At 53.3% G+C, this 65,831-nt stretch overlaps 1 long non-coding RNA gene across 3 annotated transcripts; it reads left to right on the top strand.

The window, feature by feature from the left end:
• Window positions 1-57,099: 57,099 nt before the first annotated feature.
• Window positions 57,100-63,980, top strand: LOC122899419. Of its 3 annotated transcripts, XR_006383111.1 has the most exons (4): window positions 57,100-59,179; window positions 62,082-62,165; window positions 63,026-63,222; window positions 63,579-63,980. It is a non-coding gene; the product is annotated as an uncharacterized LOC122899419 (long non-coding RNA). The 3 variants fall into 3 exon arrangements; XR_006383110.1 differs by lacking the exon at window positions 62,082-62,165; XR_006383109.1 differs by lacking the exon at window positions 57,100-59,179 and having other exon boundaries at window positions 62,033-62,165.
• The last annotated feature ends 1,851 nt before the right edge of the window (window positions 63,981-65,831 follow it).

Here is a 65,831-nt window from a genome sequence, read left to right as displayed (position 1 = left end):
GACCCAGAAAGATGAATGACTCACAAGAGATGTCTGTGGAGTTAGAAATAAAATCACGTTGCAGTTTCTATTTTCAGAACCACTCACTAAGTCAGCTCTGCCCGTTCACTCGACGTTTTGCACCGGGTGGGGAGGGGGAGAACAGGTGTTGTGGATCTTCAGCCACAAGTAGATCTTTTCATCCCCAGGCAGGAGGAAGGAGAAAGCTCAGCACTTTTCTCCCCCTGAAGATGTGCTTCGTCAAGTCCACATGAAGTAGCTTCACACGGTTTTTCTGCTGCTGCCATGACAATGTACCCCCATCTAGTGACTTAACACAAATGTGTTATCTCACAGCCCTATAGATCAGAAGTCTGGCAAGGGCGTCAGGGGGCTAACACCCCGGGGCTCCAGGGCTGTGTTCCTTTCTAAGGCAGCACTTTCCCTGCTTATGTGGATGCTATCAGAAGTCAGCTCCTTGAGGCTTACAACTGAGATCCCTGTTCCCTGGCTGGTTGTCAGCTGAAGCTACTCCCAGCTTCTAGAAGCTACCACATTCCCTGACGTATGGTCCCATTCTTCTGTCTTCAAAGCCAGCCGCAGAAGGTTGAATGCTTTGATTTCTCCTTTTTTGGGTTCATCTCTCTGACCTTTCTGAGAAAGGATCTCTGCCTTTTTTTTTTTTTAAGATTTATTTATTTATTTTGGGGAGAGAGAGAGAGAGAGCAGAGGAAGGGGGACAGGGGGAGAGACAGAGAGGCAGACTGCCTGCTGAGCACGGAGGTCAACATGGGGCTTGAACCCATGACCCTGAGATCATGATCCAAGTTGAAATTAAGAGTCAGACACTTAACCAACTGCATCATCCAGGTGCCCATTTTTTAAAGGCCTCTGCCTTTAAGAACTCACATGATTAGACTGGGCACACTCGAATAATCCAGGACAATATCCCATTTTCAGAGTCCATATCCTTAGTCACATCTGCAAAGTCCCTATTGCCGTGGAAGGTGACATTCTCCCAGGGTCCAGGCATTAGGGCCTGGAGATCCTCAGGGAGTCATTATTCTGCCTACCACAAATGATCACTTTCCAGACTCTCAAATCCTCCTGACTGTCCAGGATCTTGAGAACCTTTTACTAATAGCTTTACTAAGATATAATTCACCAACTATCTAATTCACCCATTCACAGAGCAAAATTCACTGGCTTTTAGTGTGTTCACTGGGTGATGGGACCATCTCCAATACCAATTTAGAACATTTTTATCACCCCGACAAGAAACCATATATCTCCTGGCACTCATTCCCCGTTTCTGCCCAACTGTCTCTTAGGCAGCCTCTAATCTACTCTCTATCTCTGTGACTTGCCAATTCTGGACATTTCATATACACGGAATCATGTAACATGTGACATTTGCATATACATGTGTTAGATACACACGCGCGTTTAATGTGTGCCTAGACGATGTTTTCCAGGTTCCTCCATGTTGCGATGTGTATCAGGGCCTCATCCCTTTAATTGCTGAGTAATAGTTGATTGGATGGAGAGGCAACATTTTGTTTATCCATTCATCAGTTCGTGGACATCTGTGTTACGGGCTGTGAATGCGCGCATACACGTTTTTCTATGGACACGTTCTTATTTCTTTGGGACGTACACCCAGGAGTGGAATCGGCCCGCCTAATGGTAACTCGACAATTAACTTTTGGAGGAACGGCCCGAAAATTTGGCAGAGTGGCTCGCCAGTCGACGTTCCCACTGACCGCGTCCGAGTGTTCCTATTTCTCCACCTTCTGGCCAACACCACTTGCTATTAACTGACTTCTCAATCACAGCCATCCTCGTGGGTGTGAGTCGGGATCTAATCGTGGTGGTTTTGATTTATGTCTTCTTGATGGCTTTTCACATTGAGCACCTTTTCATGTTCTCCCATTCTGTGGGCTGTCTTTTCACTGGCTTGATGGTGTCCTTTGAAGCCTAAGAGTAATTCCGTAACGATGTCCCGCTGATCTGTTTTTCTCTTTTGCCGCTTGTGCTTTTGGTGTCATAGTCTAAGGAGCCTTTGCCTATCCAACCTCATGGACATTGACGCTTGCAACTTCTTCTATGAGTTCAACAGTTTTAGCTCTGATATTTAGGCTTTGGGTCCATGTCGAGTTGATTTTTGTGTACGACGGGAAAGGAAGCAGATCTAACTTCATTCGTTTGCACGTGGCTATCCGGTCATCCCGGGCCGCTTTGTTCGACTGTCTACATGATACAGTCTGAAAACATCTGTTTGGATAGCTTGTGCAACACTGATGTGACCAAAGTCCCTGCCCAGTCCAGTGAGACAGACCCTAGCAGACCAATACCCGGCAAATAATGGATCCTTAAAAAATGCTGACAAATGTTGGGAGAAGGGGGGTGGGGTTATGGACATTGGGGAGGGTATGTGCTTTGGTGAGTGCTGTGAAGTGTGTAAACCTGGCGATTCACGATTCACAGACCTGTACCCCTGGGGATAAAAATATATGTTTATAAAAAATAAAAAAAATTAAAAATTAAAAAAAAAATGCTGACAAATAAATGTCATGGAAGGTGGGGGACCAGTGTCACCAGGCTCGGGTGTCAAAGTCCCCTTCGCTTTGCACACAGCTATGAGTCACGCTGGGAGCGTTTCCTCTAAGCTGCCCCTTGGCAGCAGTCTGGGGAGGCGCGGTGGAGCCCTTGGGTAGGAGAGGTAAACCCGTAATGCTGCAACAGTCCGAGCCAGATCTTTATGGGGGTGGGTCTCGCGGGGGGGGGGGATCCCAAATTTTGTTCCGAGGCTGCCCAGGAGGTCAGGAGTCAAGGGAAAAGCAGAGAGAAGATTGGGGAGCAGCTGGCCTGGAATGTGCAGCTGGACAGGGGACCTTGAATAACAAAGCAAGAGGCTCCCTGTAGTCAAGGTCAATGTTTCTTACCTTAAGCTTCAAGAGTCAAAAGCAGGGAAAAGCTCTGGGCTGGCAGATGAAATGAAAAGATAAAAGCGCTGGCAGCCTCCCCAGACAACTCTGCACCAGCAAAAGCTGCATTGCATCCTTCGGGCCAAGTGGAGACGCAGCCTGGGGACAGCCAAGCTTCTGGAGCAGACGACGGATGAGCCTGGGGTCTGGGGAAGGACAGGGCACCCTTGCCGGGAAATGGGATGGTCAGCAGGGCCTCATGAGACAGAGGCTGGCTTTCCATTGGCTTCTCCAGGAAGCAGGCACAGTCTGCCTCTCCCAGCCTTGACCCTGCAGTAGTCTGGCGGGGGATCCAGAAGTTGGGGGCCTCTTGGAGCCAGCAGCTCCCAGGTGGCTGTGGGGTCACCAGCCCCCTTCCCTTCTCCCCTCTTCAGACGTGGAAATACAGCTCAGGTACCCCTCATACATGACTCCAGTGCTCCATGCCAGAAACGTTGGCTCAGGGAACACAACCGTGGACAAGGCCCAGGCTCGCAAGGAGCTTTCACTGGAGTCCAAGTGGGGGGGTGCCGTGGGGAGAGGTGACAGTGACAAGCGCAATGACCACAGAGAAACAGAATGAGGGGGTGGAATGTCCCGGAGGCAGGGAAGCACATAGCCTCTTTGAGGGACTGGGAGGAGGCCCGTGTGGCTTGCGGAGCCAGAAGTGGCCCAAGATGGCTTGTAAGGCCCAGGTGAGGAGTGTGGCTTTTATGCTAACTACAGGGGAAGGCTCTGGGGGATTATAAGTAAGAGAGCAACACAACCACTTTTCATTTTAGGAGAGTCCCCGGGGTCCTGGGCCACGGGTTTAGAGGAGAAGCACATGGAGAGTGTGGGGGTGGGGCGGTTATCAAAGGGTCTGGGGTGGGGGGTGGGAAGCGGGACCCACAGCTCCAGGGTGTTTTGAAATGTGTTATTATTACTCAAGTAGGTATGGCAAGGCCTACAGATTAATAGACCCTGTCATTGGAAAGGTAGTTTGTGACCGTCCCCAGGAGGGAGGACATGCTAGGCCACCTACACCCGGCCACGTGGGGAAGCCCCAGGGTCAGCCAGACGTAGAGGGAGCCAGGGAAAATGTGCACAAGGGTCTTTATTGTGGTTTCCATGGGAAAGCACGGGCAAGGCCAGGGAAGAAGGCTTAGGTAAGTTTGGATAGTTCCGGCAGGCTCTGGGCACGGGGGCTGCCCTCTGGTTGTCTGTCCCTGGTTCTGGGTGATTCCGGCAGGGGGCCCCGAGTGGGACAGCCTCCTAGAGTCGGTGGTGGGGAGTGTGGACTCTGGATTGGTTGGTTTGTGTATGAAATGCACAGTGCAGGGTAAATTATTTATAATCTCTAGGAACTGGAGGAGAGTCCCTCCGGCATCAGGTGGCACACGTCAGAGCATCGGGGACTCCCGTATTTCGTGAAGAGAAACTTGAGGGAGGACATCGACAGGACTAGCTGATGGGTTAGACACAGGGACCAGGGCGGAGGAATCACCAAGGAGGCCACCTGGGCTTTGTTAACGCAGCTGCGTCCCTCCACTCTCGAAGTCCGTCTTTGGGGGTTCCGAAACATAGCTCCCCCCAGGGAGCTTCAACTCTTCTAGGGCAGACCAGCTTCAAGGAGGGAGGGTCAGCAAGTCAAATCAGTGGCATTAGGCTCCCTGAAGCGTGAGCCGACCTGGCCTGAAATCACAAAAATATTGCGAAAAAGCATTGCATCATACATTCCTAGGAACCCTTTAGAAGTGCTATTTCTGGTGGACTTACATTCATTTCAGAAACCATGACCTCCATGGAGAGGGGCTCTGGTGCCATAGTCCGGGTATGTAATGCTTCCCCTAAACCCACCTTATCAATCTTAGAAAATCTCTTCATAGGAGTTTAAGATGAAGCCTTTCAAAGATACACTCTTTTAGGGGCGCCTGGGTGGCTTAGTCGGGTAAGCATCTGCCTTCGGCTCAGGTCATGATCCCAGGACTTGGGATCGAGCCCCACACTGAGGTCCCTGCTCAGCGGGGAAGCTGCTTCTCCCTCTGTACCTCACCCCGCTAGTGCTCTCTCTCTCTCTCTCTCTAATAAATAAACAAAATCCTTAAAAAAATAATAAAAATATAAAGATATATGTATATTTTTACTCCATGTAAACAATTGCTTTTTAACTTTCTTGTTTTGTAAGATCATATTTCATTAAATCCGATTACATGTAACAGTAAATAACTTCTCTTATTACTTTGATTCAAGTAATTGAATTGTTGATTTCAGCAACAGCACACACGACATAAACTAGTATCTGTGTGCTTCGATTCGCTGGCATAGGGCTCCACAAGCGGGGGGACGGCTGAGAGACTGATGTCCGTCCCAAAGCTATAAAGAAGTCTCTCCTTGGAATAGAACCGGACTGGTGAGGGACCAGAGGAGCAGGGGATGGTGTAATACCCAAGGGAACATTCTCGAGTCTTGCTAATTTAGATGTCACAGAGCATCTGCTGTGAGGGTGGGAATATTGATCACTGATGTGAAATTTGATTGTGTGGTTTGGGGCAGGTGACGAAGGGCTCGAGGGCTTTCCCTGACCAGCACCCCCTTGAGACTGGAACCCTCCCATCACATCAGCTGGAATTCACACATTTGAAAGGATCATCCAGCACCTGCGAATATCTATTTTTATTGTTCTCTGGCCTCTGTTTCGTGGGCAAGGTCTCGTCAACTATCCTGTACGCACTTGGAGAGCAAACTGTCTGGTGGCGACTCTATCTTATGAACATAGATCTCTGCAACACCCAGGACCAGACTCTCCTTAGTACACACTTAGGGTTTTTTAGATTTAATTTATTTATTTGTGTGTGAGAGAGAGAATGGGCAGGAGTGCAGGGAGAGGGAGAGGGAGAGGGAGAAGCAGGCTCCCTGCCGAGCAGGCATCCGAATGCAAGTCCTGATCCCAGGACTCCAGGATCATGACCTGAGACGAAGGCAGACACTTAACCGACTGAGCCACCCCGGCATACCCCTCTTTAGCACGTACTTGTGTTAAATACTCACTATAATACACATATAAATGGCTGAATTCATCAATATAACAAAACATCAATATAACAAAACTGACCTCTGGCAGATCTTCGTCAGGTCAACTTTTTTTTTTTTCCCATATGCCCAAAGTCAATTTGGTTGTGTATTAAAGGACACTGTCGAGAGAGGGGAAAGACAACCTGCAGAATGGGACAAGATTCTGCAAATCGTATGTCTGATATGGGATCAATATTCAGAAGATAGAAAGAGTTCTTACAACTCAGCAACAACAGCAACAACAACAACAAAAACAACCCAATTAAAAAATGAGCAAAGGACTATGAACAGGCATTTCAAAAGAAGACAGACAATAAGGTATACGGTGACCAATAAGCACATGAAAAGATGCTTGACATCATTAGTCTTTAGGGAAATGCAAATCAAAACCACAGTGGGAGCCCACTCACAGGCACTAGGAAGGCTATCATTGAACAAACCAACCAAAAATAGGGAAAGCAAGTTTTGGTGTGGATGTAGAGAAAACAAAACTCTCATGCACCGCTCGAACAGATATAAAATGGAGCAGCTGCTACAGAAAACAGTTCAGAGTTTCCTCAGAAAGTTCCGCATAGAATTGCCATATGATGGGACACCTGGGTGCCTTGGTGGGTTAAGCATGTGCCTCCAGTTCAGATCATGATCCCAGGGTTCTGGGATTGAGCCCTGCATCGGGCTCCTTGCTTAGCGGGGAGCCTGCTTCTCCCTATCCCCCTGCTTGTGCTCTCTCCCTCTCTCTGTCTCTGACAAATAAAGACATAAAATCTTAAAAAAAAAAAAAAAAGGAATCACCATATGGTCCAGCAATTCCATTTCTAGGAACGTACCCCGAAGGACTGAAAGCATGGACGCAGAGACTTGTACACCAATGTTCACGGCGGTGTTATTCACAACAGTCAAAAGGTAGAAACAACCCACGTGTCAGTCGACAGATGAACAGACAAATGGACGGTGCTCTGTCCACACAATGAAATGGTATTCGGACACGAGAAGGAAGGACATTCTGACACCTGCTACAAGGTGGATGAATGCTGGAGACATTTATGTTTAGTGAAAGGAACCAGACACGGAAGGACAAATGTCGTATGATTCCACTTACACGTGATACGTACAACAGGCACCTTCAAGGGGACAGAAAGCAGAATGATGGTTGCCAGGACCAGGAGGGGGGAGATGGGGAAGTAGCATTTAATCAGGACAGAGTTTCTGTTTGGGGAACATGAAAAAAATTGGGGGGATGGACGGTGATGATGGGTCCTCAACATTGTGAATGTTTAATTCCACGGAACTGTATGCTCGACGATGATTAAAATGGCAGATGTCATGTATACTTTGTCACAACTTTAAAAATCGCCCAAAAGAAACGTGAAGACACATCAGGGCAGCATCCCATGGACAAGGAGCTGAGAGGCATGTGGCTTGGGTGGCATCACTTGACCAGTGGCCCCGGGTCTCTGCGGCACCCCAGGATTAAGACAACCCAGTCATCCTTTTACTCTCGTCTGGGAGGGTTGGACACAGGGAGGTTTATCCCAGAGGCTGACATCCACCAGAGCTAGGACAGCAGCCAATGTTCGTGCAGCGGAAATGGAAACTTCTTCAAGGGACCAGACCCTGGCCCACTGCTCCCTGTTCTTCTCAATGCCCCAACAACAGCCTGTCTGGCTGCGGTTTTATTGTAAAAGGTACATATTAGCTTAAGTCAGACACTTTGCCTCAATGACCAGTCCAGTAAGGGAAAGTGTTGAGTATGTGTAAGTCCCCGTTACTAAATCAAAAGGCTCATGAAATTCCAACACGTGCCAGGGGCTCTGAAACACGACATTCCCAGAACCCATGCAGTTGGGTAAGATGACAGCGATGCTCTCCTAATGTCCCTGGAATTAAGCACCACGTGGAGGAGGCCCCCAAATGAGTTTATTAAGCTCCAGGATGCTGGGTAATGTTAGAACGAGGCTCTCAGGTATTTGAAGAAACCCAAATTGCAAATAGAGCCCTAATGAGTGCAGCTCCCCGTAAACAGGTATCTGGAGGGGAGGCGGGAAGCAAATGGAGCCCTACTTAATGCACGTGCTAATTGTGTTTCCCTGCAATTGGGACATCAACCCCGACATTTTAAAGCTTTTATGTGTAGCTGGTGAACAGTGGGGCTTACTGGGTGCCAAAGGAAACAACTTCCCGTCGTGGACCCGCAAGGGTGTTCTAACTCCACCCGGGGATGGAGTTGGAGGATGAAATCTGAGTTTTCTGGCCTCTCTCTCCAGCCAGGATTTTAAATGTCCAGTCCCATATATTAGTCAAAACCCCAAAGTTACAGCTTCTCCACACACCCCCAGCTCCTGGGGGTGGGGGGCAGTGCCCGTGCATGCCTTCACCTGCTAGCTGTAGTCCCTACCTCTTCTAGAATCCCGGCTGGGGCAGGAGGAGGACACAGAAGGGGGCAGGTGAGGTTTACCTGTGCTGGGAGGTCATGGATCCGCATGACTGCGCTCCGGGTTCCCACAGGCATCTACAACCTGCCACACTGGGCTCTTTGGAGGGTGTTTGGAGACTCTAGCAAGGAAGAGCTCACACCTGCTGTTCTTTTGTTTCCTGTGAAAACACCTCCTCTGGCTCATCCTTTATTATTTGTAATTCCAGCCCCAGCCCCTGGAGATTTGAACTCATCCTGGGACATCTCATCTGGCTGGGAGAACCCAAGGACCCTCCCAGACCCACAGCGGGTCTGCGGTAGCTCCCTCCTCAGACCGGAGGTCAGGCAAAGAATGTCACTGCCAGGGGCTGCTTTAGGCAGGCGCCCCCTCCCCGCCTTTGGATTGCTCAGGCGAGGGTTGCATCCGGGCATCGGGGACCTGTGCCTGTCGTCTGAGCTCTCTTTCCAGAAAGATCCCTCCGATCCGCCGGAGTGAAGGAGAAGACAAGTCCCTACTCCTCCACCAGGGGGCGATACTCACAAGACGCTGACCCATGAAAACATTCTTTCCCTGACCTCAAATGGGCGGCCTGCTTTTTCTTCCTCAAAGTAGCGGGTGCAAAGTGGTCCAGCTGCCCACACCTCACTCTGGAAGGGAGAATCGTGGCTTCTAAAGAACGAGGGTAGCCAGGGTCCCATTTACTGCCCTGCTACACACGCTTTTCATGACCAAAGATGGCAGGCAAAGCAAGGATTTCTTCCTCTCACCTTTTGAGAGTTTTGCTTGATACTAAATCTAAAAGGTGAAAAATTCTCAGCAGAACTTCAGGGACCCGTGTGAATCACTGACTGACTTCAGGGGGCCCAGAAAATTGCTCCAAAACACCAGTCAGGGGTAAGAGCTCCAACAGCTGGTGAAGGTCTAAGGACGGGAAGCGCGGAGAGCCACAGAAAACCAGGTATGTATTCTTCAAGGAGTTTATTCTTTGCCTTAAAAAGATTCTTTTAAAATTAGATTTTAGACGTAAAAAGTCAATCTGCTGCTTTATCTTATTACTCTTCTGATATATTAAATTGTGCCCTTGGTGGCTTAGAACTGTAAACAGAAAAGTCTATAAAACGAAATAGTAGCCATGTTAAAATTGCCCATATTTTTTTTTTAAAGATTTTATTTATTTATTTGAGAGAGAGAGACAGTGAGAGAGAGCATGAGCAAGGAGAAGGTCAGAGAGCGAAGCAGACTCCCCATGGAGCTGGGAGCCTGATGTGGGACTCGATCCCGGGACTCTAGGATCACGCCCTGAGCCGAAGGCAGTCGTCCAACCAACTGAGCCACCCAGGCGTCCCAAAATTGCCCATATTTTTAAAAAGTGAGCCCCTCCCACCCTTCTGCAGAAAAGGCCAGGTGCCCTAATGAATGAGGAAAGAGGATGCAGTGTTCTACTGAGCCTGTTTGCCTACCCAGTGTCCATTCCCTCTTTCTTCTGGTAACAGACCCTTGATTTTATTCAGGGTGGCAACAGACACAGTTACAACACTGCATTTAAAGTTTCTCTTGCAGCTAATATGGCCACATGTCCACATTCTAGCCTATGCAATGTAAGCAGAAGTTGTCAGAACTGATGAAAAGGGGGACAGACTGCTGGTATGTGCTTTTTTTCATATTCTTCCTCCACCAGCTCCCTGCTTCTTGCCTGGAATGTTGATGTGACCATCGGGGTTTCAGCAACTCTTTTGGCTCACGAGGTAACTGTGAGACTGGAAGACAAGAGTGGAAGAACAGAAAGGTAGGAGCAACTCAGGTCCCTGTTCACCAAGTGGAGTGAAGATATCCCAAGACATTCGACCTCTGCAATATTGTGTGTGTGCGCACGCATGTGCGCGCATTTGTGTGTATGTGTGTGTGTGTGAAAAGGACACGTCCATTTTATTAGTCTCTTTATTTACAGCTTCTGTCATTTACACAGTTCTTATCTGTCACATCTGTCATAAAGGGCCACTTAAGCACCAGTCATTTTCTCTTGCCTATTTATTTATTTATTTATTTAAAAGATCGTATTTACTTATTTGACAGACAGAGAGCACAAGTAGGCACAGCAGCAGGCAGAGGGAGAGGGAGAAGCAGGCTCTCCACTCAGCAAGGAGCCTGATGTGGGGCTTAATCCCAGGACCCTGGGATCATGACCTGAGCCAAAGGCAGCTGCTTAACCAGCGGAGCCACCCAGGCGCCCCCTCTTGCCTTTCTAAACCAAGCAGGTAGTGAACATAGAGCGTTCCTAGATAAAATACAGGACACCCAGGAAATCTGAATTTCAGATAAGCAACAAACAACTCTTTGGTATAAGCATGTCCCAACTATTACATAGAACCCAACTCATACTAAAAAAATAATTCGTTGTTTATCTGAAATTCAGATTTAACTGGGAGTGCTGCATTTTTATTTGTAACTCTGCCAGCGCTAACGGAACAGACATTTTTCCTGCTGTTACTCATGATGATGTGTACGGTGGTGCTTCAGGGGCCTACTGAGGCGTGTAGGGCTATTAGCCCTTCTGTGAAATGGACCCAGAGGGCTGTGCGTTTCATTGTTATTCCAGCCTTCATAACTTTCCTTATCTTTTTTGGCTGTCAGTCTACTAGGAGCCCTGCCCGTTGCTCTGCGCAGGCCTGTCTGCCCTGCTCCTCTCCCCCCTTGATGGCGAGCCCTGGTGACCTGTGGGCAAACAATGTTCAGAGCGTGTGCCCTGCAGCTGGAAGTCTGGGTTCTACCTCATGCCCCCCCTCCCCGCCCACTTTCAGCCCTGTGACCTTGGGCGACTCATCGGGCCTGTGTGGGCTCGGATGCCTGCCCACATGTTAGAGCTGCCTCGTGGGTTACGTGAGGCTTAAATGGGGGAAGTGAGGGGGCAGCGCCTGGCCCGTAGTCCGCCCTCAGCAGACGCAGGAATTGCCGTGCGGTGGGCTGAGCAACCGGGGGATGAAACGGGAGAAACAAAGATCTGAGGAGAAAGCTTCTGTGAGCAACGTATGAGCAACAGGGATGCGGAGGGGGGCGGCTGGGGGCTGAGCGCTGAGGTCACGGGAAAGCACGAAGACAAACACCCGGCCAGGGTGGGTGATGCCAACGGGGCGTGTGGGTGTCGTTATGTCTCCCCAAATTTACGCGCTGAGGCCCTGACCTCCAGCACCTTCGCATGTGGCTAAATGGGGGATGGGCGCTTTCAAGAGGCGACCGGGAGGTCCTTAGGGTGGAGCCTGGTCCAGTCTGGCTGGTGGCCTTAGCGGACGAGAGGTTGGGACAGAGAGGGACACCACGAGAGAACCCAGAGAGAGGACGGCCCTCTGTGCACCAGGGAGAGGCCTCCGGAGAGACCAGCCTTGCCGACACCTTGATCTCGGACTTCCAGCTTCCAGAACTGAGAAGATAAATTCCTGCTGTCCAGGCTGCGCTCTGCTAACAGCCGCCCCAGGAAACTGGTAGAGGTGACCAAGCAGAGGGCCCTGGAAAGACCGCTGCAGGCCGGGTGACGACGCAGCAGCTGGTCCCTTTCTCCAGCAGATACTATCCCTGCTACTGCTGTCCTTCCTGGTGTCGGGGAGCTCAGCCCTGAACACCGTCCTCCCCCTGAGGGGGGCAGAAGCCTAAGTGAAGGGCAGACCAGAGTGGCTGGTGCCAGGCTAGGGGACGGTCTGGGAGGGGGTGAGGAGCAGGGACACAGGCACCGGTCGGAAGAGGCTCCAAGGGTGAGGGGGGCAGGTGAGAAGGGGCCGGCTGGGGAAAGTTCCAGTGAGGAAACTGCAAGGGGCATTTAATTTATTTTTGTTAAAAATGTTATTTATTAGTTTGTCTGAGAGATAGAAAGAGCACAAGCAGAAGGAGAAGCAGGGTCACTGCTGAGCAGGGAGCCTGATGTGGAACTCGATCCCAGGACCCCAGGACCATGACCTGAGCTGAAAGCTGACGCTTCACCGAATGAGCCACCCAGGCGCCCCTGCAAGGGGCATTAAAACAGCAACAACACGGGACGCCTGGGTGGCTCAGTTGGTTGGACGACTGCCTTCGGCTCAGGGCGTGATCCTGGAGTCCCGGGATCGAGTCCCACATCGGGCTCCCAGCTCCATGGGGAGTCTGCTTCGCTCTCTGACCTTCTCCTCGCTCATGCTCTCTCTCACTGTCTCTCTCTCAAATAAATAAATAAAATCTTAAAAAAAAAAAAAAAAAACAGCAACAACAACAACACAAAAAGCCCAAAGGAGGCTGTGCTGCTAGAGCCCAGCATGAAGGAGAACAGCCAAGAAGAGGTGGGGGTAGGGGAGGTGGGCCTGGGCCCCAGGGAGGCGTTCGCATGTACCCTAAGATGAGGGGCGCTCAGAACGGCTGTGCCCAGAGAGAAGGAGAGCTCCTTCCGCATTGGGAATGGCAGGGGTGACTCCCAAGGGCATGATCTGAGCAGCCAGAATTTGGGCTTCGGGGGAGCTGACGTCCACTTAACGCAGGGACGCCGGAAGTCCCCAAGTGATGGAGGACACAGGTTTGCCTGGAATTGATGAAGAATTCCACCGGGCACGGATGGAGAAAGAGATGTCTGAGGCTTCTGCTGCACGCAGGGCACTGCTGTGGTGCTGGGGACATGGCAGCAAGGGGACAGCCTGCTTCTCTGCTCTCGTGGAGGTAAAGCGGGGAAGTAAAGAGAAGTAAAGCGGGGCAAGGAAAGGGTGAGTGGGTGCTGCTCGTGTGCTGTTTGGAAGAAAGGAAGGACTCTCGGAGAGGGGACACTTGGGCACAGACCAAAACATATGGGTTCCATAACCAGGGTGGTCACCCCAGGAATGCTTCCTTGCACCGGAAATATTTTTTATCTGCCTTCCGGGGCCTGGAAATACCCCTATCAGACCTCTGCAGCGCCGGTCTTCTCTCTCCTGTCCGACACAGACACCCTGTGTCAGCCCCGGGGCCGGTGAACCTCCAGCAGACGGGCTGACCATCTGTGCCGCGCAAGCTCACTTTCAGCCCAGGGTGGACAGAAGTTCCGTCTCTCCACTGCTCTGCACACAGTAGGTGTTCAGCAAACACTTTTTAAAACGAACACGTGCGAATCCCCACAGAGTCCCTCTGGGAGCTGGCAGAGCTGATAATTGCGCGTTTATGATTCTGTTCAAACATACCCAGAGGCGGGTGAGGAGGGTAGGAGGCTGCGGTAGGATCGCTGACAACGAAGAAGCAGGAGACAGAGGCAATGTCACTATTTGAGGCGCAAGGGTCGGTGTTAATCAGAAGAAGATGACATCTCCCTTTGTCATCCCTCAAGCAGCATTGCTCAGGGCAGAACAAACAGCTGGGGGGGGGCGGTTATCAGCATACCCGGGGTAAAAGGGTAGGAGAGTCGAGGCGGAAAAGCCTTTATCTCCTGCGGAAAACAGAAGCGCCCTCTCGTTACCCCCTCTCTGGCGATGGTGGTTTTGTGTTGGGAAGGAAAGCGCCCAAGCACATGGAAGTCATCACAGAAGGCTTTACTCATCCGGAAAGGAAAACCACAGTGGCACGTTGACGTCCCTGGTCCCAACCCAGATGTTTGGCTATCGGAAGGTCGAGGGACTTTTTATGAGTTAAGATGTAGGGAATCTCCTGAGTCAGATAGCGATCTGCAGCTTATCTCCGGCCAGCACCCACCCCGCCCTTCAAGCTGTACCTCCTCCCAGAAAGGGAAAGACCCTGAAATCAACTCTCGAGTAATTTTTTTAGAACGTCGGCCGGTTAGAACCCTTTCCCTAGGTGTCACCCAGTTTTCTCCTGTTGTCACAGGACATAAAAGAGAGCTGTTGCGTATTAACTTCACAGGAGGCTGCCAGGGAAGAAAACGGGCAGCATCAGCCTTCAGCATCAGCCTTCTGCCCCCCCGTGCATGCACAAGGCTCCAGGCCAGCGCAGGAGACTCAACAAGGAACAGGAACCCTGCGTATTTTTTTCCAAGGTCTCAGTCAGCAGGGTCATTTGTATGCCAAAGATACAAGCACCTAGGGCGAAGGAGAAATCTATTATATATTAAAGCTTGTTCTTGAAAAAAGAAAAAGAATCAACAGATTTGTTAAGATAGCAGGACCCATAATGTTGTCAGTTCCAAAAAACAACCATGGTTCCTAAGTTTCTTCGTTCCTATTGATTTTTTTAAAGATTATTTATTTATTTATTTGAGAGGACAAGTGGGGGGTTGGGGGGGGTTTACAGAGGAGAGGGAAAAGCAGGCTCCCTGCTGAGCAGAGAGCCCTATGCAGACTCCATCTGGGACTCCAGGATCATGATGTCAGCCAAAGACGGATGCTTAACCGACTGAGCCACCCAGGTGCTCCTTTCCTATTGATTTAAAAACGAATGCATGGGGACACCTGGGTGGCTCAGTGGGTGAAGCTTCAGCCTTCCACTCAGGTCTTGATCTCTGGGTCCTGGGATTGAGCCCTTCTGCTCAGCAGGGAGCCTGCTTCCCCCTCTCTCTCTGCCTGCCTTTCTCTGCCTATTTGTGATCTCTCTCTATCAAATAAATAAATAAAATCTTAAAAAAATAAAATAAAAACGAATGCATGTTTCATGTTAGTTACGGACCTGGGAGTATTTTCCCAACCACTAGTGACAAAGTGAGATGTGCAGAGACAACACCCCTCCATTCCTAGGATGACCCCACACACTCCCCTGCACAGTCCTATGTGTCAGAAGGCTCCAGAGGCCACCCTAGGTAGGGACAGCAAAGAGTGGCATCCGAAGGTAGATCAGCACAGAGCTCACATCCAGAAATGCCCAATAAGTAAGAATTTGCAAAAGACACAAACGTGAGATGTGGTTTGGATAGAAAATCAGTCGTGCCAGGTTGAGAGAGCAGGGTCCACGGCCCCCGCACAAGTAAGCAGGAGTGTGGCTCTGCATACACATCCCGAAGCCGGCCAGCCTACCTCCTGCCACTGCCCCAGAGCTGCATGACCCAGACCTCTTTGTGCCTTGTTTCCTGGACTGTGAAATGGGGAATGATAACGGTACCTGCCTCAGAGGGCTGGTGTAAGAATTAAGTAAGTCAACGCAACCAGAGAACATTCCACAGATGTAGCTACTCACTTCTAACCAGAAGGACCCACGTTATGACATCTTTTAAAGACTGAGATGGGATGGGCAGGCATCGCATCTCATCACGACTGGTTCTCATCGGGAAGCCTTCTACGGACAAGGTAGTGGGTTGTATGATGCCCCCCCACCCACCCAAAGACTTGTCCTGCTGGAATCTGTGAAGATGACCTTCTTTGGAGAAAGGGGTTTTGTAGGTATAATTTGGGATCTCAGGATGAGGCCATGCAGGGTTAGGGTGGGCCCCACAGCCAATGACAAGTGTCCTTATTACAGAGAGGACAAAAAGAAGAGGAAGGCGCCCAGGAAGGAGGCCGCGTGAAGACGAAGACAGAGACGGGTCGGGTGCGCCTACAAGCTGAGGAAGGCCCAGAACTGGGGGGCCACCACCAAACCCAGCAGAGAGAGGCATACAGTAGATGATCTCCCAGAGCCTCCAGAAGGAACCAACCCTGCCAACATCTTGATCTCGGGCCTCTGGAGCTGTGAGACAATACATTTCTACGGCTTTAAGCCTCCAGTTTGTGGCCATTTGTGACCGCAGTCCCAAGCAGACTAATACAAATGATCTTCTGGTCTCAAAACTGGAGAAAGCTTGCCTTCCTTCCTAAGCGGTATGCAGGGCCTTGCCTCTGGCAAGAAAGTGACAGTGCTCCCCCCACCACCACTGCCACCCCCGCCTAGAAGACTTAAAATCCCTTGGCCTATCAAGGGAGTGGAAATTGGAGGGCAGAGCAGAGAGTAACCCTCAGGTCATGTGAGGAAGTGACAGATGCAGGTGGCTTCCCTAAGAGAAGGGTGATGACTGGAGCCGGGGGAGGGTCCCAGGACAAAGACTCTGAACACCCAAATCCTAATCCAGGTTCTGTACTCTACCAGCCAGGTGGTGACTGGGGGTGGGGCCCCACCATTACTTGGGTCTTGGCTTTCCTGTCTGTGACATGGAAGGACTGGGGTCCCTTCCGCTGGGAAACTCTGCGGACACGACTCTGCGGCCATCCCCCATGGCCACCTGGGGTGCAGTTTGGAGGACGGTGCCAATAGACCGACTGCAGCAGGTCCTTGGCTCTGTCCCCCAGCACAGCCTTACCTGTCTGCCAAGGCCCCAGTGCAGGGCAGGTGGGTGAGGGCAGCGGGCGGGGGATGCAGCGTCCACTGTGGCCGTGGCGCACTGCAGCAGCGTGGCCGAGGGTGTCCCAGGCAGGACGCAGGCCCCAGAGCCTTCTCTCCTAGTCTGCTTAGACACAAGCCACACACACCTTGTCGTCCTTCAGTGATGAAATGGACATGGAATGGATGCACTTGGTTCCTCTGAACTGAGTGGCCCTCCCCCACTTTCTCCTCTATTGTCCTTTCTCAGACTCTGACTTGGCATTAAATCCAAAATCGGGGAGTACTTACTTCTCCCTGCACCCTCTCCAACTTCTGGGTTCATCTATCCTGCATTATCTCTTGTGGATTAGACTAGGATGCGCTATTTTAACCAGATCCGCATTTAAAGTGCTTCACTCTCCTGGAATGTTCCCAATTAAGTCCCTGTGTCAGTCGCCAGTGATACTAACTTGCAGAGAGGCAGGGGCAGAAACTTTCAGAATCACAGACACGTCAGGACAAAATTTACACTCTGTGGCCCGTCTCATACATTTCACGTGCACACAAAATTTCTTAAACGGGATTTTCTTGAAGGAAAGCAAAAAAGAGACATTTCCAACCCATTGAAAATTTGCCAATGGACAGAGAGGAATTTTCCTATTCTTTTTACCCTGGGTCTTCCTCTGTCCTTTTTTAGTAAAGTGATGGTGTGGACAGTCCCTCTGCTCCCTCCGGGGCATCAGCCTCCAATTCCCAAACTTCAGAGCAAGTCCCACCTTTTCCAAAATGTGGTCCCAGAGAGGAAGCAATTAAGGGATTCTGCAGTCCCCGTCTTTTCCTTCTTCTTGTTCTTTTTTTTTTTTTTTTTTTTTTTTTTGCAAGAAAAGCATCTTCAGGTGAGCAAATGCGGGAGGTGGAGCAAAGCCTTGGACCTGGTTGTGAGGAAGTGTGGGGAGGGAGGAGGTCCTTTGGAGATGTAGGAGCGGGCATCTTGCAGTGTCAGGGGTTTAAATTAAACGGAGGGGAGGAGGAGAGACCATCCCCGCCGCCTGCAGCGTTGAGTCCGGGCATCATTTCGGTGCGGGGACCCAGCTGACAGCTCTTATTTTGGGTCCTGCCTCCCCAACAGCAGTCTGCAACTTGCCGGCATCCGGGCAGCACAGCAAAGCTGATGAGCAGAGGAAAGAGGTAACTTTCAGGGAGGGGTGTGTTGCTTTCTTGACGCTACATCAGCTCATTTCACAGGCTCCTTAGGCAGCCGGCAGGGAGATCCCCTTTCCTTTGGGTTTTAGAAAGCTTTCTCCTCTGAGGAGCTTCAGCCGTCTCCCTGCACTTTGCGGAAACTCTGGCCTCAATGAAGTTCTTCCAGGTCCTTCCCCGCATGGCTTTCCAACGGAGCAGTGCAGGGAAAGCTGAGTCAGTCGCCCACAGGGGTACATTTTGCAAAAGAATTTTAAAATGCTGTTTGAATTATTATTTTTCCACGGCTTTCCTTCTCGTGTTGGGGTCATGCGTGCACCTTGTGTGTTCATTCCGCTGCAAACAATGTTAAGTTTGCGGAGGAAAATTTTGGTTAGGGGTTTTACGGCTTAAAAAAAAAAAAATTCTATTCCATTGCAGTCCTGCTGCAGTCCCAGCAACCTGGTTTAGCTGCAGAGGCTCTCACGGTGCGGTCTGCCTCTCCTCTTTACCCTTGCTAGAGGCTGAGTCTCTGATTCCCACCTGCCCGGCTTCTCTAAGCCCCCCGTCCCCCATCTCCTTGCCCACCTGCCATCTGCAAAGGACCCCGTAAGTGAGCTGATGTCCGTGACACTTGGGGTTTGAAGGAGAATTTGGGCACTGCAGCTTTAAGAATGCCGTACTGCGAAATCTTTCTCCTTCAAGTGACTGCAGAAGCTCAGCAGCATTGGGAGGAGGCAGCTGGGGGTGGGGGTGGGGGTGGGGGAGGGGGAGGGGGAGGAGAGGAAGGAAGAGGGGGCGAGGGAGGGGAGGGGGGATAGAGAAAAGGAAAAGGATACTCACTCTCTGGTCAGCTCATGGGTACTTCATCCTGGGGAGCGCTCAGCCCCAGGCAAAATCCAATCCGAAAGCCCAGTCGGGACCTTACCTTGGGTTGGTTTTCCTCTCCCACTTGCTTGGGGCAGGGGACCCCCACAGACTTACTGATGAGTTTAAGCTCAGTCCTCCCCTTGGTGCGCGCGCGCGTTTGTGTCTGGTTAGCTGGCTCTTTAAGTTACGGGGGGATCGGTCCATCTCTGTTGTGATGTTTCCCAGGCTGGTTGGAACCCTAGAGCTAGAGCAGAGGTGCAGCCTTACTCATTGGGGCTGGAGGTTTTCTTCTTTGGGGTAAACTGAGGCGAGCTCTGGAGGGAAACTCAAAATGCAAATCACTATTTGCCATCATGGGAGCAGCAGCTGCTGCATTTCAGCAGGGATGGATTCCCCCCTCATTAGTAGTCGGTACTGAATGATGCTGCATGGGGTGCCAGGCAGCTGGGGTGGGGGTGCGGGGTCCACGAGGGGCCCGTGGTGGCAGGAGGGCACAGCAGCCAAAGGCACACTTTCGGAAGTGGTGTTTTCGGGGGGTGGGGTGGGGGTAGGAATGAACAAGCAGCCTAAGGCCCCTGAGCTCTGGTCTCTGGGACCAGACTCCTCCCCGCCGGGCCCAAGGGCCGCCCCAAAGCCAGCTGCTGCCTCAGTAGGTTCTGGCTGGAGGAGCTCGGAGGCTGGCTTGCCGGCATTCCGGGACATGCAGTGCTGGGCTCGGGGTCTGCACTGAGAGTGATGTCACTCAGGGCCAGCACCCGCATCTGTCCAGGTCATCCTGGGCGCCGGAAGGGCTGAGCTCCTCCCAATTCTCCCCAAGCAAAGGGTGTCCTTTTACCAAAAAAAGAGAGCAAAAAAAGCCAAAAGACCCATGTCCCGTCGCACAATAAATCGGCATAGAGGAGGCGCAGCTAACGTCTCAGATATAAATTATCCAGGCAAGTCCCTGCAACAACGACGGGGCCAGGCCTGGCACTGTGCCATGACCTCCGCGGGTTCCTGCGTCGTGTTCTGGTCCTTGCTGTCCACAGAGCCAGACTGGAAGGCTCGTCCCCAGAAAGCCTGCCTATGCTCCCGCAGTCGCAGAGCTGGGGCTAAAGCACCTTGGGCCACGACAGGCTCATATGGTACCTTCTGGAGGCCCCTGGGGAACTGCGAGCTCATAGACACATACTTTATAGGGTCTTAGATGGCATAAGCACTGGACTGGAAAGCACCCCACCCCCAAATTCAGAGTGTCTCTCTACTCTTCTACTTTGGCCGTCCCAATTCTGTCCCTAAGAGCCCTCTCTCGTGCTACAGCCGTATTTACACATTCCCTGTAGATTTAAAACCCTCTCCAACTGCCCCCCACTTACAAATCTGGGGTGACTATGGGGAGGACCCCCTGGTGATACGCGGCCACTTCATCTTTCCAGACAGCCATCCTTGGCCGCGCCAGGTTTCAAGACTGGTACATAGAGATCAGTCACTGGGGTCTCACATTCTAGGGGGTTCTGAGGTCAGCTTGTGTGGAACCAAAGTGCAACCTCATTGGGACGGCACCCAGAACTATCCCCTGCCCCGCCCTGGAAGCTGCTAGAACATGCCCTTTGGACAAACCTTGATGAGTTTTCCCTCAACGAAGGGACAGAGGTGTTGGGGGCCTGGCCACCCTGGGGAGCAGAAGGACAGAGCTGGCCGGCCCCAGCCAACCTCTCTCCCACCCGGGGCCTCCCCATCCAGCCCTGACGACCACCGAGCCTCTTCCATAGCTGCAATCAGTTCCTTTCCATCTGGAATGAGCCAAGAGAAGAGTCTCTAGTCAGTGCAAAGCCAGTGCCATTGTGTCCCCCCCACTGCCTGCCATTCAAGTGTCCTCATCTCTGGTCCTCCTGGGGAGGTCTGGGGGGACTAAACCTTCACCCCTGCCCTCTGAGGGGGAGCAGGGAACCCTGAGCCCAGACCCTCTGCCCCCGGTGGGTGGCGTGAATGCATCGTGAGATGAGTGGAGGGCTTCCTCTTGCAAGGGACCCTTCCCCGCAGACAGGTGCCACCTGGGCTGGGGGTGACACAGAAGGCAGCCGGGGAAGAAGCAGTCAAGGGGACAGGGGGAGACCCTCAGGGTTAGATAGGTGGGGGTCAGGGCCTTAGCCCCCACAGGCCCCTGGATGCTCTAGTGTCTGGTCTCAGACAGGGAGGCCAGCTGCCCAGGAGCTGGGGAGGCAAGAGAAAAGCCAAGGATTGTGATGGGTGATGGCCGCTGCATACCCGCATAACCCCCAAGACCGACCCCCTAGCCACAGGCTGTATGATGGTGGGAGTGAGGAAAAGAATCCTCCCCCCACTCTTCTGTGGGTCAGATCCCCACCGCCTTGTGCTTGACCCCCCCAGTGACGTCTCGGTGGGAGACATGGGCCTGGACTGCTCTGTAAGGAGAATTCTCTCTTTCCACCCCCCCCCCCCCCAGTCCTGCAGTCTTGCCATTGTCGAGAGGGAAATGAGGCTAGAGCTGGTTCCTAGTTGGGTGGCAGCTGTGCCCCTGGATTCGGGGTGGGGGGGGCGGGGGTGGTACATCTCGGTGGGAGGCCTCGGGGCACCTCGCAATGCACCAGTGCTGACTCAGTGCTTCTCCAGCTCTCTCTCCTCCCGCACCCCACCCGCTGCCCCAGCCTTGGCCAGCCCGGCCCTGGCTGCTGCTTCTCCAGGCCGCCTTCCGCAGGGGCCCTTGGAACCCCGAGCTGCTGCAGGCCCTCCCCCGCCCTCCCCGCCGCCGGGGCCAAGTCAGCAGTGCGGGCTGCAGCGGCGGGGCGGTGCAGAGGCCCTGCACCACTGCTCCCGCGGGCTGGCGGCTGGCGGGCGGCCGGCGGCGCTCCCGGGGCCTCGCTCGCGTCCCGACGGCCACCTCCCGGCGGCGGCGGCGGCGGCTGCGCGCAGCCAGCGCCCAGACAGGACCCGGTCCTGATTGGTGCGCTGAGTGAGTCTCCGGCTTTATTTATACCACCTTTTCTTCGCGACTCGACTTCATCAGAGTTGACGGCTGGGTAGGAGGCAGCGTCCTGCCTGGTGGGGAGGAGGATGACAGCCAGGGCTCCTGCCCTGATGGGTTCCTCGCATCCTCGAACCAGCCATCTCCACAGGAGCTTGGATCCTGAGCACCCACCCAGTGGGGGGCATGATTTGGAAACCTCCACGGAACGGCGAGATGTGCCATGCCTCCGAAGGATTAGGAGGGAGAAGGCTTTGAGAGGAGACAGGGGGAGCTGTGAACCAGACCCTGGCTTTGGACCTCCTGCTCCGAATCGCGGACGCTGGTCTGGAAAGCAAGGCTGCCTTTCCAGTTGGGGGGTAAGAAAAGGATTCCGAACTCAGGCATCTTCTTGGGTGTGAGCAGAGGGACTTTCTCGGACCACATTCTCAAATGCTCCCACTCAGGATTTCTGGAAAAGCTTGTGGAGACAGACTGAGGCATGGAGAAGGGCTTTCTCCCCGGTGTCATGGAGTTAGGAGCCGAAGGTTAAAGTTGGACATGGAGGAAGTCCAGCTTCCCCTGCAGAGGGAAGCCAAGCCAGCCAGTGTGGGTGGGGCCCCAGAGCTGCTGACCCTCCCAGGTGATGGAGGGCCGTAGGTGGCAGGAGCCAGGGGTCTGGGGCTCAAAGAGGGCAGTCCCAGGGGGTTTAGACAGCACTTTCTGCCCGAAATAGCAACCTCTGGGGCAGGTCGTCCTTTACGCCAGCAGCATCAAAGTGCTGCTCTCCTCGTCCCCAGGGGCCTGTTCCTGGCAGACGCCCCATTGCTTGGCAAGATGGGAAGTGATGTCACGCTGCGTACGGGAGCCTGTTCTTCGGGGGCTGCTCGTGGTTCTGAGACAGTTCAGAGACCGGTGTCTCTCATGGTCCCGGACCCTGGGACTTCCACAAGAAGAGCCCCAGGGCTGGTGGACACCACTCTTCAGTGCCACCGCCCCCCCTCCGGAGGCTGCCCCAGAAGCCTGCCTTGCACTGGGAGGAGGAGGCAGATGGGAGAAGGAGAGGAGAGGATGGCAGGGGTCCGGGGCTCCAGAGCCGGCTCTGTGCTGAAGTCATCAGTTTGGGGGGCCTGTCCAGACCCATGGCTGTCCCAGAACTGACACCAGGAGCCCAGCTAAGCCTGGGGCACTGCGGCTGCCAGTCTTCCTGCCAAGGACACGGGGACAGGCGGTTCTCCAGGGGACTGCCTGCACCTTCCAGTCGGAGCCAACTGGCCCGGTGAGTCCCTGCGGCTCCTCCAGGGTCTAGGTCTGAGGAAAAGGTCATGAAAGTGAAGGGAGGGCCTGGGTTTCCACGGGAAACGGGATGCTGCTGGTGTCCACCTGGCAAGGCAGCAACCCCAGAATCCTGAAGGCAGAGAGTGCCAGGGAGGCAGGAAAAGGCTCCACGGTGCTGCTGGGCTCCTGGGGCTAACGGCCCAGACCCCAACCCCATGGCTGTCCCACTGACCATCCTGGGCTTTCCACCCAGTGTGGAGTCAGCAATTTCTCTGACATTCTCACTCACTGCAAATCTGATTAAGGATCAGAATCTATGTTTCCTTTTGTGCACATTAACTTGAACCTCACATGTGGGAGATACGTAGAAATCATCTGGTCCGGGCTGCAGACTCCCAGTTGAGGACAGGGAGCCCCAGAGATCACTCGACTTGCCCAAGGACACCGGAGGCTCTGGGCAGACCTGGGAGTCCCTGGGACATGCCTGGACCTGGCATGTGGGAAGAGGATGAAATCATCAGCCCTGGACTCACCCCAAGTCTGGGGAAATAGGACAAGGTAAGGAAAGTGGGGACCGGGAGGTAGCACAGATCTGAGCTCCTGAGGACCATGGGCAGAACTTACTGGCCATCGGCAGTTCTACCCTGGGACCTGGATGCTGCCTTTGAGCAGATTTACAGCCCGTCCGGTTTACAGTTCTCATGGGGTGAAGAGCTGCTGCATCTCTTTCTCAATTCCGGCAAAGTCCGGGGGCTGTTCTCGGAGCTGTAACTCGGGCTTCCTCCAGCAGAGGGCGCCCGAGGACGCGGGAAGGGAGCGCGGCGGCTCGCGGCTCACTGCGGGGCTGGCGGGTTGCGGAATGGGGTTTTCGGTTTAATTTCATTCCACGCCGTCAAGCAACAGAATGGTTCAGGATTCTGTTTCAAATCCTCGAATTTCGGTGGCAGAGGACAGATGGGACTGCCCAGCAGCAATGCTAAACTGCAGGATTTTCAGGCCCCCCCTTGGGCCTCCGGGCAGGACTTGTGCCCACCCCTGCTTGGGGAAGCTACAGACTGGCCGCAGCAAGCCCAGACGGGGGTCCACATGGATCAGCCACTGGGTTTCCTCGCTCTCATCCCAGCAGCCCTTCCCCATGACCCGCCTTCCTGTCACTTGTCTGGGGTCTTCTCCTCCGAGTCTCAGCTCACTCTTGTGTCCTCCCTGGGGTTCCCCTTGTTCGGTGCGGATATGTGTCGCGAGTCGGCCCAATCTGAAAACCCTTGAAACTAAAACGCTGTGTCCTGATGACCTTCAGCGGCTCGGAGGTGAATTAGCAAAGTTACACAGAAGACGGTTTGTTTTCCGACGCCATGAGATTACCTCTCTTCTCTGGGACACAGCGGGTTGTGTAGATGACACGTTTCCTTTCACATTTAATGTGGCAGCTTCTTTGTTCTCCAGCTGAGGGCAAGCCAGAGACTGTCCTAAGTGCTTACGTGGGCAGCGCACATGCTCTCGGATAGAAGGGCCGCAGAGCGGGGGAGCTGCCCGGCCCCTCATTAGGATGTCGGTGGTGTTTGTGCCAATAGGACCGAGATGGGCACTGTTGACCAAGCAATTTGACGAGGGCGGTCTCAAACGGCCAAGAGGCCATGCTAGCTTTGTGACTCTCTGACAATGTGCAGTTATTACTGTGTTTCCCCTTATCCATGATTTTGCCCTCCGTGGCTTCCCACCGTCAGTCGCGGTCCCCAAGCAAAAGATTCTCCTCCCAAGGTACTGTCAGAGCGTCAATAGTAGCCCGAGGCTGCGCCCCACGCCTCATCATGCCCCTACCTTCATCTCGTCACGTAGGCATTTTATCGTCTCACGGTCACAAGGAGAATGACTACAGTGCCCTTAGAGACAGAGACCACATTCACGTAACTTTCATTCCATTTTCATTCTCAACTGTTCTTCTTTATTCTTAGTTGTGACTGTGCCTAATTTATAAATTAAACATTAACTCAGGTGCACACACCCAGGAAAAAACCTTGGGCTTACCCAAGGTTTCGTGCACCCTACTGGGGGTCTTGCAACGCAACACCTGCAGATAACGGAGGAGTGCTGCGTATCTTGAATCCAAGGGATTCTGGATCAGACTTTCTCGATAATATGACTCAACCCAACAAGAATTTATCAGGCATCCACTGACGTAAGAACTGGGGCTATGAATAGGTCCAAACAGAATAAGGTATAGTCCCTGCCTTTAAAAATCAATAGCAATTTCACTGTAGGACAATATGGTGGCAAAGGCCCAAGGGATGGAGGTGCTTCTTAGTGATGGAGTTGACAGTTCTGTGTCTACCTTCTCCTCCTGGAACCAAGTCCTGGTCAGGAGGGGACACTCGGACATTGCGCAGGTGTGATAGACCATTTCAGTTCAGAAGCACGGCTAGTGGACCCGTCCAGTCCTGGGGCTCGGATTCCAGCGCGTGGGTTAATGCCTGTGGCTTGCTTTCTCGGGGGATCTTGCTCTGGGGTCTGTCTGCTCAGGGTGGGGCATTTGGCCTGGGCTCCACGTTCAAAAGAAACTTCAGACTTCTTTTTAAAATTTTATTTAGTTATTTGAGAGAGAGAGAGAGAGAGACAGAACAAGCAGGGGAGAGGCAGAGGCAGACAGAGAAACAGGTTTCCTGCTGAGCAGGGAGCCCAATGAAGGACTCGATCCCAGGACCCTAGGATCATGACCTGAGCTGAAGGCAGACGCTTAACAACTGAGCCACCCGGGTGCCCCCTTCAGAGTTTTTCTATCAGTCTTAGTAAATAGCACAGTTTTCTTGTATTGGGGGCAGGGAGGGGATGTTAAAACCATTCTGTTTTAAACTATTAAATGTTTCGGGGCTCCTGGGTGGCTCAGTCATTGGGCAACTGACTTCAGTTCAGGTCATGATCCCGGGGTCATGGGATCGAGTCCCGCATGAGGTTCCCTGCCCAGCTGGAGGTCTGCTTCTCCCTCCCCCATTCCTCTCCCTTGTGTCCCCTCTCTCTCTCACTGTCTCTCTCTCTCTCTCTCTCTCTGTGTGTCAAAGAAATAAATAAAATCTTTTTTAAAAAATCAAAATGAAAAATAAAATAAAACATTAAATGTTCGACAGATCCATTTTTTTAACCCTATTTTGACATTTCTTCCTTTGGCAACCTCCTAGGTCCCCTACAGCATGGAAGTGTTGGGTGTCTCATGTCCTCTGAAAGGCCAGGCCACACGCAACGCATTGCCACTCTGTGGTCTAAAGGTCACCTTGCCCTGCAGCCCACGTACTGCAAATAGTCCACTCAAGGTCTCGGAGCAATCAGGCTTCCTTCCGTGTCATAAATGTGCTTATTTCACAATAGGAATAGACAAGGCTCCAGTGTTTTTTTTGTTTTAAGGACTAATTTGGTTTTTCTTCTAAACAGGGAGAGTCAGATAGGGCTGCCTCATGATAAAATTGTGAAATTGTGAAATGGGCCAAACTTGCCTTTGATGCCCCCCTTCACTGCCTTTATCCCACTAGCCTACTGCAAAGGGACCCAGGTCACCATGGAGCTTCAGTCTGGTGCCTTTGTTCAGCCTGGTGGCCTGAGGTCCATGCTTATGTTAGGTCTGACACATCTCTGCTTCTCTCTCTCTCCAACTTTAAAAAAGTCTGCAAATTCTGTTGGGAGCACCAGTGCACACAGGTCTCTGGAAGGCACACGCCCTCTCAGACATTTCCTGGGGACTGCAGTGCCTTAGCTCAAGGGAGAAGTTCCTCCTGGCAAAACCACCCTTGGGAGACAAGGCTGGCGAGGCGCACTTGGGCAGGCCTGCCTGGTACGCACAGGCCACCGTTGGTTTGGTCTTCATAACTTCTTTGCTTCTCTAGGTTCCTGAAGGCCAACTGCTCTCCCAGGGCGTTCCTTCCGGGCAAGTGGAGAGACACAGCTCTCAAAGAAGTCCGGTGAGTGCCTTTATCTCTTTCCCTCAGGAGTCCAAATGTTTGCCGCACACAAGTCTTCGGGGGGCTGTGCTAAGCCTTCTGCCTATTTATAGAAAGCCCGGGGTGAGTCTAATCCACAGCTCACTGTGACGGCGGCGGCCGTGACCACAAACACGTGAACTTGGCAGGATCTGCCGAAGGACTGAGGATGGGTATTGGGGCGGCTGAGTCCAGAAAAGGGGGTTCTGTTAAGGACAATGACCGGTGTCATCCGTGGGAGTCACCCCACGGTCCTCAGGTGGGAGAAACTTCTATGTCCTGAGACGTGGGTGACTTTCCTTCGGGCTTTCTGTTGAGCTGTCATTCGTCAGAGTAGACTTACCTTCGCTGGGCCGCCCATTCCATCAACGCCCGTGTCTTTTCACCAGCTGCCTTGTCTCACGAGGCCCCCGCCTATGCTCGGGCCTTGTCAAGGCCCAGGTGTGGGATTCTCTCCCCAACCCTTGAACAGGTTCGGATGACCCTTTCTCCTATAGAACAATCTGCATTTCCTACCGACATGCGGTCCGTCCTCCTCCTCCTCCTCTTCCTCTTCTTCTCCTTTCTGATTAATCAGTAGAATAATGTAGTTATCTACATCAGAAATAGAGGGTTCCTGTTACTATTTTCTGAATGAGAAGAGAATTGCCGCTTTGTCCCTCCACTGCCCTCTGGCCATAAGAGAGGAGGCCATGGCGTAACCACGGCCCGGGGTTCTCCTTAGAACTGTCACTTCTAAGGTCTCATTGGGGAACCAGGACTGACACGGGCTCACGGGCTACAGCCTCTGGTTCTCATTCGTGATGACGAAGGTGGTGACAAGGTTGGCCGAGGGCCCTCGTCTGGTTCCTCCGGCCTCCTGGGCAGGGGAGAGGACTTCTCGGCGTGTTCCAAGACCAGCGAGGAGGCAGGTGTGGCTGGAACAGAGTAAGTGAGAGGGGGAGCAGGAAGCCGTGCGGTCAGAAGTCAGTTGGGGCCAAGTTCATTGAATTTCTTCGGCCACAGAAGGGACTTTGGCTTTGACTCTGAGCAGAGGTGAGGCGCCACTTTGGAGCTGAGGAGAGAAGTGACTAGATTTCATTCAAAATAGGTCACTCCTGGACGCGGTGCCGAGGACGAGCTTTAGGGAGCGAGGGCCCAGTAAAACCAGGCAGGAGGCTGTGACCGACACTTTCTCACGACGGTGGCTTGGACAGAGTGGGAGCGACGACCGTGGTGAGAAAAACAGAGAAGGATCTGGATTCTGGCTGTAGTCTGAACGTGGAACCAGCAGGCTTTGCTGACGGACTGGATGCTGGGGGGAGAGAGACAGGAGTCAAGGATGGACTACAAAGGTTTTTGCAAGAGCGCTGGAAACAGGGGGTTCCCTGCTGGAAACATGGGGTTCCCGTGCATGGAGAAGAGGGGGAGACTTAGGAGAAGTAGCCTAGGGAGGTGTCAGTTGTGATTAGGACTTTGGTTTGGGATGTGTCCTGTTTTCAGATTCCTATTGCGCATCTATGAGACTTTGAATTGGCTGTTGGCTCTCAGAGCCTGGAGGTCAGCAGAGAGGGCAGGGCTGCAGATAATGGTTGGCGAGTTTGCGAGCAGTGTACAGATATGAGGTCACTCAGGGAAGGTGTGTAGGTGCACTGAGTCCTGGGGTCTCCCGAAAGAAAGAGGGTGCGGTTCAGGCGGGACCAGCCGAAGAAACCAAAGAGCGGTCAGCGAAGTAGGTGAGAACCAAGAGAGTGGCACCCAAAAATCCAAACAGAGAGAGAAAGCATTTCCAGGATCAGGGAGGGATGAGCTCTGTCCGGTGATGCCGATCGGTCAAATAATATGGGGACTTGGAGGGGCCACCATGGGGTTTAGCAGCCCAAGGGTCATCTGTGACCTCGATGAGGGATGAGTGGAAAGAAGCAAGCTTCAGAGTTGCCTCCCTAGACCCAGTTGGCAAGAAAGAGGCTCTGTTGGACACAGGCTCATGGAGTGAGGACACCACAAGCTCAAGGGAAGACAGTCCCTTCTGCCCTCGGTCTCAGTAGGGACAGTCGCAGCTGCAGAGCCCGAGACCTTGTACGCGTGTCTCCAGGGACTGCAGAGAGACAGGTTTCAGCCCGTTAGTCTGTGGGGCCAACCACCTCTATTTCTGATCCTAGTGGGAGCTGCCAGGCACGCAGACCCTGACGCCCAGCACCAGGGACCCATCAGACCTTACCAAATATTCTGCAAACTCAGTCACCCTGCTACCTTTGAAACACCGTCCCTGTCCCCGTATTTGGACAGCTGCCTTACAATCAGAATGCACTGTCTGCCTTGATACAGAAAGGCCGTCCGCCTTCAGCTAATTCAAAGAACTGAAATTTAGTGACCAAGGAAAAGTCGCCTCACCGTGTCACGTCTGGGGATCCCAGACCCCAAAAGTGGATTGTCATGGACACTCCTTCTGATACCTATTACACTCCATGTAATCAACAGTGTCTTAGAGGAAGCGTAGGGAGCCGGGCCCCACGTGCTTGGGCTCTTTCACCCAAGGCCCCAACATAGCCCAGTGACAGCAAGCCAACCCATGATGCGGCCCCGTTGGGCCATTTCCTGATGCTCCAGCTTTCCTCAGGATGGGCTTGAGAACAACGCTGTCCAAGATGGCGGCCACTGGCCACGTGCTTCTGCTCGGAGGGACTGAGTGTTGCCTTTGGCTTGATTAATTCCGGTGGTCACGTGAGGCTGGTGCTGCTGCAGTGGACGGCAGAGACGTGGGACTTTCCCACGATCACAGACAGTTCTACTGGACAGCACCAAAATACTTTCAGCTTTTTAAATCTGAGGGAAGGAAGCGGTAGAGAGGAAGCAGCCGAGGGCTTCTGAAATTGTAGGTAAAATTTTGTGTGAGGCGACTCCTTGGTTTTTTTCCTTGGAAGGGATTCGTAGCTTTCATCAGATTCTCAAAGGATTAGGTAGCCCCCAAGGGGCGAAGAACCATCAATCTGAAGCAACAGATAGTTCTACGTAACGATAATAATACATATATTATCTTTATTTTAAGATTTTTAAAAAAGATTTTATTTATTTGACACAGAGAGAGAGACACACAGCGAGAGAGGGAACACAAGCAGGGGGAGTGGGAGAGGGAGAAGTAGGCTTCCTGCTGAGCCCCAATGCGGGGCTCGATCCCAGGACCCTGAGATCATGACGTGAGCAGAAGGCAGATGTTCAACAACTGAGCCACCCAGGTGCCCCTTATTTAAAGATTCTATTTATCTATTTGGGAGAAAGAGCATGAGCAAGGGGAGGGGCAGAGGGAGAAGCAGACACCCCAGTGACCAGAGAGCCCAACACAGGGCTCCATCCCAGGACCTCAAGGTCATGACCTGAGCTGAAGGCAGATGCTTAACCAACTGAGTAGGCTCCACACCCAGTGTGGGGCTTGAACGCATGACCCCGAGATCAAGAGTCACCTGCTCTACTGACTGAGCCAGCCAGGTGTCCCTATGTATATTATATAATAAGATACGTACGTATACCTTATGTCATATATGTTATCGTTATCGTAGATGCTATGGGGTGGCAGCCGGTTTGTTTAACCAGAGAAATGGGCCTTTCAAGGTTGAGTGCTATTCATATTTCTGACAGTGGAGTCATGAAGCCGTCTCGGAGAGGTCTTGAATTGGGAGGAGGCACCCAAGGGTCCCTTTGACACTCATTGGCTTCTGGGGACAGGCTAAGACTCAGTCCGGCTGAGGAAAGGCTGTAGCCACGGAGAGCTGGGAGGCCCCCGCAGTGGAGGTTGGAAAGGAGCCTGGAAGCTTGTGGTGGGCCAGGAAACCTTGGGGAAGGAAAGGGTAGAGTCTGAGATGGACCAGGATGGCCCTGATGAGGTCAGCCAACAGGGAGGAACACACCTCAAAAGCATGTGGGGAATGAGTCACCTGAAGCCCACCTCGGCAGCTGGAAGTCCTAGAGAAGCGGGGAGACTGCACCCCGATACACAGGAGGCTATGGCAGCACTAGCAGGGAGTTGCGGCTGATTCTGGAGCCAGACCACCTGGGCTCATGTCCCAAACTAGCAGCATGACCTTGGGGAGCTCTCTAACCCCTCCGTACCTCAGTTTCTTCGTCTGTAAGATGGGAATAATTCAAGTCTAGTGTTTTTATGAGTTTTAAACAAGGTCATTTCTGTAAAGCACTTGAGCCTGAGCTCGGCCAAGGGAGACCTCCCAGTGCAAGTCTTTGTTAAATAATCCAGTGTGGATTGGCCAGACTTCGTGTCTCAGAAGAGCCTGACATTGAGGGTGGTGGGCCAGCCCTGTTTAGGACATGGGTCTTTCTCCCCCATCACCTGCCCAACGGTGTCTGGGAAAACCAGCAGCCCTCAGGCTGGTCATCCTGGGTCTGTTCCGGAGGGATGATGGGGGCAGCAAGCAGCACTGGCAGTCTTGGGTGAGCAGCTGCTCCCAGGGTTCCTTGGGGAGGGGAAAATTGGGGGGGATCCTTAGGACAGAAACTGGCCCTATTTTCCTCTTGGAGTTGGAGCAATGGGAGGTACCAGTTCTGCACATTTATGAGAGCTGTGGGTGAGTGGGCAAGTCTCACTTCTCTGCACTCAGCGCTGGGGAGTTTTCACTCCAGTAAAAATGGAGGGGACCCCCCATTCCTACAGCCTTTGTTAAACGGTGCCCCTGTGTTCTGAGGCTTACTCTGCCTTTGGAGATCAGCAAAGGTCCGAATCCCAGGTCTGTTAATTTTTTTTTTTTTAAGACTTTATTTATTTATTTAGAGCTCGGTGAAGAGCAGAGGGAGAGGGAGAGAGAGAATCTCAAGCAGTCTCTTCACTGAGCACAAGAGCCCGACATGGGGCTTGATCTCACAACTCTAAGATCAAGACCTGAGCCTGGGGAAGAGGAAAAAAAGAGACCTGAGCTGAAGTCAAGAGTCAGATGCTGACTGAGCCACTCAGGCGCCCCAGGTCTGTCACTTTGGAGCCGTAAGACCTTAGACAAGGATGTGGGATGAAAGTTTCTGTGAGCCTCAGTTTATCACCTGTAGGATGGGCATAATATTAAGGCTCTCATAGAGCTGTGGGGGGTCAAGTGAGATCAAGCCTATAAAACACATAGCTGTGTATAACATATATAATAGACACCCAATAAATGATAGTTAATAATGTATATATGCAAGCAAATGTATTAAATACCTATGGATCGATCAATCAACCCATAGATAGATGCCTCCTATGAATAAGCTGACCTCTCTCCGTCTTCAGTGACAAAATAGGTTGATTTGAAGCATTAGCCGAAGGGTGACTTTAGGAACTGGAAAATAAACAGAACTTAAAACTATGTTTAGTTGAAATGCCCTGTCAGCACAGCAATGAGTAAACATTTCAAAGTAATTCTCCCCTTTGTACAGCATTTTAACTTCTTACATTTATTTGCTATTTTTAATCCGGTGGCGATTTCTTCATCAACAGCCCGTCAAGTTGGGCTTCCTTATTCAGAGACGGGGCCTGGAAATTTGTGCTTGCCGACACAGGGCTCTGGGCGCTAGGCGGGCTCCCCGAGGCACCCCCACAGGCCGTGTGGGCACATGCAGACCCCCTACTCTCTGATGTCGGGGCTGCAGGGAGGAAAGCCCTTCTCCCACGAGAACCCCTTCTTCTGTGGGGCCCAGTCTGGGACCCTGTGTCCCTCTCAGCCTGTCTTAGAGAGCCTAACAGACGGGCTGCCCCAGCCTAATGGCCACTTGACGCTGAGACGGTCACAGCCAGGGGCCCTGGCATAGCCCCGCTGACACCCCTGTGTTACCCACAACCCGGATGACATCTTCTAAGTCGGGGAGTTCGCAGTTCGTGAATATTGGGGTATGAGTACTTTCAGATGACCGGCTGGGTTCCTGCCCTGCGTACCTAGCCAGTGAGGAAGAACGATGACTCCTTTTTCTTTTTCCGCCGAGATATAACGGACTTGCCACAGATTTTACCACTTAAAAGGGTGCTGTTCAGTGGGTTTTAGTGTATTCCCTGAACTGTGCACCATCACCATGCTCTAACCCCAGGACATGGTTATTAATTCACAGTTTGGGGACAAGACTGATCCATAGGCTGGCTAGAGAGTGGGACTCCTTGGGCATCTGTGGTTACACTTTAGGCCTAGAGGCCTCTGGACACCTCGTTTCACAGCCACATCTAGAGATGCAGATTCTACGCCGCTGGGGGCTTACGTCGAAGCTTGTTCATGCTACTTCCGTAACCCCATAAGTTAGGGTATGTGTATGTCTCGGGGCTGGAAATACAGACAGGCTCAGTGTCCTTGAGACTGGTGGGGCTGGGGACAGGTGACACAGACTTGGGCACCTACTGTGTAAAACAATTCTTGCTTACACAAAAAGGCTGAACAGGAAACAAACAAACAAAAAGTAAGGCTTGGATATGGTTTGGTCTCTCTGGATGAAAAAGTACATAAGAATCTAATTCTTTAGTTGTCAGAACCTGGTGTCTCCAAAAGGAATTCATTCACCTGTTGGCTGCCCGGGTCAAGGCCTTTCAGTGGCTCTTCAGGGAAAGCAAGAAGAGACAGGCCAGTGAGGGCAGAGGCGCTCAGTGTACTCGCAGGTGTCTGTATGCATAGAGGGGAGAGCTAATGCATCCTCAGGGCCTGGCACCCCCCCAGAGGTCCCTTACATGAGCTGGGGTGCCCCAAAGCGTGGCGGTGTCCAGGCACTCTTTCTAGTGCTTTGTATCTAACTGCCCCAAGGGGCAGAGGTCCCACAGGATTTACTGAATCTTCACTATGAACCTGATGCTGTCTGTGCGCACAAGGACACCAAGGCTTGGAGAGGCTAAGCAATCTGCAAAATTGAGGCAAAATCACAGGGCTTCAGAAGTGAGTCTGGGAGTCTCAAAGGCACACCTGGGGTCCTAGTTCTGGCCATACTCCTCCCTGAGATGGTGGCCAAAGTTTACCCTTCTGGTCCCTGATGTCCTCACCTGGAAATAGGGGCAGTACTGGTACCCATCTCAGGACCGTCTGAAGATTGAACAGCACTGCCTGCAGAAGGGCTCAACATGATGCCCGGCGCTGAGAGCACTCCAGGCAAATGAGCTGTTATGATTGCTCAAGGTCATTAGCAAACCAGGAGCAGAACCCACTTTCCTCTCCATCACCATGTGCTACCTCCAGAGTCACTTGCCGCATTTGAATCTTCCTGAGACTTTGAGGATCTGGGAAGGCCGTCTTCATCCTGTCTGCCCCATGGTGATGGCCATGGGGGGGATGGGGCGGGGGGCCTGTCCCATCTCCAGCTGCTGGTGTGGGGAAAGGTCAGCCTGACCTGCAGCCAGCCTCCTGCACCTTGGCACTCTCACCTGCTGGCTGGCTCTTTCCTCTTCTAGGACTGTTCTAGAATCCCTCGAAAAGTCAGGGAGACATTGGGCTCCACACGGACTAATCTCTGAGCCTCAGGATCCTCCTCCATCAGATGGAAGCAGCGCACACCTGGCCTCCACTTGCTCCCCAGTGTGCCCAGATGTGATTGCCCACCTGGGCGGCAGCCGCTTGCCTGTCGCCCCCACAAGGGACGTTTTCTCCTCAGTACCAGACGAATCAGCTTCAGTTGTCGCATCAGGAAGCCAATGCACCACCAACTCAAAATGACCCTGACCTTCAGTTTTGTCCGCATGGAAGAGACGGAGCCGACGAGGTAGGTCACAGGTGCATCGCGCGGAGTCCTGGGAGCATTGTGTGGGTCTGCGAGGATGGTTTGCCTCTCACTCCGTCCTGCAACAACCCCGAGGGCAGAAACACTTGCAGAGGGAGCCCCCGGGCTGCTTGGCTCAAGGTTCCAAGGTCCCGACCAGGTGGGACTGGGTGGGATTTAAGACGGTCGGGGGCGGGGTAGTGGCCGGGGATCCGCTTCCCCACAGCAGAGAGAGGAAAGGGAGTCTTTGGAGCCGCCTCTGCACGTGCGCCCCCACCAACCCCGAGGGCGTGGGGGGAAGGCACCGTGGAAACCGCGAGAAATGGGAGGCGCGCACCTTGCGGGCGGCCGGGTTCCTCCCCGCAACTCCGTCCCCCGGACCCCGGAAGGCGGGTGCGGGAGGCATGCGCCCTGCCCCGCGCCCTCGGCTCCGAGCGCCTCCTGCTCCCAGGGCAGCGCCGGACCCAGGTCCCCCAGCGGCCCGCAGCGCCGGAACTTGGGAGCGCGATGAGCGGGGGCGGGGCGCCGGGCCGCCGGGCGGTGGCTTGTGGCAGGGCGCGGGGTCCCGGCCCTGGAAGCCCTTTCCCGTCTCCTTAAATCCGCGGCTGCGTGGGACCTCGGAGCACTCCCGGCGGGCAGCGTCGGCGACGACAGATCCAGACCCGGGACACCTCCTGCGCCCGCGCCTGGGACGCGACGTGGTGCCTTCTTGCCTGTTCCCGGGCAGAGGCCGCGCCGGTGGGCATCGCGGCGAGCGCTCCGCGCTTTCTGCCTGCTTTCTTCCAGCGCCCCCGGTCCGCCCGGGCTTCGGGCCCGCCGCGGAGGGGCGAGGGGCCCCGGAAGGGTGGCGATGGCGGTGGAGCCGGGACGTGGGCTCCGGGAGGCGCGCCCCGGCCCCCGCGGTAGGCGGACCGGCCCCCCGGCCGAGCGCGCGCCGTCTCCCTCCGGGGCGCCCCGCACCCCCCACCCCCGACGTGACCCCGGCGCCGGCAGCGCCCCCGCCCCGAAGCCCGCGCAGGCTGGCGCCGCCCCTAGCGCCGCTCCTTGGGCCACCTGGCCCTTCCCTTCTCAGGTGCCCGAGACGCCGGCGCCCCACCGGTCGGGGGCGAGCCGACTCCGGGGGTCTCGAGCTGGAGGGCCGTGTCCCCCCGCCCCGGGGCCGGGTGGTGCGCGCAGGAGGAGGACCCAGAAGCGGGCTCTGCCTGGGCTTGCCTGGGCTTGTTCAGAGCTGGGCTGCTTCCCTCCGTGACCGCGCAGATCCGCGGGGATTTCGAGATTCTGCGGGAGCCGCCGCCGAGCCCCGGGAGGAGGGGGCTGGAAGCCCGCGCGGCTTGTCGCCTCGTCCCTGGGTGAGCGCAGGTAAGCGCTTGTGTTCTCGGTCTGTTTGAGAGTTCGGAAGGAGGGAGCCAGGAACTATTCAGTCATAATAATGGGAACGCTGTTGAATTGTGTGGCCTCCGAGTCAGAAGGAGAAAAATTTCCAAGAAACAACAAAATGCTCTTTGATTTCATAATCTCCGGAGAGAAAGGATTCCTTTTCTGAGTTTTGCGTGGCTGGTGATTTCTTTCTTCCCCACTCTCCGTGGTGGCTGCGGGAGGGCTCCCTAGTCCGGGGGTGGACATGGGGCCTCTGGTTTTATTGGCGCTGCTTCCCCACCTACGATGGGAGCAAATACCTCTGTCTCCTGAAAGTGGGGGCGCGGAGACTGGCTGGCTGCCCACGGCGCCCCCGACAGATCTCAGCAGCTATGAAACGTCCCGTGGTCACTACAGTAGTGTTTTACCCCGGGTCCCCTCGGCCAGCGTACGTTTGAAAGAGAGGAACAGAAGGAGTTTCAGCCTTCCTGTCCCCAAGGGGAACATGAGCCCTCCTCCCCTCCAGCGCCTAGTGGCCAGAACCGGTGGGCTGGGAGCTGCAGGTCAAATGGAGGCTGGATCAGGAAATGGCAGTGTGGAGGACCCCTGCCCCAGGTTAGGTGGCTGTGGCCTGGTAGCTGGGACAGGGCCCATGCTCCTGCACCTTCACTATCTCAGGGAGCGAGGGAGCAGCGTGGCTATAAGGAAAGACCCAGGGCCTACGCCCTCTGGGTACATTCAGGTTGGTCTCCTGTTCTAAGGAGTAGCTGGGCTTCCTGGACCCCTTCCGCTGATGCTGAGAGCCACATGGGGGGGGGCGGGGCGCAGAATGGCTCACTGTGGGCGTGGCCAGTTCTGCCTCTGCCCCCAGGTCTGAGATGCCTTTGGGACAAAGGGCCACTCCCCTGAGTCTTGGCATCCCAGCCTCTGCCATAAGGGCCATGCAGTGGTGGCTGAGCTGGTGTGCAGGGCAGGATGGGTGGCCGGGCAGGGGGTGAGGCTCCTGTACTTGCCAACATTCTCTTTGGGGGTCTGTCCAGGGACAGAGGGCTGATAGGACAGCATCAACTGGGACCTTGAGGGCCCACTGACATCTGGGATAGTGGCCTGTCTCTCGAGCTTCCCAAACTTGAGGACTGGCCAGGACTGGCCTGCTTTGCCCTGCCTGACCCACTGCCTGTCTGGCCTCAGGGATCCCCTGATTAATAGATGTGCAGCCACGAGACTCTGCACTTTCACTCCTGACGCCGTGCCCTTGGTGCACATCTCAAACCAAAAGTCCCCAGGTCCCTCCGTCACGGCATGGAAGATAATACTTCCCATCAGCCGTGTGAGCTGATTGCGGTCCTCACCCTGCACCTGCCCTTGTCCTGGGCTGGGAGGTGGAGGAAGATGGAAGTACAAACCATGAGTGAATGCTGCCCCTGGTTGTAGGCTGCCCAACCTCTGGTCACAGCAGATCAGATATAGGTTGTAAGAGAAACTAGCTACCCGGGACTCATTCATTCATTCCCTCAGCAGATACGGACTGAGTCCTTGCTCTGTACCAGCATTGGCATTAGGAAGCAAAAGGCACATCTTTGCTTTTGTGGAGCCGATCTTCTGTTGGAGGAAACAGGTGGTACCTGGACACGATGAACATTTGAAACGTTTCAGTTGTGATAAATGCCGTGGAGGGGCAGGAAGGTGGAGCGCGCCAAGAAGGGGTTGTTCGTGTTAATGGCGGAGGGAGGGGTTAGGTCATTGAGGAGAAACCTCAACGGCCCAGGAGAAGGGTCTTTGGGCAGAAGGGTCACGAGTGCGAAGGTTCTCTGTTTGGTGCATTTGTGAGAAGCTGGCAAGAAAGCCAGCGAGGCTGGAGGTGAGTGAAGTCAGGCAGGAGCCAGACCATCTAGGGCTCTCTTTGTGTGCTCTGGGGCTTAGAAAACTTCACATTTTAAAACTATCACCCTGGCGATCTCAGGGTCCTGGGATAGAGCCCCTTTTTCTCTCTCTCTATCAAGTAAATAAAATCTTTAAAGTGAATAAATAAAACGATCACTCCGGCTGTTGTGTCAAGACCATCCAGAGCCAAGAAGGGTGGCAGGGAGACCTCCTGGAGGCTGTTCTTGGGCCGGAAACTACAGGGGTTTGGACTGGGCTGTAGCGCGGAATAGAGGCATAGGGTTGGAAGGGGGCACGAACAGGATGTACTGCTGGGTGCACGTGGGGAGATAGGACACAACGTGGAGGAGACAAAGACGATGCCAGTGTCTGTGGCTTACGCAGACGGGTAAATTGTTTCTTGGGGGCGGGGGATGGGGAGCAGGCTGCACGGTTTTATGGGGATCTGGAATTGTGTTTTGGCTCTAGTGTGTTGCCCCGTTGGACACCCAACTGGAGCTGCTATTGGCTGCTGGAACCTGGAGCGTAGGAGATTGGTCTGGCAGGGGCATCGGTGTGACTAAGATGGTCCCTCATGCCATGAGATTGGGCGAGGTTGCTGAGGGGCTGGGTGGTGGCGGTTTGGGGGAGAGCAGAAGGTGGAAAACAGTCATCTTGCAGAATGGGGAGGGAATGGATAGGAGAAGGGACAGAACAGTGCCTGGCATGTGGCAGATATTTTGTAAATAAGTTTGTGGGATGCTCAGACGGGTAAATGTGTTCACAGTTGCACGCGTGTGTGGGAGTGGGGTGCGCAGAGCGGAAAGACCAGCTGGGGGATGACATAGGATGCTCGGTGCTGTGGGATTTCAGTCGCTCACAGGGCTGGGGAGAGGCCAAGACAGTTCCATGGCCGTAGAAGGGACTGGGTCTGAGCTTGGGTGAACAGCCAGGACTCCGAGGCTGCTGGGAGAGAAGGGAGATGGCATTAATGGAAAGGGGATGGCATTAATGGAATTAGGAAGGCATGAAGTATGTTTCGAGGTGTGTTCCAGGAGCTGGACTGCGGATGGCTGGAAGGTTCTTAGCCAGGGAGAGCTGGGGCTGCTGAATGGCGGAGCCTCCCGGGGACCGAGGGGGAGCAGCCGGAGAACCTGCCCCCCCCCCCAGCCTGTCACACACACCCATAGAAACCGGCGCCTTTATCTCGTAGGCTGACAGTGACGGCTGCTCACGTGTGTGCTGCCGGGGGAGGCCAGCGGGGGCTACTTGAACTTCAGCTTCAGTGATTGAAGGGTCCATAGGAATGAAAGCATTTGGTGGCTGGTCTCTGGGTCTAGCTGCAGACGCCGTACGCAGGCAACTAGATGCCAGGGTGTGGACTGGCTTTGTTCATTCTTAAGCACCTCAGTTCCCCAGGGGGGTCTGCCGTGTCCACACAGCTCAGGGTTTTCTGGTCAAGGATGTGGTGTCCTCTGTCTGCCCATCTCCGTCTGCCGCTAGCCGCGCACATCTGCGGGACTTAACCTTCCTGGGTTTGGTTCTTCTTCTCTCCAACTTGGCTGATTATGTCAGACCTCCTTTGGAGACCCCTGGTGTAAGTACCCGAGGTCACGTGTATAGACGGGGGGGGGGGGGGGGGGCTGCTGAGCTCCCGGAAGACATCCATGGAGATCCAGAGCTTTCCCTGCCCAGATATTCAGTGCTGTTGATAAATCAAAAGAACCTTTCTCTACACTGATAGTATTTAATGAGGTTTTTGGAGCTGTTTGATTGATTTTTGCATTGCAAATATCCCTCTCAACTTCCCCTTCCTAAAAAGGAGGCTTTCATTTTCGTTGCTGTTGCTAACTAGGAAGGCAGATATTTAAATGGAGTAAAATGGAGGCGCCTGGGTGGCTCAGTCAGTTAAGGGTCCGACTCTTGATCTCAGTTCAGGGCTTGATCTCAGGGTCATGAGTTCAAGCCCCTCGTTGGGCTCCACACTGGGTATGGAGCCTACTTTAAAAAAAAAAGAAATTAAATGGAGGAAAACGCCTTGGGTTGATACAGACGAAATGCATCCTGCTCCCCAGGTTGCTGGCTATGAGCAGGAGACAACAGATGGCCGTGTGTCGTGGGGGGCTCCCGGGCACGGAGCCCACAGTGGTGACCGGTCTCACCCTGGGGCCGCACCTTGACCTCTGTCATTTGATGCGCGGCTTGCCCCCTTCTGAGAGAGGTCCTGGCTTACTCCTCCCTACTTCCCACAGGACCTCTTGCAGGTGGGCACGCCTGCCGAATTCCCTTCACCTCCCCTGGGAAGAAAGGGAGGGTCCATCTGCAGGACCAAGTGTCGTCTGGGCCGTGGGAGGGTCGGGGGCAGGGGTGAGTTGGCTTAGACCAAATCGGTTCCCAATCCTGGCGTTAAACATTTTCTGAGGCTGTCACATCTGGTCATGATAAAATTCATGAACATAGACCTGAAATTTCAAAGTGGATACGACTATTGTCCTCATAACCCATGTATCATGAAACCCACCCCCAGTGATGGGGCAAAGCCAGTGTCATATCCTAGACCATGTGACCGACCCCCGAACGATACAGTCTCTCCTCCAGGACCTGGGCAAGGCTGGTGGTTGTCAAAAGTGTCGCCAGACCCCGAAGGTGATGAACGTCCCTTGCCTCTGACCTGGGGAGGTGGAGAAACAGTTCCTGATAATCTTCTGGGGAAGTTGCTGGCTCAGAGAGGGAGCTGTGTGGAAGCTACTCACCCCGGGTGCCGCCCAGCTGTCTTCCTGCCCTGATAGCCCCTCCCTGGGCACAACCAGATGAGGGGTGCCGGGTGGGATGCCGACGGACTCTGAGAGACTGCGCTGGCCTTTGGGGGCAGACGTGGAATCAGCTAGGGTAAGACCCATAGACCGGTCAGCGTTCACCGGGGGCCCCTTCCCTTTCGGTCTCAGGCGTAACGTCCCTCACCAACGGTGCCACCGTTCCAAGCCCGCACCCCACTTTGGTGCCCCCTGAGGACGGTCCTATCCCCTCAAATGCATCTCACCCCCCCAAAACACTGCAAACCTTCCATCCCCTTAGAGCCCCTCATAAGCCACGGCATTCAACACCGACTGGGGGAAAAGAGCAAACTCCACCCCCCCTTCTCCCTGCACCAAAGAATCACACCTTCTCTCAAATGCTTCCAGAGATGTGAGCTGCCGCCGTGTTCGCATACCGCTAATTATGCTCATTTATGTGAATTGTTTCCATTTAAGCCTAATTACTGTACTGATCACTTCTGCTTCTCCTTAAATATGTGTCAAATTAACTTTGTTACGAGTTGTCTTTAAGGCAGCAGAGAAACATAAAGAACATCGTCCGTCCGCGAGTGTGATGGTCCTCGTTTTACCCCTAGTTTCCTCAGGGGTACTGGGCAAGACTTGAACATTTCTCAACCCATTTTAACTCTGGTCCTCAGAGTCGCTAGGAGGACCCCAGGAGGTGGTCATTAGCACCCCTTGATCGACCCCACATCCAAGGCTGTGGTCAACAGCGGATGAGGCAGACCGTTGCTGCCCTCGTGGACTTTGTAGTCCCGTCAGGATGGCAGAAGGTGCCTAAGTCATGCATAAATAACAAACATTTATGGAGCTCTTACTGTGTGCCAGGCACTGTTGTAAGCACTTTCCAGACCTTATGTTAGTTAATTCCTGTGTCAGTGCTGTGAGGAAACTATTGTCCCTGTTTTACATATGAGGAAACATAGACGTAAGTGTGGTCACGGCAGAGCCAGGCTCCAACGCAGGAGGCATGACTCAGCCGCTGCCGAGAAGGGGTGACCTGCGGGGGTGCCTCGGGAATGGAAGTGGGCGTGTGGGCGCTGTGGGAACTGGACTGGGGGAGGGCAGCGCACCACCTTTGCTATATTCTGTTGGTTGGAAGCCAGTTGTGGGTCTCCCCCTGACAGGGGAGGGGATGGCACCCAGGTGTGAACACCAGGAGGCTCCCATCACGGGAACCACCTTGGGGTCTCTCCACGGCAATTTATTTATTTAACAGAGAGAGAGTGAGAAAACGAGAGAAAGCGGGCACAAGCAGGGGGAGTGGCAGCCTGGGTGGGGGGGAGCAGACTCCCCGCTGAGTGGGGAGCCTGACATGGGGCTCGATTCCAGGACCCCAGGATCATGACAGGCAGACGCTTAACTGACTGAGCCACCCAGGCAGCTGCCCCCCCACCTCGCCCCAACCACCAGAATTTCTCACTTTATTTGTGGATCTTTTGTCCTTGTAGATTCCTGTCCATGTCAATAGTTTGCGACTTAAAGGAAAAAGCGGTTAGGACACCAGGCAGCATTTCTGGCATTTTTTCCCGATCCGCTGTATCACAGGTATCTGCCCTCCAGGGAGTTAGTGCTGTCATGGCTATTTCCATGGTTAAACGGTCCCAGGAATTTTATAAGAGAGAAGTCAAATTGAGGCAGAGTCAGCAGAGAGAGGAGGAGGAGCCTGGTGAAGAATTCCGACAGTTCTCCAAAACTTTAGCGTTCATCCATTTGCTGATGTATCCCTGCGTCCTTTCATTCCTGTGTCCGTGTGTCCTGCACACTTTGGCGAGCTCCTTCTGTGCCGTGCGTTCCATATCAGCTGTTGGGACACCGTGGGTGGTTTCACTCCCTGTGGACTGGGGGACCAGCCAGGGCCCACTTCAGGGAGAGGCAGGCAAAGGGAATAGTATGCTTCTTTTCTTTTCTTTTTTTCTTTTTTTTTAAAGATTTTATTTATTTATTTGACAGGGAGAGACACACAGAGAGAGGGAACAGAAGGACAGGGAGGGGGAGAGGGAGAAGCAGGCTTCCCACTGAGCAGGAGCCTGATGTGGGACTTGATCCCAGGACCCTGTGATCATGACCTGAGCCAAAGACAGACACTTAACGACCGAGCCACCCAGGCATCCCAACAGTGTGCTTCTTAAAGCAGAATCAGCACAATTCACCTCTCCCTGCCAAACCAGATTATCCCGTGAAACGTTCATGGCTGTGCTGTGACCTGTGGAACAGTGGCCCGAGGGTCCCGGCTTCAGAGCAAGGGGCTTTTATTCCGACTGTGCTTAAGATCCTTCCCTTCCCTTCTGTTCTCTGACCCTCGCTTGTCTCCCTTCGATTTTTGTCAGTGAACCTGAGGTCAGCCAACCTTCTCCGCCGTCCTGAGCTTCTGCTTCTGAATCGCTATGGGTCAGGGACTCCCATCCCTGTGGCAGGTCCGCACGGTGTGTAAGGTACGAGGGAATGAGGGGGTCTCGAGGGCAGTCAGCCCCGGCCCCGGTATCCGAGGAAGAAAGCATGGCTTGGATGCATTGCTTTCGTTTAATAGTAGTCGTCATTTACCTGGTTTTGAATTTCGGCTCCCTGTCCCCTTGGGGTGACTGCTCCTCCAGGGGACTCTGGATGGACAGAATTGGTAGAATCTGTAAATATTCACAGAACACCACGTCGGAGGGGTACCCGTACCTTCTGTGGAAGGGCAGGAACTTGGCCGTAGGATAGGATTTCAGGCTGCTCAGAGGCCTCTTTCTCACTCCTCCCTTGCCACCCCCCTGCACCTTACCCTCCCCCCCACCCCTGCTGCAGTTTCATGAGTTAACGGATGACTCCAGGGCTGTGTTTCCTTGGCGGCTGTACAAGCTGACCGCAAACTGGGGGGCTTGCAACAACAGAAATGGACGCTCCCACAGTTCTCGAGGCCAGAAGTCCGAAATCCAGCAGGGCTGCGTCCCTCTGGAGGCCTGAGGGGCGGGCAGGAGCCAGTTGGCAAAGGTAGCAAGAAGGATGCCCGGGGCAGGCCCAGCGGCCGGAGGTCCAGCACCCGGGAGCGGCAGACCCCGGCCCGTGATCTCGGAGAGATCTCCCCTGCCGTCCCCACGCGGCCTCCTTCAGTGAGCTGGTTTGTGGCTGACCTTTAAAGACGAGAGTTTTGCTCTTTTGGTCTAAGCCAGACAGCAGGTTCACTGTGCACTCGATGCAGAAATCCCCTGACCAGGGCGAGGCTCCCGCTCGACCCATGATGAGTTTGCAAATCAGGGCGTGTGGTATTCTTCCGAGGGCAGGTTTTGCTCAGTGAACCAGGGGTCGGGCGAGTTCCGAGGACGTCCAGGACTTGAGGGTGTAGCTGGAAAGTGACCCATCGGTAGGTGGGAACAGGAACAGAAGGGACAGCACAGTGGGGGTCCACTCACATCCCTCGCTTATAACATCTTTTGGGTCAGCCTGGAGCTGTCCAACCTTATTTGGACCCTGGGTCCTGACGCTTTTATAAACAAACCCCATCCTCGAGCCCTTCCTTTGGGGGACGGCAGTAGGTTCCCCCATTAATTCACTGTCCAGTGGAATCGTATCTGACTTGGCTTCTGTGTGTCTCCTGTCCGCCTCCGCCCTGCATCTCAGATCACCAGTTTTTAACACCCAGAGCCCCCAGAGCCAGCAGCCTCTGCCAGGACCCCGGACTGGGGCTACGGGGAGCGGCTCCCCTCTTGCAAACCCCTCTTCGTCGCCGCACCTGTGTGAGTGAACTGACTTCTCTGTCCAGCCCCGGGAACATTGTTTTTGTTTGCCTTTTGCTCTTTTGGTCTAAGCCAGACAGCAGATAGTCTTTTTTTTTTTTTTTAAGCATTTTATTTATTTATTTGTCAGAGAGAGAGAGCATGAGCAGGGGGAGCAGCCGGCAGAGGAAGAAGCAGGCTCCCTGCTGAGCAAAGAGCTTGATGCGGGGCTTGATCCCAGGCCCTTGGGCTCATGATGTGAGCCAAAGGCAGACGCTTAATGACTGAGCCCCCAGGTGTCCCTGTAGCAGAACTTCTTAAGCTGAAGACCTGTTACACACAGACTTTAGGTTATTACTCTGAGTATTATTTTCTTATCTACTTGTTTTTCTTACAACCGTTTATGATGTATATGGTATTACTAAAATGTGATGGTTTACGGCCGAGCATTGTACCTCAAGTTTTGCCTTTGATATTAGGGGAGAGTTGATGCTCACAAGAGCGTCAGAGTTTGTGAGTTGTCCCATTGGGTCAGCCCCTGTCCTCCCAGCTCTGGCCCTGTCTCTACGTGTCTGGGTCCCTCTCGCAGGACAGGGGGTCTTGGAAAGGTGACCCCGACGTGTGAGCTATTCCCCAGGCGGGGGGTAACCAAGCCAGCGGAGGGGAGCCCGGAACGTGTGACGGAAAGACAGAAGAGGTCGAAGCAGTGGGGATGATGCCGAGCTCAGGCCTGACGCTGAGGCAGGATTTTAAGTGGAAAATCAGGTCTCAGGTCCAGAGGGTCGGGAAGTGGGGTGCAGTGCCTTGTTCCAACTGAGAGCCGGCCGGGTAATGGGAGGTTGGCCAGCTTCTGGATTTTGGCTGCGCATGACTTTCCTTGGTGCGAGCCTCAGCGGTGAGCGATGGATCCAGAACCTTATCCGGGTCTTAGGGGATGATCGGTGCGGACAGCCGCCTGCTCAGGGGGTTTTGGCAGGAGACATGGGGATGTCGGGCCTGCAGCCTCCCTCCCACCACCAGGTCCCCTGGCCTTGCTCGTGAGCTGGTCTTCTCATTTCCTTTTTTGGCACCAGGCACTGTCTCACTACCCTTCCCTCTGGCCTTTGTGGCCTTGCGTGGGGCGGTTTCCTGGCGTCCAGTGACCGGGAACAGCAGCCCGGGCCAGCCTGTCGTGGACGTTCCCGGAGCAGGTGAGGTGTGTTCCCAGAAAAGTGGGTGTCTGTACGGGATAGTCTGCCCTCATTCTTTCCTTTCAAATGTCCTTTTGAAATGATAAAATTAGTAGTAACTCATGAAAAGTCAAATGATCCGGAGGTAGAGAGGCTCATGGGTTAGGCCCATGTCCAGCCTGCAACTCCCTCCAGCTCCCAACTCCCCAAAGGCAGCCAGTGTAGGCCCTGGGGTCATGTCCTTCCCGTCCGCCCAGCTCCAGGTTTGGTTTCCGGTGACTGTGTGCTGAGCTATGGCAGACCAGGGAAGACTCCGAGGGTGTGATGTGCTCCTTATGTTGCTGGAGCCTCTGTCTCTGTGGGACTGACATCCAGGCTGTGCAGCTAGGCCCCGGGGGTACCCCTGGATGTGTCTGCCATTAGCTCAGCTCCGGATCCCTGGGGGCTCACCCAGCAGGGGCTTGTCTCAGGGGGTCCAGAATGGACCCCCCGATCCGCTCCCAGCTTCCTTCCGGGGCCCTGCCTTCTTGAGCTGTGAAGATGGGTGTGCCTGGCTCTCCCCTCCCCGCCCCTTGCACTTGGACGTGGGGCCTCGGCCGTTCCACCGGGCTGGCAGGTCAGGAACGCAGAAGGACTCTGCTTTTATTTATTCAGGCAAGACAGAGTGTGTGAAAGGTCACCAGCGCCTGTGAAGCACCTGCCACGGGTGAGGCCGGCGGCTGTGACAGTGGCGGTGTCATCGATCTTTCTCCCTGGCTTGGGTGGGAGCCCTTCAGAGCTCAGCCGCAGTAGGGCAAGCTCAGAGGTCCGGAGCCCCCGGCCGGCGGCTGGGCAGCTTGCCCAAGCTGCGGGCTGTTCCCGGGGTCCCTCCAAAGATGCAGAGCCCGTGCTCTCCCGGCCTCATCACAGACAGGCGGGGCCCCCACCAGGGGCCCTCTAGGCTAAGGGACACGTCCGGTGACTAAAGATGACCATTTTCCCAGGACTTTTATTAAAGAAGAGAGAAAACTCTTTTGCCTTGTGTTAAGCTGTTTCTCAATCAAAGCACTGCTGACATTTGGGGTGTGGTGAGCCTCAGTGTTTGGGGGTGTCCTGTGTGATATGTAGTCGCATCCCTGACCTGTACCCACTGGGTGCCAGGGGCACCCCCCCACCTCCAGTTGTGACAACCCAGAACGTCTCCAGACATTGCCAGATGTCCCCAGGGGGCAAGTCACCCCTCCCCGCCCTTTGAGACCCACTGGACTCCAGGCTTCAGAAATGGGCTTTCTGTGACCATCGCTTGGGCGTGTGAGCTGCCTCTCGCCCAGGAGCAGTTTTTCTTTGTTCCTTTTCCAAAGGGCTGACCTCATCGGGCTCATTTGTTTGTTTCCTTGACTCACGCTGCTGTAACCACAGGCAGGCTTCCTACTTTGGGGGATCCCAAATGACTTATCATGGGACTTGATATGTAAATTTGAAAGGTTCTTGTCTGCTACATCGGGGGCAGAAGGCCTCAACTTCTTTTTCAGGCCTGTTTGCTAAGTGCTTCCCTCGACGAGTCTTTCAGAGCATGGGGCCATCCAGCTGAAGGTTTTATCGCGACCACCTTTTGCAGTTTGGTTTTCTGAAATCGCTCAGCATTTCTCTCCCATTAGTTTGGGTCTTAGCCCAGTGACTAGCAGATGAGCTAAGGGCCAGGGCGGTCTGATGTTGTCTGGGGCTTGGGGGATTTTTCTGAAAGCCTGTGACCCCAGACTGGCTGTTGGAAGGGGAGGAGGAGGAGGAGGAAGAGTGGGCCCTTAGGACAGACCCACCGGGGTCATGCCCCCCAGTGCTGTGCATCAGACTCCTTGAGCAGGGCCGGCCTGGCTGCTGTCTCCTCTGGGGACCAGAACTAGCTGCTGACCTGGAGATGGGGCTTCACAAAGCACAGTGTTGCCCTGAGGCCCCGCCTGGCCCAGGCATCCTTCCCCTTTCCTCCTTTGAGGAGCGGGGTGACCCTCCAGGGAAGGAGGATGGGCTCTGCCTGAGTTCCACCAAGCTACTCGCCCCTGGCAGCTTTCCCTGCCTCACTGTCTGCTCAGGGAAATGAATTCTGGCTTTCTGCTAGGGCCTTTATACGTAGCGTCTGCCCTTGCCCCGGAAAACCCCAGGTATTGGAAGATCTCGGCTGTGCCCACAGCTCTTGGGTGCTGCCGTTCTCTTCTGCGGTGGCTCCCAGAGGCTCAGCTTACTTGGCCTCCTCCATAGCACGCAGATGAACTTGAGCAGTGGTTGGAATGCCCCCGCCACCCCCCGCCTTCCTCCTTCCCACACACCTATGCTGTGAGCTCACACGCTCGCTACGGACTTGCACTTGGCGAGCCTCAGACAGTGCAGGGGAGGAGAAGCTAGATCTGGCCACCAAGGGCACTGAGTCCCGGATGGCAAGAGAAAGGCCCGTGTTGCTGGCGGACCGGGTGCCACCAGCCCCATCAGCTGTGCCATCAGTGCCCCCGTTCAGACATCAAGCTAGGACCCCCGCTCGCAACCCAGACAGAATCCCAGGTGCTCGGTGATCCTCCGTGGAGGCCTGGAGACAAGTGGGATAGGTGGGCCCATGTGTGCCCAGAGCAGAGTTTTGAGGGCGCCTGGAACTTGCCCTTTGCTCCCTGGGGCTCTTCTCCTTGCCTTCACCTGCACTGGGGCCTGGCAGAGCTTGGAGGCTTCCGGATTCCAGTGTCGGCGGTGGCCAGTCTGCCGGAGTCAAGCTGCTTTCCCAAAATAGCCACCCAGAGGGAAAGAGCAACCCTGGAATTTGATCCCAGTGATGATGACCATGGTGGCCTCGCTCAGGCTCCTGGTCCCAGCCCCACCTCCCTGACCGTCCCCCAGGAACTGGAGGTGGGCGTGGGAACCGGGTTTTTCCTGTCTCCTCTTCCCTCCTTCCTCTTCCTTTTTCTTTCTCACCAGCAGCTTTAGAGTTAGATCAAGAAGGACTCAGGAAAGATGTGCTGGTGCAGAGGGACCGGCCGGGGGGGGGCGGTGTCACAGGATGGAAACAGACTGGGGAGCACGTCTCCACAGGTGAACGCACACCTACGGAGGGGCCCCAGTGCTGGCAGTGAGCCCAGCCCCCTGGCAGGTGAACCCGGTGCCAGACCCGGAGGCGGCAAGCCCGACAGGTCAGACAGGTGGAGCCAGCCGTGCGGTCCGTGGTCCCCAGTCGCTGGTCCGCCCTCAGCCCACAAAGCAGGTAACTACCTTTTTTTACCCCCCTGTTGCTGGTTTAATTCAGTATCTACCTCAGGGAACACTTACACCTTGAGAAAAAGATCTTTGGGATGAGTGGAGAAAATCACATATTTGTTTCTAGAGGATTTACTGGGGTGGGGGTGGGATTTGGCCTTGGTATTAGGAAAACATTACTAATTGTCTGAGCTTTTGTTCCAAAAAGTAACCATCTTACGGAGCCTTGCTTAACAGAGAGTGGGGGGAGGGCAAGGTCCAGAAATGGTACCCCAGGTGCTCACTGATTCTTATTGGAGGGCTGGGGACAGGGCTTTTTTAGTAACTATAGATGGAAAGCCCGTGCAAGGCTTTATGGTGGTTAAGGGGCTGTTTTGCTTTTCCATAAGGTTGGGGGTTGGGCTGGGGGGTGCCTCTGCCCAGCGGGGCTCAGCATTAAATCAGGGCAGGACCCTCAGACCCTACTCAGAGAAACATTTGGGGCGGGAGGGATAGTGCTGGGCTTCTTCCAAAACCCAAATTTATGTTACAGCTCCTTGGGCTGGATTTTATTTTGCAGTTGTGAAGTTCTGAAATATCTCCTTGTGAGAGCCTGTCTCCAGCTCTGTACTTAGCCCCCACTGTACTTAGCCCTTAGTGTTTTGGAGGATTTCCGGCCTGAGGACAGGAAGGGAGCACAGGTCTGAAGAACAAACCCGGGACCCTCCACCGGAACGGAGGACTAGTTCTGTCCTGTTTGACATGGTTGAAAGTGGAAGAGCCCAGAACAGGGGCCACCTGCCTAAACTGTCCTCGCGCAGTCTGCGTTTTCAGGGAGAGGACGGGTATGCCATGCCTGCAGCCACTGAACAGAGGTGTTTTTGTTAAACAGTTTCCATTTTTTTTTTTAATTCCAAGGTAATTCGTGATGCCCAAATTGCTTAGATTATAGGATGTATCAATTAGAATTCCTTCTTCTGAGAGTAAAGACAAGTCCTACTCAAAATGACTTAAGGAATCAGAACAGTAAACATTTTATAGAACAAAAGTCCAGAGGTTGGCAGCTTCAGGATGGGCTGTATCCAGCAGCTCAGGGATGTCAAGGAGTTGGGCTCTCTCCATATTTCTGCCCAGCTGTCCTTTGTCTGGGGACGTTATCGTCTACCAGCTTCCTTCCCAGCCAGCCCTTCCTGGGCCTGCCTTGTTATGAGCGAGGGAATCCTTCCCAAACCTCTGGCTGACTTTCCCACACATCTCATTGGCCATAGTGATGCCTCAGGTCCGGCCCCAACCAATCGGTGGCAAGGGAAGGGGCTGGCATGAGGCATGTGACTTAAGGAAGAGAGGCTTAGTTTACCTGAACCCCGGAGAGAGGGATGTGGGTTTGGAGCCATCAGTCAGGATCTGCTACATCAGAAACTTGGGGTGCAGGGAGTCAATAACTGACAATTACACTCACTCCTAAAATACCTATATTTTATGCTCTGTTCTTAAGGCAAGGGCAATTCTAGACAATCAGGCGTCTGTTGTTCGCTTCTTGCTTCCCAGACAGCCCCTCTCCCCACTGTGCATCTGGGTTGGGGGTCCTCAAGCATTTGAGCTGTTCTCCCTCTCGATGAACCTACTGCTCCCAGAGTTGGCCGTTGAAGTCCTCCATCTGGTAAGGACCAGATTGGGAAACATGAAGGATTCTAAATATTCAGAAGCGTTAGACGAGCACGTCCCCAGCTCTGCAGAGGACAGAGGCAATAGGCTTCTGGCCAGCAGCCCCCAAGAGCCAGCAGACATGGTCGCCATTCACCCAGGGATACTGCAGGACCAGTGGAGGGACAGGCACGTACCAGTGTCAGACACCAGGGACTGTGTGACCTTTGCTCTTTCCTCCAGTGCAGGCACGGGTGGCTCCTGACATTCAGGAAAAACAGGGGTGCTCTCTGCCCCTCTGGGAAAGCTGGTTCCCCTCAACCTGGACAGATGATCATTTTTGAGGCTGAAAACATCCAAGTAAGTCTTTCATGGCCCTGTCCCGGAGATTCCCCCACTCTTCTCTTTTATGTGTTTTTTTAACCTTGTATTTAGGCTTCTTTGTTTATTTATTTTTATTTCTTTAAATTTTATGTAGTTAACATACAGTGCAATATTGGCTTCTGGAGTAGAATTCAGTGATTCATCACTTACCTACGACACCCTCCTTCATGCCCATCACCTACCTAGCCCATCCCCTACCCACCTCCCTCCAGCAACCCTCAGTCTGTTCTCTATAGTTATGAGTCTCTTAGGATTTACTTCCCTCTCTCCTCCCCCCCTTTATATATGTTTGTCTATTTTCTTAATAAGTTCCACATATGAATGGGATCCATACGGTACTTGTCTTTCTCTGACTTATTTCACTTAGTGTCATACACTCTAGCTCCATCCATGTTGTTGCAAACAGAGAGATTTCATTTTTTTTTAATATTTACTTATTTATTTGACAGAGAGAGATCACAAGGAGGCAGAGAAGCAGGCAGAGAGAGAGGAGGAAGCCGGCTCCCCGCTGAGCAGAGAGCCCGATGTGGGGCTCGATCCCAGGACCCCGGGATCATGACCTGAGTCGAAGGCAGAGGCTTTAACCCACTGAGCCACCCAGGTGCCCCAAGATTTCATTCTTTTTGATGGCGGAGTAATATTCCATTGTATATATAGACCACATCTTCTTTATCCATTCATCAGTCGATGGACATTTGGGCTCTCTCCATTGTTTGGCTCTGGTTGATAATGCTGCTGTAAACATTGGGGTCCATGCATCCCTTCAAATCTGTATTTTTTTTTTAATCTTTGGGTAAATACCTATTGGCACAATTACTGGGTCATAGAGTAGTTCTATTTTTAACTTTCTGAGGAACCTCCATGCTGCTCTCCAGAGTGGCTGCCCCAGCTTGCCTTCCCACCAACAGTGCACGAGGGTTCCCCTTTCTCCACATCCTCGCCAACATCTGTTCTTTCATGTGCTGTTAATTTTAGTCATTCTAAATAGGTGTGAGATGATATCTCGTCATGGTTTTGGTTTGCATTTCCCTGATGATGAGTGATGTTGAGCATCTTTTCATGTTTCTGTTGGCCATCTGGATGTCTTTTTCAGAAAAGTGTCTATTCATGTCTTCTGCCTATTTCTTAACTGGATTATTTGGATTTGGGGGGTTGAGTTTAATACGTTCTCTAGCCATTTTGGATCCTAACCCTTTATCAGACATGTCATTTGCAAGTATCTTCTCCCATTCTGTAGGCTGCCTTCTAGTTTTGTTGATTGTTTCCTTTGCTGTGCAGAAACTTTTTATCTTGATGAATTCCTAATAGTTCATTTTTGCTTTTGTTTCCCTTGCCTCCCGCAAGGGAAAACTAATAAGAAGTGGTTATAACCAAAGTCAAAGAGGTTTCTGCCTGTGTTTTCCTCTAGGATTTTGACAGTTTCCTCTCTCACATTTAGGTCTTTCATCCATTTTGAATTTATTTTTGTATATGGTATAAGAAAGTGGTCGTTTCATTCTTCTGCATGTTGCTGTCCGTTTTCCCAGTACCATTTGTTGAAGACTGTCTTTTCCCACTGGACATTCTTTCCTGCTTTTTTGAAGATTAGTTGACCATATAGTTGTGGGTCCAATTCTGGGCTCTCTATTCTGTTCCATTGCTCTACATGTCTCTTTTTGTGCCAGTTCCGTACTGTCTTGATGATCACAACTTTGTAATAGAGCCTGAAATCCAGAATCGTGATGCTTCCAGCTTTTCTTTTCTTTTTCAGGGTTGCTTTGGCTGTTCTGGGTCTTTATACAAATTTTAGGAATGTTTGTTTTAGCCCTGTGGAAAATGCTAGTATTCAATAGGGATTACAGTAGCTACTTAGGCGGCTTAGTTTGTTATAGACATTTTAAGGATGTTCTTCCAGTCCACGAGCACGGATTTCCATTTGTTTGTGTCCTCTTCAATTTCTTTCATAAGCGTCTTACAGTGTTTTTTTTTAAGATTTTATTTATTTATTTGACAGAGATCACAAGCAGGCAGAGAGGCAGGCAGAGAGAGAGGAAGGGAAGCAGTCTCCCTGCTGAGCAGAGAGCCCGATGCAGGGCTCGATCCCAGGACTCTGGGATCATGACCTGAGCTGAAGGCAGAGTCCCCAGTGCACTGAGCCCTCCAGGCGCCCCGTCCTATAGGTTTCAGAGTACAGATCTTTTATCTCTTCAAGTTTGTTCATAAGTGTCTCATTGTTTTTGGCACAGCTGTAAATGGGATTGACAACTTGATTTCTTTTCCTGCTGCTTCCTTATTGGTGTATAGAAATGCAACAGATTTCTGCACATTGATTTTATATCCTGCAACTTTGTGGAATTCATGTATTAGTTCTAGCAATTTTTTGGTGGAGACTTCTGGGCTTTCTGCATACAGTGTCATGCCATCCACAAATAGTGGAAATTTGACATCTTTTCTTGCTGCTTTGGTTACCTTATATTTCTTTCTGTTGTCTGACTGCTGAGGCTGAGACTTCCAGTACTGTGTTAAATAGAAATGGGGAGCATGGACATTGCGGTCTCATCCCTGACTGTAGGGGAAGGGCTCTCAGTTTTTCCCTGTTGAGGAGGGTATTAGCTTGGGTCTTTTGTATATTTTTGTATATTTTGTCAAATGCTTTTTCTTCATCTGTCGAGGATCATCTGGTTCTTATCCTTTCTTTTATTAATGTGATGTATCATGTTGATTGATTTGTGAATTTTTTAAAGATTTTATTTATTTATTTGAGAGGGAGTGAGAGACTGAGAGAGAGAGAGCATGAGAAGGGGGAGGGTCAGAGGGAGAACCAGTTTCCCTGCCGAGCAGGGAGCCTGATGCCGGGACTCGATTCCAGGATTTCAGAATCACGATCTGAGCCGAAGGCAGTTGCTTAACCAACTGAGCCACCAGGCACCCCTGATTTGCGAATATTGAAACTCTGTAGCCCAGGAAGAAATCCCACTTGATCATGGTGAATTATTCTTTTAATGTACTATTGAATTCTCAATTACTGAGAATTTCTGCCTTCATGTTCTTCAGCGAGACTGGCTTGCAATTCTCTTTTTTAGTGTGAGATCCCCCACTCTTAAGGCAGGTTTCTCTCTGCCCGGCCTTTAACCTGGAGGGACGTCACTCACAGATCTGGACAGGTCCCCGAAGCTCCTCTGGGCCACCACCACCTTCCTGCCATGGGGTCTGGTTTTCTGGAGGTCAGTGCAAGAGCAGAAAAATTCCCACATCATTGTGAAATGCAAGAGGAAGCCTAACTAAGGTTGGTGGTAAAAATTGTGGTAAAAATCTTCGGATTCCTCTCCAAGCCTGGCAGGGGAGGGAGTGCGGGGTGCAAAGCTGCGACTCGTTCCCAGTGCCACCGTTCTGCCCCCAGATCGGGCATTTAAAAAGTGCTTGTTCTCATGGTTCAGAACTGCTCACAGTTATAACTGGGCGCGGCCGTGGTTTCTTGCCCATCTCTTTCTTCATGCATCTCCCAAGGCCCAGGACATTTTCCGCCCTCCCGACCCTCCCCCTGCCCCCCGCCAAGCACGGGGTCAGCCCATCACAGGTGCACATTCAGAAGCTGATGGCTGCCCAAGAAACATCTGTGCTTGCTGAGACGCGTGCTGTAGGATTGGGAAGGTTTCCTGAATGAATTTCCACATCTCCTGGATGAAGAGGGCGCCTCTTTTTCCAGGAACTGGAACGTCCAAGAGCCATGTTGCCAGAAGCCACTTTCTCTTCAGTGCCTAAAATTTAAGTGCTGGGAACTTAAAACTCCTCGGTAGAGCTGACTTTCGGTTTTCTTGTATCCCTCCCGGCTCCCTGGACCAGCCGTCCTGACTCTGTAGGGAGAGGTGTTGGGCCTGGGGCTCCAGAGGGCCCCTGTTAGGACAAATGAACTGAAGGCAGAATCAGGGCTCTGAACCGAGCCCCAGGTCTTTGAAGTATCTTGTGTTAATGCAGCCGAAGCTCACCTGGTAGCTGAACCGAAAGCCCTTCGCTAGAAGAGAATGTCCGTTCAAATCTAAGTACGTTCACTCTGACCTTGGGTTGCAGCTTTGCAGGAAGGTCTGACGTGGTAAAAGGCTGCTGACTTGTGTGCTGTGTACTTTGTGGAACACAGATTTCAGCCACTGACTCGTTATTCACCCTTGTTCTGGCCTCGCCTCTCTGACTGGAAAAATTGTCCCTGAAGTCCCTGACTGGGAAGACTGTCCCCAAAGTCTGAGCCTCCCCTCTCTGACTGAGAAGACTGTCCCCAAAGTCCAGGCCTGCCCTCTCTGACTGGGAAGATTGTCCCCAAAGTCCAGGCCTCCTCTCCCTGACTGGGAAGGTTGTCCCTGAAGTCTAGGCCTGCCCTCTCTAACTGGGAACATTGTCCCCGAGGTCCAAGCCTCCTCACTCTGACTAGGAAGATTGTGCCCGAAGTCCAGGCCTGCCCCCTCTGACTGGGAAGACTGTCCCCAAAGTCTAAGACTGCACTCTCTGACTCTCTGACTAGGAAGATTGTTCCTGAAGTCCAGACCTCTCCTCTCTGATGGGGAAGATTGTCCTCTCTGTCTGAGGACCCCAGACTCCAGAGGAGGAAGAAGGAGCCCCTCCTGGCTACCGTAACAGCCAACTCAGCTCTGGTGTCCGGGGAGCAGCCTCCACAGGCAGCCACGGCTTCACCCAGGTCACTCACTGCCTAGATTGAGAACATGGGGTTCAGCATGGAGATCGGGGACAGGGGCTGCTTAGCAGTAGAAGACACTTCTGGTCTTGCTTTTCTGAGCCATCTTTTCCTTTGGTTTATTTTCTGAGCCTGAGGGTAGGCTGGATCCAAGAATTAGGAGTTCCCTCATCTCCCTCCATTAGTGCTTTTGACCTCTGCTGGGGTTCAGCAAGTGCCCCATCCCTGAGAAACACACAGGCACCAGGCTGACTTCACCTTGACAGCGGTGCCAAGGGCCAGCCTGAGGCCAGTGGGTGCTGGTGAGCTCGTTCCCGCCTCTCACAGCCCATTTTTGGGAGGGTCAGCCCATCCCAAATGCTGTTCTGAGCTCAGACACCAAGCACGCCACTATTGCTTAATTCCCGTGTCGCTGTCTTTACCTTGGGGACCCTGCTTCTGTTTTCAGTATTTGGGGGGTCCCCTACCTCTTCCAGCCAGCCCGGGTGTTATTCAGGCTCCTGCTTGCCCCTGTGCTGACTTGAGGACGGCCAGTGTGGAAAGTGCCGTTGGGCCGATCCCGGGCCTGCGGGGTCAGAAGCTGCAGCGCGGAACCAGGAAACCCGCTTCTCCGGAGCCCGCAGGTGGTTCTTGGACCTTTGAGATAAGACTGGACGTAGCAGAGGCGTATTTTCCACGCTGAAAGGCCATAATTAAAGTCTAGTCTGGCTTGGTTTTTAGGCAAGGCATCACGGGTTCATCTGTCTGGGGGCAGAAGACTAAGGTAACAGGAGACTCCCACCAGCTCCCACCAGACATTTAGAAGCCAAGGAAGGGGGCGCTGAGTGTGGGGGAAGCCCAGTGAGGGGACAGCAGGTGGGCAGAGACGCTGCCCACCTGGGAGCTGCTTTCGTCCACCGCAGCTTGCCTGGAACCCATTTCTGGGACCTCCTGGCCTGGGGCAGGGGGCTCAGTGACCCTCCCAGGAGCGCCCCTGTGTGTCCCTGCCACCACACAGAAGAGGAGCTATCGGTGGTCCACAGCCAAAGCAGCTGGTGGCCAGATGTTCTAGCAGCCACCATGATGGGCTCCTCGAGTCAGCTTGGCTGGACTGCGGGACCCGGTCATTCAACCGAACACCGAGCGAGGTGCTGCTTTGGGCCCATGCAGGTGGCGTCTACGATCAGTTGACTTTAAAGCTTCACCTCGATAACGTGGGTGGGCCTCATCCAAGCAGTTGAAAGGCCTTCAGAACAAAGCTGGGGCTTTCCTGAGGAGGAAGAGACCGCACCTGTGGACTGCACTGTCAGCTCCTGCCTGAGAGCGGCCAGGCTGCCAGGCGGCCCTCGCCAGCCCCAGTCATGTGAGCCAGTTCCTTGAAATAAATCTCTTCATCTCGATCTCCTTCTGCTTCCGCTTTCCCAGTAGGATTCTGACTGCTCGGCTCCCTCAGGGGCACCCAGGATGGGGGAGCGGCTGGGGTCGCTGTGTTTGTTCTCTTGCTCCCCGTTGGTTCCCATAGCCGTGCGGATTGACGCCCGCTGTCCCTTCCTAACTTTTTCTCTTCCAGGCAAATGCTGACTTGGTCTTTTCTTTTTCCTCCGGTTCCGTGAGTCGCAGGCCAGCCCGGCTGGGATCTGTCGCCGGTCCCCGCTTTCTCCACGGTCCCGTCCCTCCTCCCCACGTTCCCTTCCTATCCGCAGGTCGGCGGGAGCGGTGGAACAGGCCTGCACCCGGGTCGTCGGCAGGGCCAGCTGTGAGTGTTTCTTTGGCAGTGTCTTAGCTGGTTGTTGTGAGTAATAGTGAAGGAAGCAATCAGCAAGTATACTGCCCTAGAAGTGCTGCACACTGTTGGGCCCCGAGGGAGGCGGCGGCGAGAGGCGACGGAGCCGGGGGAGACGCCGGAGCCTGGATGTTGGAGGCTCTGCCCCGCCGTGTTGGCTGGTAAGGGCTTCGGCGGGGCAGCGAGCTCTGGGGCCCTTGAAGCGGTCTGCTCGTGGATGTTGAGGGGAACAAAGCCCCCCTCCCCAACCCCGGGCTGGGGTATGGGGTGTGTCGGGCTAGGAGAGGTTTGCACACTGGAATCATAAAAACCAACATTTAAAAGTAAAAAAATTAAATTAAAAAAAAACCCCAGCATTTACAGAGCACTTTGTGCAAAGCCCTGTCCTAAGCGTTGGAAATGGAGTCTTTCAGGAGCTAGTGTCTGTTGTTACAGAGAAGAAAACAGGCATAGGAAGTGCCAAAAGTCACAAGGGATGTGACAGAAATGAGGGACAGGATTTGACCCCAAGCAGTCTGGCTTGAGAATCCATGTCCTTGGAGACGGGCCTCAGGGGCATTCCTGCCCTGCGGACCTGCTTTGCAGACAGGCTTGACCATAAACACACGTAGGCCGCTTCTCTCCCCCGACAAGGCAAGCTGTGAAGGCAGTCCTTAGCTTTGTCGTACGTGCCTGGGTGGGCATTAGGACGTGGGTCTGCCGTGGGCAGGATTTTCCTTTTCCGCCCTCCCAGGCCCAGGATGTTGGCGGGAATGAGAAGTTGCTGGTGTGTCTGCCCCAGCGGCTGCTGAGAAAGGTGCCTCCATGGGAGCTCAGCAAAAGACAGTTTAATCCTCTGGGGCCGCCCAGCCCCACCCGCAGATGCCAACTTTGGGTCCAGTGAGCTGCGCGGCCAGCTGGTGTGCCATGGCAACAGGAAGTGGACCCAAGCCACCAAGGTTGGAGAGCCAAGACACACTGGCTACTTGGGGGAACCTCCGGCGAACCTGGAGAACCCATGAGGGGGGCCCGCACTTTGACCGAACCCACTGAACCAGCCTTTGGTCCTGGCCTGTCTCGCGTTGGTGCCTTTGTGGTCTTTGAGCCGTGAACACTCCAGTTCTCCGTCCTGCTGATTTTCTCCACCCTCCAGTCTGGTGCTTATGGGAATTCACACAAGCCGGAGAGGTGAAGCGAGGTGTCCGTGGTTTACTCCTCTGACACCACTAAGACAAGCTTTGGCCCATGAGGGGGTGGGGCTCCCGGTACCTTTGATGCAGGCCAAGGACAACACGCGCTGTGACCCCCCCTACCCCACCCCCATGCCCCCACTGCTCCTCCGCCAGCCACGGCCCGCGGCCCTCCCCTTCTCATGCCTGTCTGCCTGGACTCCGTCTTTTTTGGGTCTGTCTTGCCGACTTCAGTGCTTCCTAGCGCTGAGGGGAGGAAGATGTGCCTGTTTCCATTTGGACCACTTTATGTAAGTCGGAAGAACCCTTAGGAAGGTTTTCTGAGTCTAACCTTGGCCTTGAGACACCCCTTCTGGTCCAAGTCAGTCCTCTCTCCCTCAAAGCTGGGAGCACAGTGGGCAGCCGGGCTCCCTTCAGCCAGTGGATTCCTGCGGGAATTGTTCCGTGTCTCCTCCGGTGCTCAGAGGGCTTCAGAGACGGCCCTTTTGTGGCACACATCGGCCTGGCCGCGCCCCGTGCCCACTTGGCCCACATTCCGCTCTGCCCCCCAGGCCCGTGGAGCCGGGCGTGGGCTGAAGTGAGGCCGCCGGAATGCCCGGAATGCGGGCCGCCGCGACCGACGGACACTCACGTCCCTCTCGGGAGATCTGACCAACGCAGGGCCGGGGAGGGCGCTGAGCCCAAGTCTTTACATTCTTCCCAGTTTTAGGCCGAAGGGAAGGACGCCTGCACTTCTCCCCACCGCCAGCTGACTCATGGTCCCGAACTTCTGAATTAAAGGGGCCACACTCTGGGACTGTGATCTAACTGGCCTGTTGGGTCCCGGTCAAATTATTTGCGAGTAACCTCTTTTCGCATCTAGCTTGGCTTTCCATTAGGCCGACACAGAAACCAGAAAAACGCTGATTCTCGGATACGCTTCCCCTGCAGAAGTTGCCGGATAAAAAGTAAGGACACCAACAGCCGGTTTCCCTTCCTTTCTGGTCTTTGTAGGAAACCCACGTCTTTGTGGCAATTTATTTCTGAGTCTTCAGACCAGATAGGCAGGATCTGCTCCAACATCTTTGTATCTGACAGTAGTAGGAAAATGGACTCGGATACGAGTCTAGCCCTTTGTCTTTCTAGAAGGAACTGTGGAGACGGGCAGAGCAATGCTGACTCTATGGGAGTGAGTTTAGAGTGGACTAGGACAAAGACAGGCTACTTCTCTCTCTCACACTCGTGCACACATGCACATGCACGCTGGCCATGGCCTTGGGGGCACCCACGTGATCAGTCAGTATCTCTGGTGACATCCCTGTGTCCTGGACCCTTGGCCTTCCCTGAGCCTCCCTTTGCTGTCCCCTAATGGCAGAGTCAACTTCGTGGATGTGTCTGTCACCCGTGTGCTTAGCTGGGCCTGTGTGTGGACTGTCACCAAATTGAAATTTGTGGTAGTTTGGGGGCAAGGGTCCCGTGTTTTCAATTGCCCATGAATTGTGTCACTGTTTCTGACGGTCAGCCTTCCATAGACCTTCAACCTGCGGGTCACAAGGACTCTGTGGTCCTGCATCAAACTTGTGACCCAGTTTGGGATCAGGCCTTGGTGCCCACTTGCCAGGAGGTCGGGGCCCAGAGCAGGTGCTCCAGCAAAAGATGGTGACTGACTCCCCCTCTGGGTCAGGCTGAGCAGAGCTGAGTGGGACCAGCATCCTCCCTCTGGCTGAACCCAGGGCCCCGGGGGGATACACACAAGTAGGGAACTCGGGCCCTGTGCACCGGGCTGTGTCTGGCGGTGATCAGAAACTGGTTCATCAGAATTTGGGGAAGGATTTTATCAGTTTGGTGAACTGTATCTATTTGGGGATTTTTTTTTTTAAGATTTTATTTTATTTATTTGAGAGAGAGAGACAGTGAGAGAGAACATGAGCGAGGAGAAGGTCAGAGGGAGAAGCAGACTCCCCATGGAGCTGGGAGCCTGATGCGGGACTCGATCCCGGGACTCCAGGATCACGCCCTGAGCCGGAGGCAGTCGTTTAACCAACTGCGCCACCCAGGTGTCCCTCTATTTGGGGATTTTATTAATTTGCTAGGGCTGCCCTAGCAAAGAATCACAGACAAGGTAGCTTGAAAAACAAAATTTTTTTTCTCTCCATTCTGGGGGTTAAGTCCAAGATCAAGGTGTCAGCAGGGTTGGCTCCTTCAGAGGCCTCTCTTGGCCTTGGAGACGGCCATCCCAACCCCGTGTCTTCACATGGGCTCCCCTCTGTTTCCATCTGTGTCCGAATTTCCCCTTTTTATAAGGACACCAGTCCTACCAGATTAGGATCACCCTAATGACCTCATTTTAACTTAATCACCTCTTTAGAGACTCTGTCTCCTAATGAGGTCACAACCTGAGGTTCCAGGGGCTAGTCGTTCAACATACGAATGGGGGAGGGGAGACACAGTTCAACCTGTCTCAGGGACTTTTTCTAGGCACTTCAAAATCTTGTGTTTTTGGGGGCGCCTGGGTGGCTCAGTGGGTGAAAATCTCGTATTTTTTCATCGCTCCACAATATCTTTCCAGTCTGAAAAGGTGGGAAATTGTTGACTCCCGGGCCTGTGCTCCAACACAGGACGAAGCAACGTAAGACTCAGTGGCCCCAGAGTGTGGCTGTGGGTGGTTGGTTGCTCAGGGGTGTGAGGCGTAGGTTACTTAACACGGCCTTCCAGAGAGACACCCGAAGAGTGATGGTACGGAGGATGGGAGCCAGCTGTCCCCCGAGTCCTGTGGGGCCGGAGAGAGAGGAAATGAGTGGAGCAGGATTCTGGTCAGAGCTGGGAGAAGACCACCAGGCTGGGGGGGGTGGTTGTTGGAGTGAGGGGGGGGGGATCGGAGGCTGAGGTCGGGAGAGCAGGAAGTGCGGTCACCTGGGGTGTCCCAGGAGGCAGGGCCAGGCTTCTAATGGTGGCTCCCAAGTGGCCCTCCAGCTTTGGGAGCCCTCAGACTCTGGGTCAGGCCTGGGCATCTGTACACTTAGGAAGCGCCCCATACGAGGTGATAATTATTGAAGCTGGTTCATGGCTTTCTGGGGGTTTGTATACTTTCGTACTAGTTAGAAATTTTCCATAACTAAAGTGTTTTGTTTTGTTTTTTAAGAGAGGGAGGGCATCTGGCTGGCTTAGTTGGTAGAGCACGGGACTCTTGATCTCGGTCTCGTAAGTTTGAACCCCCCCCACATTGGGTGTAGAGATTACTTAAAATCCTAAAAAGAGAGAAGGGGGGAGAGAAACTCCCAGAATTTTCTGCTGCCAGCTCTGGTTAGGACAAAGGTGGGAGGGAGGAAGCCTTGAACTTGCGCCTGGGCTTCCCCTGACCTGGGGGAAGCAGCGCCTCCTGGTGGCGAGAGGTGGCACTACTCACAGCAGCATCACGACTGGCGATCAGGGTCCAGGACAGCCTGTGTCCCACGGGGAAGCCAGGCAAACCCGCAGGGTAGGCTCTGTTGTGCCGTGGACCCCTGTGCCCATCTAATGATGCCTGTGGACCCAAAAGATAAAGGCTAAAAATAAAATACATGGAATTTCAAAGCGGAACAATTACAATGCACTGTAATAATCAAAACAGTTGATAAAGCCAATTTTGTTGTAGGGTAGATACATGCTCCTTGCCAGCATATATTTTTTAAAGATTTTATTTATTTATTTGGCAGAGAGAGATCACAAGTAAGCAGAGAAGCAGGCTCCCTGCCGAGCAGAGAGCCCAATGCGGGGCTAGATCCCAGGACTCTGAGATCATGACCTGAGCTGAAGGCAGAGGTTTAACCCACTGAGCCACCCAGGTGCCCCTACCAGCATATTTCTTTAAAGGTTTTATTTATTTGTCAGGGAGAGAGAGCACACACAAGCCGGGGAGTGCACGACATAGACCGGTCGCTGGCCTTATCAAGCACTCATTCTGCAGAGACACAGGTGATCCCATGTTCCTATTGAACATATTAGGTAATATAAAACAATGTTTCTTGTAGAATTGTTATATAATTCTTCACAGCAAACGTTTTCTCTTAATCCTGTTTGCTTTAAATCTGAGCTTTCAACCTAGTGAAGCCCAGGGTCCCACTTTATAAAACAAAAGGAATCTTCTATCTTCTGGAAGATTCTGAAGGGCTCCTGGGATGGAGGGGTGTTCATGCCTTTTATCTCCTCACCAAACTCATTAAGAGTCACTGCTTATTCACAGAAGCACTATTCACAATGGCCAAAAGGTGGAAATGACCCAGGTGTCCATCAACAGATGAATGGAGAAGCAAAATATTTGTACAGTGCGGTATTATTTGGTCATAAAAGGAAACACAGCACTGTGCACAGACTACAGTGTGGATAGACCTCGGAGACATTATGGTAGATGAAAGAGGCCACATCCAAAAACGCTCCCTGTCCTCAGTTTCAGTTGGTCCAGAAAAGACAAATCCATGGAAACAAAAAGTAGATTAGTGGCTGCCAGAGCTGGGGAGGGGAGGCAGAGTTTCCGTTTGGGGTGATGAAAACGTGTTTGAAGAAGGGGCAATGCCTGCATAATCTTGTGAATGTCATCGATGCCACTGATTTGGGTATTTAAAAAATAGTTAAATGGCAATTTTTGGGGTGATTTATATTTTACCACAAAAAAATAAAAAAGACACTGTTTAAAGACATCTTTCCGGTTTCCCTGAATCATCCCCTCACCTCCAGTCATGCAGCGTCCCAGGTTCCCATACTCCGTCCCTGGTGCTCTCAAGTCTTGTGGTTTAAATGCTGCCTTTCTGCTGACTGCCTCCAATTTCTATCTGCAGACAGGACCTCCCCTAGGACTCTGACCGCCCACCACTTGGCTGGTCCAACAGTAATGTAATGTGTCCAGAACTGACGTCCTGCTGTTGCCTCCCCATACACCTGCTCCCTCCAGGGAAAGGCAACTCTGTCCTTTAATCTTAGAAGTCTAGAATCTTCCTTGACTCCTCCTGGGCTCACACTCACATCTGAGCCTCTGGTAAGTCCTGTCATCTCTGCATCCAGAACATATCTATGACCTCAGCCTCCACTGTTGCTTACCTAGATCGTGCAGGGGCCCTAAGCCAGACTTTATTTCTTACACGTAGCTCAAAGCATACCTCTGCTCAGCCCTCCAGTGGCTCCTGTATCCCTCAGTGTGTGAAAGCTAAAGCCCTCACATTGACTGAGGGCGTTGTGTGTTCTCCCTGCCTCTGTCTTCCTCTCCCTCTCCATGGCTGCACCAACCACAAGGGCTCCTTGCTGTTTCCTGAACACAGGGCCTTTGCATGTGCTCTTTCCTCTGCCTAAGATTCTCTATCCCTGCGTGTCTCAATTCTTGTTCTCTCACTTCAGGAGCGTGTCAGATGCCATTAGAATCCCCTCTGCTGGACACCTGGAAGTACCACCATCATCCTCCGGCCCAGGCGCACCTGGCCCTATTACCTGGCTTTACGCCTCTCCCACACTTACCACCATTGGACACATTGTATATTTGTTGATTGTTTATCATCTCTGTCGACCGGAAGGTAAACTCCTAGAAAGTAAGGATTTGGTTTCCCTCCATGTCATAACTTCAGATAATGAGCAGCTGTTCAGTCAGTGTGTGTGGGATGAGTAAATGACCGGATCCCTTGATTCACTGAAATTATACAATATTCTTCAAACACTACTTATAAGCACGAATGAATTACTTGACATATGTATAATAATTCCACTTTATAAAATAAAACTCTGGGCTGAAGACCCTCAGACCTATATTCCTTGCACTGGTTGGGGTTTTTTTTTTTGGTTTGTTTGTTTTTTTAAGATTTTTAAAGATCTTTTTCAGCAGTCGCTAAACCCCATGTGGGACTCCAACTCACAGCCCCAAGATCAAGAGTCAACACACTCCGTGGACTGAGCCAGCCACGCGCCCTGTCTTGGTTGTTCATGGGGGTTAAGGCAGGGCCCCGGGGTTCTTTCTGTCTTCCTTCTCCACTTTCCTGGAGGCCACGGTCCTAGCCTGCCTGTCTGTGCTGTGTGGCCAGCCTGGGAACCTCAGCATTCCAGAAAGGAAGGGCGAGCGGGAGGCCACATGCCGTGTTTTAAGGCCCACGCTTAGAAGCAGCCCATTGCCACCACTCACCTTCCGCGGCTGAGGCCTAGTCACATGACCACACTTAGCTGCCAGGGGCTACGGGAAAAGTGGTCTCTGGCTGGGGGGGGCGTGCATCCCACTGCTACTGCTTGGCCAAGGAAGTAGCTGCTATTGGCTCCATTTTAGAGATGAAGAAACTGAGTCTCAGAGAAGTTAAATCACTTACTCTGGTTGGGGCCACTAGCAAACGTTGGCCTTCTGGCCCCATGTCCAGCCAGGGTTCTGTCTCTACCTCCCAAACAACCGCTGGTTCACAGCAACCCTGTGAATTCTCCGCCCCTATTTTCTGGATGCAGCACTGGAGGCTTGGCAAGGTGAAGTGGCCCCTGTGAGGTCACGTGGGGCGTCCTCCTGTCCCTGTGCATAACAAATGACATGCTTGGTGGCTCCTGCAACCACACCAGCTTATTACCTCACGGTGTCTGCGGGTCGGAGGTCGCCGTGACTCCATGGGGTCTTGTGCTCTGGCTGTGGCGCTCCCGGCGGGGCTGGCCGGCTCTGTCCTCGGCTCCCTGGGCGCAGGTCGCTGCAGGTTCGGGGCCCCGTCGTTTCCCAGCAGCCCCTGCCCTGCCTTCCCCGGCTCACAGGCCCACTCACGACCCTGCGGCGGGCAGCGGGATCCCCGCGTCAGATCCCCCTCGTAGGAATCTCCCCCACTCTTCCCGTTTCTCTGACTTCCTCTTTTGCTACGAGAAAAGAAAAACCTGCTTCTTCTGAAGGGCTCCCCCGACTGGCCCAGGCCAACCTGAATAACCCTCACATCTTGAGTTGCACTGACCTAGGACCTGACTCAGCTCGGGCTGCTATGACAAAAACACCCCAGATGGGGTGGCTTAATAGACAGACATTGATGTCTGGTGGTTCTGGAGGCTGTCTCAGACCAGGGAGCTGGCAGACTCGGTTCCTGGAGGGAGCCCACTCCCCAGCTTATAGATAGATAGACGGATGCCTCTCTGTGTCCTTCCATAGCCGAAATGCCTGGTGTCTCTTCTTGTAAGGCCACTAATACCATCATGTCATCCCCCCATGACCTCCTCTAAGCTTGATCACCTCCCAAAAGCCCCCCTTCCTAATACCATCTATTGAGGCTGAGGGCTTCGAATGGATTTGAGGCGTGGGTGGGGATGGTACATTCAGGGCATAACAGGCCGTCAGCTACACCTTCAAAATTCCCTTGCAACACCATTTAGATGCGTGTCTGATTAAATAACCAGAGGACAGGAATCTTGGCGAGGCGAGGGCTGGTCTTTGGAATTCTGTGTGCCAGCTGGGGTCAGGACAGGGGTGTGAGATTAGAGCTTAGGTCTCCACTGAACCCCAAGAGCTCTCTCCTGGGGCCAGCCATGTCCTTGCTGGCAGAGCTACCTGCCAAGTGAGTCCCTTTCCCTCCAGTGGCTTAGCTCTTTAATGAATCCAGGCATCTGGGAACTATAGTACGGGGGGCCCAACCCACGGGCTCCTCAAAACTG

The sequence above is a fragment of the Neovison vison genome, chromosome 2, assembly GCF_020171115.1.
Source record: "Neovison vison isolate M4711 chromosome 2, ASM_NN_V1, whole genome shotgun sequence".
In the NCBI taxonomy this organism is placed as follows: domain Eukaryota; kingdom Metazoa; phylum Chordata; class Mammalia; order Carnivora; family Mustelidae; genus Neogale; species Neogale vison.
This window is presented reverse-complemented; position numbering and strand designations above follow the sequence as displayed.